This window comes from Quercus lobata, chromosome 2, assembly GCF_001633185.2.
Source record: "Quercus lobata isolate SW786 chromosome 2, ValleyOak3.0 Primary Assembly, whole genome shotgun sequence".
NCBI lineage: Eukaryota > Viridiplantae > Streptophyta > Magnoliopsida > Fagales > Fagaceae > Quercus > Quercus lobata.
In genome coordinates this window covers 4,324,304-4,395,024 of record NC_044905.1, presented here as the reverse complement: position 1 = coordinate 4,395,024, position 70,721 = coordinate 4,324,304, and the positions used below count along the sequence as shown (strand labels likewise).

Below are 70,721 nucleotides of genomic sequence, written 5' to 3'. Positions count from 1 at the left end.
TTGACTTCCAAACAAAAACGGACAGTAACCGCGTATCGGAAAAGATTTCTCAAGCCGGGGTCCTTGGCTCTTTGCACATCAGCTTCTTAGTTCTTACAGAAAATCGCGCTGACCTCCCCTCGAATTTTCTGTTATTACACTCCATTCCGTCTAGTTTAAAATAAAACACTCTCCTTTCTTAAAATGTAAAGAATAAGAATCTTTTATCTTACTTTTTATGTTTTATTTTACACTCTATCAATTATAGTATATCATATGTATGATCTTTCTTTTTTTAATTTTGTTTTTTTTTTTTTTTAAAGAATGTAAAATGTGTACTTGTCAAATTGAGATTAATAGGAGTATAAAATGGAACACCAAAAATGAAATAGGCAATTTGTATTCCTAACCTCTCCTAAATGAATAGGAAAGAAAATTATTGATATTAATCTTGAATAACTTTTTCACCCATGATTTAAACTATCATCTACACTCCCTTTTAATAGGAAATTGAGTTTTTTTTTTTTTTTTTTTTTTCTTCTTCTTAAAGTCTTTTTTTGGGGATTGTTGAAACCTTTTATTTAATTGTAGTTGCACGATTTTCCTGACCCAAATTCTATTGATCAGGCTTTGGCCCAAAGCGCAACCCACAATAAATATTTGTAGAGGGTGGGTCAAAGAACTTAGCCTCAGTGAGCCTATTCGGTCTGATACATGGACAATATTGTTGCAGAAAATAAAAACACCAGAATGGATCTCTCACATATGATTCTATTTCTTCAATTCCTAATACAGTTTCTCCGTCCCCTTCTTTGAGGGACTCCACTACATTATATAGTTCTCCTCCTCTCATCTCAACCTTACACTTGTTGATCATCTAAGCATCTACTTGAGCACCTGTCCCATCAGCCGCCCTTATCACTCCCTTTGTGAGTTGCAGAGACCAAGGTGGTACTGTTCAGGGGTCTTTTCCTCATTAATGCAGCCAAGAGGGTGGTTGGGGCGCAATTAATGTGGTGGTAGCTTTCCATGAGATATTTTGGATTTTATTCATTTTATATGTTGGGAGGATGAACTGAATTGGCTGGGGAGAGTTCCTCGTCTGGGCTTCGTGATGTCCGAGGAGGAGTTACTCCTCGGACAGGTTTCCTTGCCGTTATTGGGATTGAGTAATGCTTCATATGTGGCTTCTCTTCGGACGGGACGCTCCTCGGTCGGGCCTGAATTTGGAATAGCCCATTATTTTTGGGCCGGGCCCCACATTAATCATTTAAGGGAAATTAGTTTAAATAATTAGCATTTTAGGGAATGTGAATGTTTTGTTCTAAACTAAAAGAGAACTAAGTGTAATAACAAAATCCCTTAGTGAGGTCAGTGCAATATTCCCTTTTACTTGATTCTCATAAGGAAAAAATAAAAATAAAAACCTTGGTTTTACTCTTTTATTATGATAATGACCATATTCTTAGGGATCAAACTTCAAAATAAATTTAGATCCAATGCAATAACTAGGGTTCTTACAAAGTAAAAGGTAGATTAGAAAAAAAGTAACATTCTTTACTTTTAATCTTAGCCATTAAAAAAACCTATTGAATGGTGCAATATCCCTTGATATTTGCTATTACACTTGATCCCAATATGTCAAATTGAATTATATTAATTAGTTTCCTACAATTCAAAGTGGTGATTGTGTAAATTTAGTGATATCGTGGAAGCCTAAAGAAAACACACACGATACTCTCTTGACAGAACGGAAACTAAATTGTTAGTTTTTTGTAGTAAACCTCAAGTCCACAAGGGGTTTCCTGAATCCACAAGAAGAAGAAAACTGAAATCCACTAGAGAAATAATTTAACAAAAATCTGTGTTTATTGATAATAGTTTAATTTGCCTCTGATGGCTACAAAACATATAAATACTAAGAAAAACGTCTAAAAACCCTAATTCGCATTAATTACGCGATTATGTGACAAAATATCGAAATTTACCAAAAATGGCAAAATTGAGTTAAATGTAGTATCATAAACTAATGACCTTAATGGTCGTCCCAAAACAGACGAGATCTTATTCTGACTTTTAAACTAAAAGTTATTAAGGAAAAACAAATATTACTATAAATAGCAAAAACACTATTTTCGAGGCCTTAATGAAGAAATTCACCTAAATTTTGGCGACATTCATAATTATGAGTTTGGATCAGAATGTTGTTTCCTTTCAACCTGCCAAATTTCATGTAATTCCGACACTATCACCCCGATGGTCTCTACTGGCACTTCCTTTTGATCTTGTGTTGTGACTTTCTGCGCTCTAAGAAGGCATGTGCTATCTGTTCTACATCATTTAGGTAAAGTTGTGGGTGATAGAGAAGATCAACTTCAAGTTTCAACCAAGAAGCATAAATGTGTCAACTATAGAATAGCACAAGCCATGATATGGCTGTTATAGATCACACATCAAAAGTAATCTGAGTCCCACTAAAATGCACAGCCATATCAAACCATAATGTTTCCAATTCATTTAAAAGAGAAAGTTACTTAGTCCTCAAGGTACTTACTAGCTTCACCATCTACTCTTTTTTATCACTCTAAAACAGAAAAAGTAGTCTCAATTTTTGAAGCTTTTCTAGTCCTAAGTTGTTTTGCTATTCAAACTTTCTGAAGATTCTACAAAGAATGACGTCTGAATAAATTAAGCTTGACCTCTTGTCCTTATGTGTTGCATGAACATATCATCATTATTTTGTAACAAACACTTGCTGCTAAAAGAATCATTGGCCAATGTGTGCCCTTATCAAAATGGTTCAAGAGTCTCCTAGACTTAATTAGGTGCCTTCTAAACTCCATGAGAGAAAGATATGATTCAATTAATCTATGATCCTTTTGAGAAAGAAGATATCTCATGAGATGTTTCTCTCACAACATATGAGATCTATATGTGTGGGACTCACGCATGATGTAAGAGAAATGTCTCATGAAACCATCCCCTAAGATAATTTTTCTTCTTGAGGGGGGTTACAATATTTTGGCATTTGGTAGTTTTGGTCCTAACTCCTTAGAGACTCCAACTCCCTTTCCGCAAAAACTTATACTCAAAAAAATATACTAGCTTTTAGAATTTGAAGCAAATAAGTCTCTAAGGCTTTGTTTGGTTGGGAGGATCTAAATATAGGAGGATAAAAAATGTGTGTTTTTTATAATAATAATAATAATAATAAATCATAGTTGGGGTAGAGAAATTTGAAACTTGAACTCCTCTATTAAAAACACCAAAAAATGCCAATGCTCTTGGCATATTTGTGCTTTTTACCCTATATGTGTTTGATAAAAATGATGAAAAAGTGAAAAGATAAAAAGTAAATTATTATTACGTTCTTATTATTAAAAGTAAAAGGATGGAAAAGTAAGGACAATTTTGTGCTTTCCTCCTCATTACCATTTTTACCTCCTATTTTCTACCAAATTTTGAAGAAAAAAATTGTGGTTATTTCTTATTTCTTATTTTTTACCAAATTTGGAAGAAAAAAAATGGTGGGCTCGGGTGAAAAACTCCATCCACTCCATCATCCCATTTTTCTTCTTCTCAATTTTCACTCTAACAAAACAATAGAAAATTATATTTTCCTCTCCCTTTTTTTTACCCAATTTTCCATCCTCTCCTTTTCACCCAACCAAACATAGGCTTTATAGATATACCATGATCAATGCCCTAATTGGTCGTATAGATGTTGTTTGCTAATAAGAAAAGAATTGCATAGTTAAATTATGGTGTGCCTTTGTTGGGCCTTGTTGGTATGGCCTATAAGACTTCTTTTGCTTACTTATGGCCCATATTCTCAAGCCTACTGCGCACATGTGTACATAAAGACTAGGAAAAGAAGAGAGAGAGAGAGAGAGAGGGGGTTTTGGGTGTGATTTCTTCTACTTCTTCCTTCTACCATGGTTATTGAAACCGATTGAAACAAGTGTCTCAAAAGTTTTATGGGTTTTCTTTCAATAATTTGTTTGGAAGATTTCTTTGAGGTGAAGTTGGGTTTGTAAAGCTCCTAATTTATATTAACCTTGTATTTTTTTTCAAGTTTATTGTATAAGATCAAGTTGAGTGATAAATTGGAAAATAGACCTTGAATTTGAAATCTTCACAAAAATTTAACAGGGAAAGTGATTGGTTTGAGTAAAAGAGCATTGTTTATTTCATATACACTATCACACACATACATATTCACTAAAAATAAAGGAAAACACAATGATTTCAAAGTTCGAATTTGTGACTTCACTTAACAAAAAGTCAAATATTGGACAACGCCAACCAATTTGTGGAGTAAGAGAGTGGGGCAAGCAGAGAACATCAGGGGAAATGGGTTTGACATTTCCACCTACCATTTGTCCGTACAATGATTTTTTTATTTTTATTTTTTAAAAGGGGTAGAAAAACCATCTTGAGAACATATTGCTGTCCTTCAGGAGATTGGTTACAGTTACACAATGAATAGTGTGGCTTTTGCAATAACTATATATGTACATCACATGTGTTTTGAGAAAAACGTCTCCTAAGCAATCTAGCAAGTTTCAAGAGTAATTAGAGTGTTAAGGACATTGTCATAATGGTGCAGAAGATATTGATAGTCATTGATCCTTTGGAAATTTTAAATATTGAAATTCATATGATCAAAACAATGAGGTCTTACTCAAAGTATAAAAACTCTGGAGGTTGATTGCAAGATATAATCCTGATATATTTTTTATAGTGATAATTACGGCTGAAGTATACTTTTAAGCAGCCACATATATGATTCTCAAAAAAAAGTCACATGTATAGCTTTTCTGAAATAATAGCATGAACATATTCATACATATATATAATATATACAAAAAAGAAGAAGAAGAAAAACAGTTGGTTGAGCTGCCAACCTGCCATGATACTCCTCCACAAGTATGAAGGTTTATGACCCAACTTTGCCCTAAGAAAGTCACAATCCAGAAAATATCTTGCCATTCAGTCATTCTAAAGAATCGAAACAATCTGTTGTTGTAAAAAACAAGTTAGGAATAAATATAAGTAGTTTTGTTCTATGACTCCAGGACAAGCAATACCCTGATGTTAAAAAAAAAAATGGAAATAGAAAATCCAAAACGATCAAAACCAAGCTTATACAAGGGGTATCAACAGTTTGGATCCCACAATTGTGTTGTTACAACTTGTAAAGTAACCCATGGGTGTCAGCCATTTTCAGTATCATATGCAGTTTCTTTGGTATTTGCCAAAAGAAAATGTTTAAGGTGGAGGGCATCTCTTAAGAGTCTTGGCTAAGGCACATCTAACAAAGAGATCTTTCCGGTGTGGCTGGTATCTGATTGTAGCTTAAGTGTGCCATCACTTCTGATTTCCTTCAAATTGCCAAAAAGGAAGGAAATAATATAAAAAGAAAGACAGAATTAATACCAAAATTCAGATAACTTAGTTACATGTTCATACTAGAGTTACCTGGGAAGATGGAAGATTTAATGTAGTATAGTGAGCCTGAGCTGATTCATCAATCGATTGATTGGATTGAAGTAACAACGGGTTGATTGAACCAATTGAGGTTTCTGAAATGGTGATGTTTGTTGCTGAAGGTATGACAAATGGCTGATTGGGGAGAGTGCATTGGTTGGGAAGATTAGAAGCAGATTGCCTCAAGCTTTCCTCGTTCCCAAAAAATGTCCCCATGCCTCTGCTCGAATTCAGACATCCATTTCTCTCGTCAAAGCTCATTACTGGCTGAGGCAACTGAATTGGCTGCAGTACTCCTGGTAAGCACATTGGGTGCAAACTCAATCCATTTCTCATTGATAACATCTGTAAGACCAATCACAATGAAGAAGTGTATTGAGGATTGCTACGAAAATTATTACAGTTTCCAATTTTTCTGCATTTTCTATTTGGTATAACAAGGATAAAGGAAGGTCAAAGAGAGAAAAGGCATTGTATAGTTCCAAAAAAAGCTGAATGAGGTGGTATTATGTGTAACATGTTACACAAAATAATAAATCAAGCTGAATAGTGAGCAAAATTTAGTCAACTGCAGCTTGTCAGTAGTAACTAGCAATAATATCTAGGAATTTAGCTAGGTAACAATGTTAACCCCCTTGGCTATAGCGCTTTGCTCGCAGGAACACAGAGGGAAGACTTCTACAAAGTTCAAAGAAATTACTATGGATTAGCACAATATAGTAGATATAAGCTAAAAAGAAAGAAAAAAAGCCTAATAATAGCATGATCTGTGAATGGTGATTCCAATTGAAAATGACGCAGTCCCAATCATATAAAGAGGCACCGAGCCGTCAGTGAGATACCACTTAGGAAGAGACATAATGTGGTGATTTTAAAACCATGCTTCAACTGTTTTCAGAAAATTTGGCTTATATATACCTTTGATCAGAGTGATCATAAAGTTAACCGGCCAAGTAATACATGGAAAGAAACTGAGTGTCAAATTTTTAGTCACTTCAAAAATAAAAGCTTAATCACATTGCACAGTGATTTAAATGGTAAATGTGTTGTTCCCCAAACTCTTTTCTCAATCATTTGTACCATTCCTTGGTAGTATTTGAATAACAAAGTAATAGTAATCCAAAAAGAAAATAAGGTACAATCTTCAATGGGAATGCAATTTGTGGTCTTAACATAGTTACAACACACAATGTTGATAAAGTTCTTTCCTCTTGCTATAGAATACTAGTGATACCAAGTTCAAGTCATATATGATATGTTTTCTTGGTGAACATCTCCTTGCTAATATCTAAGCTGTTACGACAGGGCAAGCATCTCCTGCTCTTGAGAAAGGTTTCAATGGATGTTTTCTATACAAAATGGCTAGTTTTAAAGTGCCTAAATTTTTTCTCTTTTCTTTTCAGGTAATCAACATGGAAAGTTTTGTGTAGACATGAGTGATGATTTGATAATTTCGATTTTGGTTATCTACACTATAATTTTATTTTGGTAATTGTCAACGGTCAACTTGGTTTTTTTTTTTAGCTTGGTTTTTACTTTCAATTGTTCATTTTCATTACAGATCCATCCATGATCGATGTCTATTGTTGGCGTAATTTAATCTGCATCTATCTGCTACTTATTTTGTTTTAAAAAAGATCTTAATTGAGGCATCAAAATTTCCTTCTTATTTTGTATTGATAAATTACTAGTTGTTCCAAAGAGTTAAGTTGTTTAGAAATCATAAATCTAAACTCTAACACGCATCATCTTATCATTCTAAAAAAAATTCATTTTGTCTGTCTTCTTTTTCTTTCCTTCTGTTTTTAAAATAAGTTTTGGCCCTAATAGACCATCTTCTCCTGTTTTGAGAGAGAGAAAGAGCCTTAACTAACAAGTAGGGCTATTGAGTGAATCATATCATATGACTATGAAATGGTCATGTGACTACAAGACATGTATTTAGACATTAAGCCGCAACGTTTTTACTAATTTGACTACAAAAGGCTTACAAATTGACGTAACAATAAATGTGATTGATTCCCACTTCAACAACATTAAAAATAAATGTTTGAATTTTTTTTTTTACAAGTGACCCATAAGTCTACAAAATTTATGTGGTAAATTTGGTTGTAAAGCTTTATGTAGTAAATTTATAGTATCATTAGCATTACTCTTTACCTATTAGGCTGAACTACATGTCTGGTCGGCTTCAAGTACATGAACATAGACCCAAAACAGCATTGACTCAAAGAGAAAACTCACCTGTACTTGAAGCTGAAGCTGCTTCAAATATTCAATCGCTTCATCTAGCATAGAAGCCTTATCAGTCTATCCAGAAAAAGTAAAAATCAACAAAAAAGAAGAAAAGTAATCATCAAAGCAATCATTTGAAAGATCAAGTTCAAATTCAGGGGTAAAGAATGAAAGATAAAGAATAAAGTGTACCTTGTTAGAATTTGGAATTAGATTCTGCAAAGCTTTCATTTTCTCATTAATCCTACTCCTCCTCCTCTGCCCACACCGATCAACCAAGTCAACACTACTCAGAAATCATAATTCACTATTTGTAAAATAAACACAAGCACACCCATACACACAAAAGAATGTAGCATTGAGAGGCTACCTTCTCTGACATATTATGAACCTCTGCAGCTCTGCTCCTCTTTGATGAAGAACGAGGTGGGACTGGTTTTTCTGGCACCTCAGACCCCTCGGGACCCTTCTAAGTCAAACAACAAAAATCCGCTAAAACTTTTCCACATTTAACAAGAAAAACAAAAAAATTTAGAAAGTTCGTGTCAATTTGGTAGTTTTGCTTTAAAATGGGAGACTCCACATTGACATTTTGAATAATTCTATGGTTCCTTAATGACATTTTTTTTTTGGATTTGAAATTCAATGATCCTAACCAATCATTTCAACTGTTATAATGTTAACCATTTATGCCAAGAGTTTGTAGCTCAATGGGCCCTCTTGGTTTTTTCATCAAGTTGTACACGGTTCAAATCTCCCATCTTCCTTTATTGTAACTATTGAATTATTGAAAGAAAAAAAAAAGTTTGTAATTTTAACTATTTTAATGTTTACAATCTCAACCATTCATGTATATGTACAAGGACAAACTAATTATCTTAATTAATAATTAGCACACAAAAGCTACATATTGAAATGTTTACTTCTTGTTGGAGCCAGAGGAATCTAATTACTACTTTACCCATAAAAAAAAAAATTAAAAAAAAAATCTCTGTTTCTTTCTCCGCAAATTTTCTCAGCAACCAAACAGAAATTCGTAAAAAAAAAAGAATTGAGAATTTCAAAAGTACCTCGCTGTCGCAACTGAAGTAACCGAGATTATTCTCCGACGTGTTCTCGTTACTCTCTTTCATGTCAGCTCCAGGATCTGAGAAAACGACACCGTACGAAGGTTCAATAGCGACACCCGAGTTTCCATCTCTAACTGCTCGGCACTCCGACTCGGACCGGTTCTCCGATCCTGCAGCTTTCAAAAACATTGATTGTGTTTGTGCATGTGATGGCTGTGAATACATGTATTTTGATGTATAGGCCATGCAAGAAGAAGACAAAGAAGCAGAAGAAGAGTTGTGGTGCAAGAATTGGTTAAGAAAAGTAGATATATCTTCGGATTCCGGAGCAACCGATTGAACAGAAGAAGATGTAACTGTGGTTCCGTACAGATCCGCCATGGAAGAGGAAGAAGAAGAAGAAGAAGAATCACTTTCTCTTTTCTCTGTTTTACGTGTTGTTTTGAAACTTTGGAGCAATAAAAAGTGAGTTTAAGTTTAAGAAGTTTAAGATTAAGGATGTTTTTTTTTTTTTTTTTTTTTTTTTGAATTTTGATAACGGAAACAACGTCACTCACAGTCTTAGTGTTTCAAAGCTAAAAGCATTAGCTTTTTGCTAACCAATGTTTGATTACTCTCCCGCCTAATCATCCTTCTAGAAAAATATTTTTAATTTTTTTTACTATTACTAGTAATAATTTTGATGATTACTAAATTGTCTTTTTGCAATTTTAAGGAATGTGACAAAAGTCAAAGGTATCATGTCATTCACCGCCTCATCCAACCAAACATCATCTTAGCCTGCTATTGCAACGTAGATTTCATTTATTAAACTGCAAATCCCGAGGTCTGCTTTTAGTGACTTGTTGGTATTGATTTCACCACCGGTACTCTTTGTGCGGTGGAGTAATTCTTGTGCCACGTAAAGCAGCAAAATATTGGTATATAAGTTGTGGTTAGTGGAAAGGTGATAGTGAATCCATATAAGAACATCTTTCTACCAATTACAATTCGTCACATGGACGAGTTGTAGTCAATATTGTGCCACTTTATGTAATACAATAATTTTTTTAGGTGCTTATAGGGTGCCAATATTGTGCCACTTTATGTAGTACAATAATTTTTTTAGGTGCTTATAGGGTGTGGGGTCAAAAAATGGAATTCAAGTTTTCAGATAAGAAGTTATTTGATAACCAAATAATCAATGATATTATAATATCATGTCAACGGTATCAAAATCTAATAAGAACCGGATGACATGATATCATTTGATATAAAATACTTTTTTTCCTCAAAAAGAGTTTTATACACGTATACCATAAATAATAAATAATAAATAAGGCTCCTTTTGATTTATTTTTTATTTAATTTTTATTAAGGAAATTAATGTACATGTTTTAAACGACCCGAATAAAAGAAGACAAAGGAGACAGGGCCCTTAACCAACTCAATTGTTAGCCAAATGGACCGAGACTATAACGTGTGATGGGAACAAGACAAGCATACCCTATTACTAGTACAATCAAAAGCCCAACAACAAACAAGATTATGGGCCACTAATAACATAAACATACCAACAACAAAAACGAGATTTTAGTATCACCTTTATCCTTTATGATTGTTGTGATCATCCATGGTGAAATACGAAGAGGCTTCAACACGTTCTCAAACCACCTTCCAAGATAGAATTAGAAATATTTAGATCAACTGAAACTGAGAGCAAATAAAGAAGCCTTTACTTACCCCATAAGCCCTCACTTAGATCAATGATATCAGTCCAAATATATGTAAATTTTCCTTCTTTATCACTGCATCTGCATGTAACTGTAAGTAGGACAACACAAGACTCAATAATAAATACATTATAATAATGCTAGGATACGCCCCAACCCACACCTTGCTTTTATGTCACATCTTGATTAAATTTTAGTTTTTTAAAGTATAAATGGTAGACCCATGTGAAAGTGTTAAAATCCAATCATGAGTTTACACATAAGCAGGGTGTGGATTTGAGTGTCTTTAGCATCACTCGATGAGATATATTTATCCCATTGAAGGGGACCATTTATTGTTGATATTATTGCATATTCTTTTGGTCATCTAAGGTTTTATTTTTTGTTTTATTTTTTATTTTTTTATTTTTTATGGTTAGAGATTACATTCTTGGCCTTCATTGTCAAATCTAGAGGACTTACCTTGCTAGTATGGAATTCAAATATATTTCCACTTTCACAATATGATCACAGATGATAGCAGCAAAAAGAGTAAAGTCCTTGGCTTGCTCTGCATCCGAATTGGGCGGTTGTGTCGGGTTAAGGATCAACTTGACCCATTGAGCAGGAAAATAATAGGCATTGAACTTGAATGGAGGGACCAAATGGAACATGCTTAGGCTTGCTAAGAGAAGGTGCATTCAAAGAAAACATGGACGTTAGATTCAGCAAAACTCAGTACACAAGTCCACCAAGGCAATCTGAATATGCAAATTTGCATTAGCAGGAAGAATCTCCTAAGCAAATTTCCACAAAAAGATCTTCAATCTCTCATAGATTTTCAATCAGTTCCTCATGACTAGCTCCATATGGTTGGAGAAACAATTACCTCTATCTAGGTAATATGCGACTTTAACTGAAAATTTATCATTAGAACTAGGGGTGCAAAATGTTTTAAACATTCCGGAAAGTGGGCTTCCAATGTGGGCCTCCAAAGTAACTAATTTTATTTTTCGATACTGTTACAATTCATTGGGCTCATTAGAGTAATGAATTCAACTTTTGATCATAAAAGAGAAGATTGTCATCATCAAAAGTATGAGAAGAATGTTATGTTGCTTTATAGAGATAAATGCCAGAGACTATGGTTTTAAAAACCAGACTAGACCAGACGATTCAACTGGGAACTAGACCTTAATTTGGTCTGGTTATCATCAAAAATCGAAAATTGAAGAAAAAGCAAGAAAAACTAGAAACCGCAAGTTCAACCGGAAAAATCGAGAACTAGTGTGGTTAAACTGGTTCTTGTAACTAAAGGGGAAAAAAAAAACTAGAACCAAACTTCTTAAATCTACACTAAAAGTGTTGGTGACAATAAAATGAAAGAGATACTTATGTGTTGGATGAAATGTATGAAAAATCTATGCATGCTTTGAACCTTTGACTGAAATTAGATGTTGAAGAACTTCTCTTGAGAAAGATTGGAGACTTGAGGGAGAGAGTGTGTATGAGAGAATATGTCACCATGTGCTTGTGCCATGCGGAGGAAAGAAAACTGAAAAACAAAAAGAGTTTGAACTTTGAAAGGTTAAAACTTTAAATATGATAAGTCTTCAGAATATTGATTGATATAATGGAAGTAAGTGGTAACGTGTGGTGCTAGATTTTGGAGGTAGAAAAAAGAAAGAAAGAAAGAGTAAACCGATGTAAACTGTGAAAATGTGTGACTAGAAAGTGGAAGGATAGTAAGTCTATGAATTTTCTTGTCATTATGACATTTGGGTTTTAGTTTTTTGTAATAAATAAATTGTTAAAGTTAAACTATTAAACTATTATTTATAAAAATAAAATTACTAACTTAGCAAATTATAAGTTATGAAAAATAAAAATTCACATAAATATATTTAATTTATATTAATTATGACGTCATCAGTTTGACCTCGATCGAACTAGAAATTGATAACCAGTCTCTTTTCCAGTTCTTTGTTTATATTAGTTTTCTTTTCTAGTTCTTTGTTTATATCAAGGTTCCAAATTAGGTCCAGTGTCATTGGACACTGGACCTGTTGGGATTATGACACATGTCTATTTTTAGACATGTGTCATCATCCAACTGGGTCTAATGCACTAAAAGTGTCAAATCCAAACCTTTCCCTTATATCAGTTTTTAAAACCATGTGACATTGACCCTGTTGAGATTGTAACACGTGTCTATTTTTGGACACACGTCATCATCCGATTGGGACTAGTGCACTGAAAGCACTAGATCCAAACCTCTCCCTTATATCAGTTTTTAAAACCATGCCAGACATAATTGTGGAAGTTGCAAATAGTGCATTTAGTTTTTAGAAGCACTAAATAGACCCAAGTCTTTATATAGATCTTGGTGAAAAACCATCTTATCAAAAAAAAAAAAAATCTCACAAATACAATACATTTTTTAATCCATTTCGAGTTCAAAACTTAAGGCATCATCAACAGCACCCTAGGCAAAGAAGAATTATCTTATACATTGATTGCACGCAAGCGATAGACCACACGCTGACACGCCTATAGACTCTACTTCTTGTGAGGTAGGAGACCACATACAGAAACACCAATTCTTTCTTTTTCTCTATCATCTCTATAGTGAAAGATCTCTCCCAAAGCCCAATGGCTCCCATCAAAGAAATACCAACTAAGAGAAATGTGGCATATAGATTATAGGCTACCATTTTCGGTGAGAATTGGCCAATAGCAAATTCTCCAGGAAATTATGGTGGGAGTGTGAGCAAATAATATGTATTGATGGGAGAGAGTTTTGAATGAATAGTTAGCTTGTTCATCAATCAAGCTCTGCAGAATGGTGACATCCAAATCAGAAATCTGCAAGATTGGTCATCGTTCTTAATTAAAAGAGAAATCAAAATCTAATATAATCATCTACATCTGTAATGCCAAAAGGCAATAAGCTGAATGTTTAATAAACATTGAAAATTAATCATTTGTTGATAAATGGAAAGTTTAAAACTTTGTTCTGCTTTCCGAAGTCCCAAATCCACCGCCTCCACAAGGAGGTGCTGGCTTGAATAGAATTAAAAATTGAAAATTTTGCTCTGGCTCTTGGATGAGATGGTGCCATGGCCAGCTTCACATTGAAGAACAAGAAAGAAAGGTGTAGCAAGTGATAAGCACTGGAGTGTGTAGTGTTGGATCACTAACCCAGAACAGAACAAAGCAATTTCATGGCTAGCCCTCTTTCCACTATGAGGAACTACTGGCCAGAAAATTAATGGTCATCTCTCTTCGCCAGTGCTGTTGTTTTACATATGGGGCACAAATTCTTGTGCGTCAGCCATTGTTTTATACAGTGGGTATGAAAATCATGCCCACATTCCAGTGTCCCAAGATTATCTCCATCTTTGTATTCCTCCTGCACATCATAATACACAATAATTCAGGCAAAGAGAAGAAAACCAATACCTACCCCCAGCCCCCAACATGAGTCAAGTTGGTCACACTTACCTGACAGACACAGCAGGGTTCTCCCTCAAGTGGAGACCCTATTGCAATAGAATACTGTCGCTGTCTCAAATGATTTAATATTGTTTCTTCACTCAATCCCGTGCTAACATTTCCAATGCGCTCTTCCAGCGCCAATAACTCCTATAATTCCAATACACACCATATTACAAGAATAAGGATTTTTTTTTTTTAAACAAAAAATAATAATAATAATAATAATAACCGAAATGTCTAATCAATTTTTTGTAAAATTTACCTCATAAGACATGTTATCAACATCCAGCCGCATATCCCTATGTCGATCATGAATATCCGCCACCCCAAAAAACACTGACTGGTCAAGTATCATGACATCCTGACAAAAAGGTAGAAGCATGTGTCAGAAAAGTAGTCATATGCCACTATTCTTAAATCATAAACAAGATAAGAAAATAATGCAAAATCTAACCTCAAATCGCAAGTTCTCGCCCCTACGCATGAGACCCAAGACATTGCGAATCTGCTACAAACAAAACAACAAAGTAAGCTTTAGAAGGTCACTTTTTTGTCACGATGACTTGGATATTGCAAATGAGTATTAAAGTATAACACAGACATCGTATGTTGGGAAACCAATGAAATATAGTTTTAGAATACAGAAATTTTTGCTGGACATCAAGGTATGCATATGGTTGAGTCTATGTCACCACCAGAGTCAACATATTTGAATTTAAAAAGAAAACATCATAGCAAACCAGAGCTCTAGAACAGACCTCAGATACAAGCCTGCCACTTCCTTCACCGGCAGCAGCTGAACCTCGTAATAAATAGGGGATTCCAAGTCCAGCATCGCCATGTCTCTCCATCCACAATGCTGACCTTGGGTGTGACTGATGATGACCCTGACTGCCAGGTCCAGATGAAAAAACCATTTCTTGTGAGGAAACAGGAGGGCCTGAACGCAACAGAGAATAATTACTGCTGTTGCCTCCAGACTCAGACCCAGCAGAAGAAGACAAAGATCGGCGGCCATAATCAGACAATCTTCGAGGAAATTGTGGAGGATTCTGTTGAGGAACTAAGGTAGGAGCAGACAATGGATGGACACCTGAACTGGGGCCACCAGTCCGAGAAGTAGAAGCAATGTTTCCTGGAATACTTAAATTTACACCAGTTGAACTTCTATTTGCTGGATTTCTAACAAAATTTCTGACTTCAGTAGCAGGCACAAACATAGGACTTTCCAAAAGGTTTCTTGACATGCTTCTTGAGCCCATTTCTTCACGAGGTCCAGCATCTCGGTCTCCAGAAACAACAGAGCTTGATGAACTGCCAATTCCTGAGCTAGATCCTCCATTCCACCTAAACGCTTGCACATTTCGTGGCAATGCAGGAACATGGATAAAAACTGGCTGACTGTGAGGAATCATATTATCTGCAGCTGGTGCTGACCTCAAGTCCAAAGAATAATCAACCGGAAGAAGCCTCGGTGGCAGCTGGGAAGATGAAATACTAGAATGCCTAACAGCACTCTCTGTTGGGAATAAAGTAGGGGCAATAGAATCTTGTTGATTGGGAGGAGTTATCCGTGCACGGGAATTTCTTTGGGAGCTTCCTGCCACTCTTAAATCAGGAATGCTGTCAGAAGCAATGTCTCTTGCACCTAGCCTGAGTCTTGGGTTCACCGGTTCTGATGGAGCAGATACACCTAAACTGCTACTCCCGTTAAAACGAGCAGGAACAGCAGACCATGCACTATTTTCTGCCCTCTGAAAGTAGTTAGGACTTCCAGATACAGAAGACTGTCCAACAGTTCCATCAAGAGCTTTTCTTTTACAGGATACACGGCGACCCTCCATTGAACAACCTGGTCTGCCATCATTCTGTTCAACCAAAAATCCACCACTTCTGGAATGAAGTACATGATTATCAGAACCACTAGGAGGTGGGATCCACTGATTTTCTGATCCACTAGACTTGTGCATATTAGGACATTCCAAGACTTGACTATTATCATCCCCATTACCCACAAAACCTGTGTTTAAGTTAAGATTCTGGGTATGCACATCAGAATTGGAACTTTGCAAAAACAGTGGGTTCATATTGACATTTTCAACTGAAAAAATATGAGTTGGTTCACAGCTCTGTTCTTCTAACCTTGAACCAGCCCCAACACAACCACTTCCAGAAGATGGCCATCCAAGTTCTGCTTTCCGCTCTTCATGACTGACCTCACTCTGGGCATTGCCAGAACTAGGTTCACCTAAGCTCCATCCGCTAGACATCGGCCGTTCATGGTTCATAGAATTCAAATATGTGATGTTCATATCACTGGGTGATAGAATACAATCTGGCATTAGATTTCCTGCAGGATTTCGCATATTATTCCAGCAAATCTGCTGCTCTATAGCAGCATTACTCGATGTAGATCCATGGTCAAATTCCAAAGTCTCAGTCAAGGAACCAATTCTACCCCTCTGCCCTTGCATTGGGGCTAATAATAGCTTCCTTAGAAACAACAACAACAACAACAGTCGAGCCTTAGTCCCAAAATTTTATGTCGGCTATGGATCCTCAGCAGCTTCGTTATAAAGATACAGGTAAAAGTCTGGAAAAAAATTCCAATAGAAACTGTAAGTCAAGTACACTTTCAGTACACCTGATACAACAAAGCAACAAAGACATTGGATTAGGAAGTTAGGAGAGCTCCAAACTAATCTACCAATATAACAGTCTATTGTGTACGCATTATGTTGGTGTTCAAAGTTAGGGTGCCTAAATGAAGTTGCTGATGACAAGGTAATTCTGATGCCTGTTAGTGATGCCTTGTTTTTCTTATTCTTTCCCCCTTCCCCAAAAAAAAAGAAAGATCCATCTTTAACTCCCTTTACTGCTGCTGTTGATGGAGTGGTGTGGTGGTGGTTAAAATTATCATACTTATGTATTTGCATTAGAATGTGTAAAAATGCCAACTTGACCTGAACACAAGGTGGAAATTACGATTAGATCAATGGTGTTGTTATGAACAAGTAATTATCTCATTTTCATTTTGGTTATATTTTGACAGGTTAGTGTGGGATGTTGGTAGAGTGATTACTAAGTAATCATGCACTGTAGTCTTATGTATGGCATAGTTAATTTGCTAACATTTCCATTCAATGAAACCTTAAATATTTTTTCTACAATTTCTTCTGCATTTATTTACTTGATACACTGCTTGCCATTTCAACTCTCATGTGTTTTATGAAAGTATGATATTCTAAAACTGTAGTTGTTTTAAGCCATATATAGACCTATCAGATAGATCAATGGAAGTTTGGGACATATAACATGCATCAGAGTCAAGTATGAATTATTGGTTCTCTCTTTTGTGTTTTGACTGGGTGAAAATTTTGGCTGCATTGATAAAGTTTCTTGACACTTGAGAACCCAGAAGCTATTTATCTCTATTTAGTGTCAAGAGGAACAAAAATACAGGAACCATCCTTACATTACATTATGAACACAGAAATGATGGCCTTATCAAGTTTCTCAGATGGTCAGATGTCAAGAAGCTTCAGCAACGAAGCAAGATTCAGGACAAAAAAAGGGGAAGCAAACCATCTACAAACTCAAAAGTAACATTAATAATTGATGTTTCGTACTATTCAACTCACAATGGGTGTAAAATCATCCAAACATCAGTTGCTATTCTATATGTCAATATACCGATAACGACTGTAAGCTCATAATATCATGTCTACATGAAACATAGAAGGGTGACAAATACCACTAGAACACCAATGGTAGTAGATGATTAGCAATGGCAATCAAAGCAAAAGTTACAGAAGCAAAAGGCAATAGCAAATCAACCCATATGCTATCTCGACCTGCTAACAGTAAATGAATAACAAATTGACTTATTCTTTACTATTTTGTATATATGGATGAAAATTAAGCTCAATGTGAGACACAAAATTACGCCAACCACGCATCATAACCTTAAGACACACAAGAGATACAAGCATTCCTGTAAAAATCACAATCTCCACCACCCAAACCTCAGCCTACAAAGTTAATAAACAGGAAGCATCCATACTACACAGAACCCCCACCAAAGCATTTCAAAGCAATCACAATCACATATAATCAAACACCCACAAGGCAAGCAAAAACTAATGCTACAGAACCACCAAGTCAAAGTTACATGATTTCAAAGGCAAAACAGAAACACAAAAAAGCATTCCCAGAAAATTTAAATTTACTATCTTTTTTTTTTCTTTCTATAAGGCACACACATACACACTGAATCAATCCCATATAGAAATATTATATATATATATATATATATTTTTTTTTTTTTAAATGAAAACTTTTTAGATCGGTTCAGCACTGACAGGGTCAAATATGAGCTAAATATTATTCAAAACCAGCTTCATCAAAAATGATTTTACAAATCAAATAGCAGATGAAAACCCAAACTCAATTAACAGACTTTAAAACACAGAACCCCTCCTAGTTAAAATAGCATTAAAAGCTTTAAAAATAAAAACCCATATTTTTTTCAGCTAAATTTTGCTTTACAAAAGAAACCCAGAAAACAAAAATAACATACAAATAAGACATGACAATCAAAATCCGATCTTGTCACCAACTGATCAATCAAAAAAATAGTTGCAGGAAACAAAAAAAAAAACAAAAAAAACAAAAAAAAAAAAGCTTACCCAGGAGATGAAAATAGAAGAGGCTGATCTATATGAAAAAATCTGGGCCAGAAAACAAAGAAACTAACCCAGATAAAAGAAAGATGAGAGAAAAAGCTGTATTCTTGTTCGGCCGGCTTGGACTTTTCCAAAGAGAGGCTAGAAAACCAAACCCCAAGAAGCAAATGAGAGAAAAAGAGAGAGATAGAGAGAGCCTTTAGGTGGAGGATTTGAGTAATGAGATAGAGAAAATGAGAAGTGTAAAAAAGAGAAGAAGAAAAAATAAAAATAATAAGGTGAGAGATTAAAGAGGACAATAATCTTTTTAAAATTTAATTTACAAAATAACCCAAAAGAAAGAGAGAGAGTTAGAGGGAGAGAGTAATACTAGTCATAATAATAAATATTTGAATAAAATAAAAGGCCAAAAACAACTGGGTAGGGGCAGAGATGCACTACTATTTGGCTGCTTACCAAATGTGCTTAAGGTACCCCTGTCTTTCCTCGTGATTTTTTCTTTCTTTCTTTTTCTTTGAAAACCATAATAATAAATATAAATTAAAAATAGCATAATAACCAATTTTTTTGACTCGGCTCCCAATGCAAAGTTAAAGCCCCACTCTTTCTCTCTCTCTCTCTAAATTAGTCTCTATCTTTCTCTCTCTATCTTTTTGTTGTTGTTGTTAGTTTTGATGAATGATGATGATATTGTTGTTTTGTGTTGTTAACTTTGTTGTTATGGTATGTATACATCTCTCCTTCACGCCAAGCACCTGTCCTACTGCCCTGCCCTGCTTGCCTGCCTTCTTTACTGCTCTTTCTCTCCTTTGCCTTTGCCTTTGCCCCTTCCCTGTCTCTCTCCTTTTGTGAAGACTCCCTCTTGTGGCTTGTTAATTTTAGCTCTGTTTTAGTTGTGATCCAAAACAAAAATGGAAATTATAAAAATGCCCAAATTCTTTATCCCCCCCCCCTTTTTTTTTATATTAGATCACAAATTCTTTTTGGTCACTTCTTAAAAGTTTATGAAATTTTTTTTTTTAATAAGAAAACGGGTAACATTTATTAAGACGAAGATAACAACATTACATCATGAGTCACAACAGACTCAACTATATAATGAGTTTCTTCTATTCAAGTTACATAACCAACAACATGCCAAGTATATTGTGCCAATAAAAGCTTATGAAATTGATTCTATTTTAAGTCTTTATCTATCTCTATTATTTATTTTTGTTGTTATGTACTATAATAGAGTAAAAAAAAGGGGGAAATAATTGATAAAACGTTAGATTTTATCTAAGTAACCAGTTTTAATTTCCTAGCAATCCTCTTTTTTTTTCTCTCTCTCTCTCTCTCTCTCTCTATATCCTTTCGGTTTAATAATTGATAAATTGATCTATGAAGAAATTTAAGGTGAAATTTTAAATTTCATTAATGATTTCAAGTTCTTTCAACTAAGTGTACGTTTGGCACCTTTTGCTTATTATTTTTTTAAAAGTGTACTAAAATATACTTGTATTTTGAAAAAATTAGGAAAATAAAATTTTAAAAAACTATACATAAAAGATAGAAACTAACAAAGATGGTAAAGGCCTTAGGTTACAATCCGAATAACATAAAGAAATATAACAAAGATGGAATTAAATTGAAACGATTTCATAAATTTGGGATTTAATTGAAAAAATTTAGAACATTTGACTTAATTTGGAATATGGTATAAATTCTGGTTTCTTTTATGTAATTTCCAAAAAAAAAAAAAAAAAAAAAGCAAAAACAAAAACAAATTAGTGCCCGTTTGGTCATAGAGTTTAAAAATTGTTGTTTAAAAAGATGTGAAAATTATAGTTTAAAAAGTGTTGTTAAAATACATGTTTTTAGTGTTTATAAAACAAAAAAATGTGTTTGGTATCATAGTTTAAATAACATGTTTTAGTGTTTAAAAAAACATAAAAATGTGTTTAGTATGTGTGTTTGATTTAAAAATAAAGTAAAAAAACTGACACCTTTAACCAAAATAAACATTTTTTTATTCAAAAAATATTTTTTTAATGCCTAACAGGACTGTATGGGTGCGACTGCCGAGACAATACAGCTTTGATGTCTGACGTGGGCCATACAATGTTCAACATAATTACACAATTGCCACTAAAACACTAGTTTTTGTTGTTTAAAAACAGATTAGAGATGATTTCAAAAATATCATTTTAAACACTGATTTTTGAACACTATTTTCCAAACAATCCCTGAACAGGAATGACACACCAAACGTCCTTTTTTGTTTTTGAACATTAGTGTTCAGTGTTTAAACACTGAACATTACTGTTTAAACTGATAAACCAAACACGCTCTTGTATAAAATGGTATATGTGGCATGATTTAGTTATTATTTTAGGTCCCATTACTTAATGACCTTTAGATCTTCTTCAACACCCAAAAATCTGGGTGCTTGTGCAAAAAATTTGTGGTTGGGACTTTAGTTGCCATCACATGGGGTGGAAAGACTAAATCTTGTGGGTAATGGGTTTATATAAGAGTCAATGTACCCAAAATTGAAATACCAATAGGTTACTTAAATATTTCTGTCGGTTACAATTGAGGGAGTGGTTTATCAAAAATTGGGTATGGTTGGTGACTTGGTGGTCATGGTTTTTATTATATGATTGGAGTTTTCCTCTGTATATGTGTGTTGGTAGTACAAATAGGCTGACATTACTATAACTTTGCTTAAAAGAGGTGTGAATAGATAGACCTAAAGTCTTTCTTGGTATCTCTCTCCTCTCAGATTGTGCCCCCCCTAACTTTCTTTTCCGTCCATTTCCGTTCATATCTCAATCGTGGGCCTTTTATATTCTTTATATTCTGATCATATTCCTCTCTCTTTTCTTTTTTATTTTTCCCTTCTCTCTCACTCACCTTTCCAAGGTGGTTACTTTGTGCAATTTATATATATCTTTGTATTTTATGTGTTAATTTTAGGCCACAGAAATGAACTCCCATTCACCCATATGGATAGCTTATATAAGTAACCATAGCGTACAACTTATTTTTAACTATTATAGTACCATTAAGATAAGGGTGATGATTCCTCCATGCTCCACCAAAGAGAATATTAGAAATTTTTTTCTTGCTTTTGACAATGAAGAAAATTAGACAAACCTAAGTTTTAGCCCAAGGAAAAGGCCACAGCTCAGCATATAAAAAATATTAACTCCTTCAGGTGCTCTGTCATACATTTAAGATCAATCATTTACCAAGTTGAAAACAATTTTGCATATTTGACTCTTGTATTAGAGAAAAATACCTATAACCATTGGTAAACATAGCAAGGTAGTGGGCTGTCTTGACAAAAACAGAGTGAGCCACTCATACAAGGGGGTGAGGTGGCCTTTTATTCTTATATCTTTTTTTTTTTTTTTTTTTTTTTAAAAGTTGGGTGGTGTAGTGATTAAATGAATTTATTCCAAGGGAGCAAAACTCATGACTTCTCACCTGGCCTGCAAAATTGCAGGGATTGAAATGACCCACTTGTATTATAGGAGGTGAGAGCATATTGGAGAGGTGGTGGTGGTGGTGGTTGCATCTATGATAATGATCATGCACATGACAACTAGAAAGTACTTATTTAAAGCCATACACATGAAAGGGTGACAAGGAAGGTTTAATGGTAAAAGAATTATAATTACATACAGAATGATAAAAACTTTGGGAGGGGTCAAGATTGCCTCATAGAAACCACAACCACCTCTAGGAATCACAACATTTTATTTATTATTTTTTGAAATATATAATGTAGTTTTAATGACCTCCGCTCTATAATGATTATTTTATATTATCAAGTTAAGAAGGCATTCGATTTTTAATCTAGAATCGATAAAAATCACAACATTGATATACTCAAAATTCTGTCCTTACTCCAAATAGCAAAATGAAATCACAACATTGGGCCTACAAAATTGCAGGGATTGAAATGTGACCCATTTTTATTAGGAGGTGTGAGCATATGAGAGAGGTGGTGGTTGCACCTATGGTAATGATCATGCACATGACAACTAATATTTACTTATTTTAAGCATACACATGAAAGGGTTACAAGGAAGATTTAATGTTAAAAAAATTATAATCACATAAGAAAGATAAAAACCTCAGAGTCAAGATTCTCAAAAAGTCTATGAACATAAACTTTACCCCACATTTGCCATAACTTATATATGTGTCAAACCTTGGTTACTTTACTTTTCACCAAGTATAGTGAAACACAACTTCCGGTAGAAATCAGAACATAAATAGTTAAATACACTCAAAATTCTCTCTACTCCAAAATAGCAAAAAGGATGAACTTTCTAATTTCTTTAAAGGAACCAGCCCACCAGGACATTAATAAGACACTACTTCACGCATGAGAGAAAAGCAAAGCGAAAGTGTACCCAGACAAAGTCAAACAGGACGAGCGGTAAATATAGATATGTTTATTTAACACGCACAGCTTTTTATAATGGGAACTAAAAATTTTCAAAAAATAATTCACTGTACTAGTACTACTTGTCAGCTTTTAAAAGCTCATCCAACATGCCACGCAAAATCATATTCATTGCTTCTTAATTGCAATTACTGAACTTACCAAACAACCCCGTGGTCTTTTTGGATTATCATTACTATACGACGAACCAAAACGTGGTGCTACGAAGGTCAAGCATAGCAGCCAAGAAGGCACAAATCTATTCACCAAATAATAAAGACATCATTACTTTGAAGGTACCTTTAAAAGCCACCAAATTAACAGAAGGGGGAAGATTGAAATGGACAGGAAACTTAATCGTAGGCCTCCCTTATTTCCCATCTGGGAAAAACTTATTCCATTGACAATAAGTTCACACAATCGGTATTTGAAAAAGTTAAGAGCCTTGAGAGTTGAGACAAACATTTCATCAACCACCATTCAAGAATAGTCTCTTTTATTTTTATTTTTTTTCTGGGTAAATTTGGACACGGCAAGCGTGCTCCTAGTCCTATAGGAAGGCTATGTTAGCCTTGAAGGTGCACCTAATGCTAGAAAAGAGGGGCTCTAGGAGCCAAACATAAACAAATCACAAGTCAAAAATTGTAGGCATTGGCATCAGATTTTAAAAATATATATATATATATCATATTCATCTTAAGCATGTAGCATAAACTACAAACTCCCAATACAAGACAAATTTTGGGAGCATTCGATTTTATGATCACATTAACCACAACAGCAGAAGTGACATCTCTACACTAATCTTCTCAATGTCACAGAAAGAAGAAAAATACATGTCCTAAAACTGTACACATTAAATGTCAAACTGATAGATATTCCTTTTCTTTTAATAATTTGAGAATTAGGGAGAGAGGCTTTGAATCCTAAAATGTCTCTGTTAAAAACACTAGAAGATGTCAATTGAGATTTCACGAGTTGTCATAGAAAAAACTAATTTTCCAATACTTCCCAAAAACAGACTACTAAGGCTGTGTTTGTTTTGGGTGAAAATCACTTCCGGAAATGCTTTTCCGTATTTACGAGTGTTTGGTTGCGCATGAAAAATGCATTTTCCGGAAATGCATTTCAGTTGTCCTGTGATGAGTGTAAATTGATTTCCGTTTTTATTTTACCTTCAAATACTATTTTCTGAAAAACAGAGAGAGAGCTAAGTGACAGGGAGAGAGGAAGAAGAGCCCGCGCGCTGAGAGAGAGGGAGAGAGAGAGAGAGGAAGAACCCAGAAAACCCAGAAGAGCCCGACTTCGACAAACCCAGAAACCAATTCCGACGAACCCAGAAAACCCAAGACCGAGCTCGTTCGTCGCGCCGATCGCACCACCGGTGAGATCGTCGCACCCCAGCACCGATCCACCCAAAACCGATCATTCTTGTCGCACCCCAAAACCGATCGTCCTCGACCTAGATTCGTCGTCTCCGATTGCGATCTCGCCTTTGCGCCGATCACGATCGCAGCACCGCACCGTGCGATCTCGCCTTCGCCTCCGCCGCGCGATCTTGCCTCTCGTCGAACCCAGTCGCAACTGGATTATGAATTTTTTTTCCTGGGTTTTATTTGTGTTTCTGGATTGAGAAATGAAATTATATATTTGTTTGGCAGCTGAGAAAATGTGAGAAAATATGAGCAATAAGTAGAAAATGTGTTTTCTATGGTATTTTCAACAACACAACCAAACACCAGAAAATATTTTTCACAACATTTTTTGAAATGAAACCAAACACTTAAAAATATTTTTCTTTCTTGAAAATAGCATTTCCGGAAAATAAGTATTTTCCGGAAAATATTTTACATGAAACAAACACACCCTAAGTAGTGAGTAAATTGTCGCTGGTCTTGAAATGTTGAGATTTCACAACTAATACTCTCCTGGGAGTTCCCAAAAAGACTACCAAATACAGTGTTGCTAGACATTCCTGATAAAGTTACTGCATTAAATTTCTCTACCACTTCAACCAGACAAGAAGCCAAATGTTCATGAGCATACTTCCCAACCATACAAAACATCATAACATACCAAGAACCAAATTATCTCTTGCAAATTTCAGATGTTAACAAAAATAGGGTTCAGAATTCAGGTTGCAACTATTACCATTTAACCTTTGCGAAAGTTCTACACACAGCACTAAAAGACAAAACCAATTGAGTGGTACAAATGCACAAATCTCATACCAAGACATTGCATCAAGCAAATCAAATAAGCCAGTTTCACAATTTCTATTAAAGATATGCTCCTCTAGCATCACATATTATAAAGCACTATTCCATTCACTAGTCAACTTAGAGACTATGAACCAGATCATACACAATTCTGTGATCCCAAACTTACTACAATCAATTATGCAATCAAGTTCATCATTTACTAATATAACAGTTTCATAAAGCTATTCAAGAAGAAACGAGAACGGTAACACTAGAAAGCACAGAATTTATAATAGCTCAATCACTTTGGCAATAGTTGAAAAAGAGATAAGCTAAAGGAAAAGAGGCCTTGCAACAGGAAGGCTTTGGAGAGGTAGTGGAAACTTCTAATTTTGCCACGAAAGCAATTGGAGTGAAAATGAACTCCACTCCAGCATCACAGGAACAAGCACAGCATGATCAAGCCAAGTGTAGCAGCCGATACTTATATAACCCACGTTGGATTTCCATCGTCAAATATATATACATAATAATCTTTTTCAGTAGTCCTCTGGAGAAAAATAGCCTTCTATCAGGCAAAAGAACAAATCTGCATGCCAGACCAAAAGAAAAAAACAAAAACAAAAAATTGCTGAATGTTTCTTCAAATGGGATGGGAAAAAAGAAATTACAAGTCAATAACATGGTAACTACCTTACAATGCAAAGCGATCCAGCCGTGACATCTCTCTCAACTTCAAAACTGACACATGCCAACTTCATCTAATGTTTCTCAAGAGGCTTTCAATATTTAAAACGCTTCTCATTTTTTTCTGGGGTACATAAACCTGTTCTGAAAACAAGGTGATTCCAGCAATAGCCTGAGCATCAGGATTAGTATTCACATATATCTTTAAAACCAACTGCTTCAATGTCTCTAATGAATTGTCAGTCCATGAGATCGTTCAACTCAATGAAATCTTCATCTACAATGGAAGATAATTGCCGGTCAGTCAGACCTTCAACAAACATCGAACCACTTCCAGGAAGCCCAGTCGAGCTCACCTGCACACCAACCACAACACAAAAAGGGATATAACCAACATGAAAAGAAAAACACTTGTATTTATAAAAGAATGTGAACTTAACATGCCAAAAAACTAAATAAATCTTATATATACCAACTTCTTTTTTGGTACAACTAAATAGATTTTTTATTTTATTTTACAAGTGGCTCAGTAGAAATCTCAAATTACCACTGTTTTTTTACGCACTCCACCTTCAAAAGTGGAACAAACATTAGTAAAATATATTTCACCGTTACTTGAAAAGTTGATAGTAGATGTAATCAAGATTGTAATTTGTAAGGTGATACCAAGTGGGACCTTAACCACTAAACATAAGTTGGTGATACTAGATATGTATTTGAAGATGGAAAAGAGATATTAGACAGAAAAGCCTAAGAATTAGATGGTGACATTTGAAGGAAGAGAAAACAAGATGTTTTCAAAGATAAAATAACCAAAGAAGCCAAATTGGATCAAGACAAAAATATTAATAAGATCTGGAATGAAATTGCTAGTTATGTTAAAAAAGTGATAAAGAAGTATTTGGAGAATTAAAAGATGTGGGTGACTGACTATGGAGACTTGGTGATGGCATGAAAAAGTTCAAGCAGCTGTTAGATTAAAGAGGAGTTAAATGCCTACCTAGAAGAAATAAGATGAGGAATGAAATTACTAGTTTTTTCTGACATTGCTGGGCTGTACTTTAACAGGCTTTCTCCTGATAAATTTGCTGTTCCTCAGTCTTTGAATGAATTCCATAGGTTTACCCACAAAAAATAAGTAGGAAAATACATTCAGGAAAATGTTTTCAACAAAAAGAAACAGTCTTGGTTTAGTAAAAGTAGAAACAAAGATGAAGGGGTTGTAAGACATGATTGTCAACAGATACCAAACAATGAGCTTCTGATACTGTGGATCACAAGGATGGAAAGATTAAAAATGATGTGAATCATAGAAAAGGAGCAAGATGGATGAAGTGGAGAAGCACGTCAATGGTATTTTGTGATTGTAGAATAACTATTAAGTTAAAGGGTATATTTTATAAGATTGCTATAAGACCAACTATACTCGATGCATCTAAATGTTGGGTTGTTAAGAAACATGCCCACAAATGAGTGTAGTTGAAATGGAAATGTTAAGATAGATAAATGGGAAAATTAGCTTAAAGTTGATAGAGGGTTGCTTGAGATGAGCGGCCCCTTATGGATCAAAAGATAAGGGAGAGTTGCTTGAGATGGTTTGATCATGTGCAAAGAAGAGCAATTAATGAACTAGTGAGGAAAACTGAGCTAATTCGAGTCGAGGGAAGGCAAAAATGTAGAGGAGAGCCTAAAATAAAATTAATATGAGTAGAAAAAAAAATGGCATGTCCATTAAGGAGGTAACATAGAGTATGACTTTGGATATGATAGACTAGTGGAAAAGAATACATGTGGTTGACCCCGATTAATTTGCTAAAGATCCATAGCCAAGCCCAACATTTTAGGACTAAGGCTAAATTGTTGTTGTCGTCATTGTCTTTTGGCCCACTCTAGACAACAAAGGATTCACTAGAAAATTTTAAGAGTAACAAATGCAAAAAGAAACAAAGGTGGACTAAGGAAAAAATATCAAAGGTTACAAAGAACATAGTTCAAAAATAGTTCAAACTTCAAATCCCATGTTAAAAAATCGGACAGGCCCGATATGCTGTCTCTATCTGTGGAAGTATCTAAAACTTATATAGTTGACTACACCTCGCTTTTCACGCACAATCATCACATAAATATCAGTAGAATGTGGGATGGCAAGAAAATATATTTCTGTCATCATGTTAGCAAGTTGTCATTTTGAACAGTTGACACCAAATGTGGTGATGCAAATAATAAAGGTCCTCAAACAAAATTTTAAGAAATTTAGAAATAAAAGTAAATTTTAGCCCTGAACAAACTTGCAGGAAGTTGCTAAAGGAATAGCCGGTAATTGGTGGCAGGGGTAAAATTGTGGAAAATGTAAGTGGAAGAAATTCTTGACATTATGCAGTAAACATGGCTAAAAAAAATAACATAATCCTAAAGTGTAAGTTATATGTGCAGCCAATGAACATAGAATCCAACATAAAATATCAAAATGACAAGAAAATATTAGTAAAATAAACCATTACATAGTGAACTGAAGATATGCTTTAGCACCAAATATTATATACAGAGCATATGGATAAGAGTCATGTTTAGATATGTTACCGGCTCCCTTGGCCGCATGACCGAAGGAAATGGAAGACTGGCAACAGAAACAGGCCCAGTCATGATCCGATCCTCTAACTCACTAACCAATTGCGTTGGATATCTTGGTATTTCATTATTTCCGTCAACAGAGTTATCACCTTGAATTTTAGCTTCGACAGTATCAGGTGTGAAGTACCCATCATGCTGAATGCCAATGTGACGCACTGCCGAAATACTCTCTTCAGCACAAGAACTTAACCCATTGTCCGAGATGCTATTTCCAGCACGAGATTTAGAGAATACTCGACATACAACAAAAGAAGCCTGCAGATGGATAAACACATAAGGTCTAACAAGAAACATAAGAAAAACCAATAACACTAACCCCCACTTCTGTCCACCTTGATTTTGCAAAACTCAATCTAAAAAAGAAGAAATTAAGAAAACCATCATTATCCACAGATGAGAACAAATAATAATTAAATCACTACATAGGAAACACGAAAACAAACAATGCCTCATTGATTGGAAGACTTGACAAGTAAAAGCCATTCATTGATCAATGCTTCATGACATATATGGTCAAGGCCATACATTGATCAAAATGTTCCCAGATAGGTCAACCAAGAAATTACCAACACTATTCCTTACCTGGTCAATCTTAAACAAACAAGTTCCAGAGAGGTTGCAAATAAATATAAAGTTACAGGGTTTAAAGAATAAGCAGAGACAGAACAGAATAAAAATTCTCTCTTCTAATAAATATGCATCACCCAAACAGAGCAGGAAATTGTTGGTGCATGTTTGAAGTTAGATTTCATATGCAAGGTTTAGGGACTTGTCTACATGGCTCAGCGAAGGTATCTCATGCATCCCACATATACATCATTCCTCTCAAAGCATGTAGGTCTCACATAGTTGTGGGGTCCACACAGTGCGACAAGGCAGATGCATATATTGTATGCATGAGATAATTATTGTTAAGGGGGGCTAAACAAAGTGAATGAATTATTTCACTAAAGAAAACAGAGGCACATAAATAAGTGATTAACCAGTTCTCCCTGATTTCTAAATTGTCCAAATTATCCACCATAAACTGTTTCATGATTTTGAGAGCACCTTATATATGATCCATTTTTTTTTCCCTAATGAAAAAACAGTAAGCAAATAGCCATTAAAAGAAACCAACCAATGGTATTACATCATGACCCTACACAAAGCATAGCTTTCTCTTATTATCAATTATGGAATAGAATAGTAGCACTTATCTGTACTTTCGCTTTAAGGAATAATGACAACATGAAAACAAACCTCCTAACCTTTTCAACAAGTCACTTTTCATAAACCCAAACTCAACAATTCCAGCATCCACCACTTATCCACAAAAACAAATAAACAAAAACAAAAACCGAACTTTCACACCAGATTACTATAATTGGCATCAAATATCAAATTTAGCAATATCAAACTCTATAAATTAAGAAAACAAGATTGTTATTTTTTACCTTAGGATGATTAGCAAGAGCATACTCATACAAAACCCAACTGGTCCTGAACGCAGTCTCAGGTGAATTCCCCAAATAAAAAACGAAGCTTTTTCTGGACCCCACCTGGACCCTCCCACAGGGTCCCACCACGTCTCTCACCTTTCCGTTTCTCTTCCAATACCCATTCTTCGTTTTCCTTCTGCTCCTAATTCTACTACTGCTACTCGTGCAACAGTAACAGTACCAGTGCCTTTTCCTTCCTCCGAAACCGTACGAAAAGCACGTATCGTCCGGTAGCTCAAATGGGTCGTAATCGAAAAGGTTCAGCTCCCTGATCAAATCGTAACCGTTGAAAAAATTCTCATCCGGGTTCGGGTCCGGGTCACGGTTTTTGTTCGCGAGGTAGTAAGAGACGAGTTCTTGTTGAGATGGGTGGAATCGACAACCTGGTGGGAGTGAAAACGACGTCGTGGGTTTCAGTTTCTGAGTAGTAGGAATAGGATCTCCCATTGAAAATGAATTGGAGAGAAACTGAGAGAGAGAAAGAGAGAGACAGAGAGAGAGGGATAGGGTTTTAAGGTTTCGGAGAAATGAGAAATGGTGGGGAGGGAGGGGTTTATGTGTTTGTTTACGATGAAAGCGTGTATGCGAAGCTACTATGTATGTATACGAGGTTTGTTTTTGTTGCGACCATGTGGTACCAAAAGTGCATGTTTTCTTCGCTTGTGAGCGGTTCATCTGTTGCGTTTTTATGGGTGCACAGAGTTTGAGTACACGTGGCGAAATATCAGATGGGTTGGATTGGGAAGAGGTGGTGCTTATGTGGAGGATTTTTAGTGGTTCAATGATGGGTGAGACATGGACTTTTTGTACCCTTTTGTGGAACCAAGAGAATGAGTTGTTGCCCAATGCCTAGGTGGTGTTCGGTGAGTGTTTTCAAACAACAATTTTCAATTTTTAAACAACATTTCACGCATTTTATATACTTTTTCACCCATATGTATTTTTACAAAATATTTTAAACAATAATTTTTAATTTTTAAACAGCCTCGGTTGAGTTTTTTTTTTTTTTAATGATAAACCTAGCGGTTGAGTTTGATTGGCTGTGATTGTGAAAGGCTGACATGGACATAGATGGACTGGCTTTTATTTAATTTAAGACAACATCAATGCTTTACGATTTATTTAGAAAGGAGGCATAATTTAATTTTTTTAATTTCTTTAAAAATCACCAGTTGTTTCAGATTTTTATATATATAAAAAAATCTTTAAAGATTACTTAACTAGATTATAAAAAATAAAAATAAAAATAAAAACTAGACTATAAAAAGAAAAAAAAAAGATTACTTACATAATCCTATTAGGTTATTCAGCAAAAACTAATAATAAAAAAAAAAACTATTAGGGTTATCTTATCAAAAAAAAAAACTATTAGGGTTATTAGAGCCACAATTTGTATTATACATCAATAATTATAATATGTCAATCCAACTATGTAAAAAATATGAAAAAAAAAAGCTTTTAAAAATTACTCTTAAAATAAATAAACACACACAAGAGAGGGAATAAAGCTATTCAACAAAAATTAAAAATTAAAACTTATAAGTGTTATTAGTGCCATAATTTGTACTGTACTATACATCAATTATAATATGTCAATTTAACCATATAAAAAATATGAAAAATACTATGTTAATAAACTTATTGGTTAACAAAACCAAAGAAAACCCAACAATGGGATGCAGAGAGGGAGGGGAAAAAACTGCACAGCTGTTTTTGTTCTTTGGCTTTTGTTCTTATATAAGGCAACTAGCTTTGCTTCTATTAATGGCTTTTCTTGGGTTTTGCTTTGAACTTGCTTGAATTGGATCTTGTTTGTCTTGCATAAAATATATATGTAGCTGCCAAGGTCTAGAATTTGTGTTTTTAAACTTCGGATTTAGACATTTTAGTTTTGTTTAGAGGAGGGACCAAAATGGGGTTCCAAAAGGGACTATAATATTATTGATTAAATTTTATTAATGAGTCACATGACAAAATTATAGCCTACAATTTATTGAACTTGCATTGGGTCATGACACGTCTTTGTGTAGAGCATTGATTTTGTCCCTTAACCATGCATACAAATGTTCTTTGGTTTTTGTCCCTATGTTCAGGGGGCTAAACTTGGGCATCAAGCCATCAAGCAAAGCCTACCGTATATGTGGCTACCTTTGTCTTGGGTTTAGTTTAGCTTGAGCTTGCTTTAATTTGGCATTGGCTGTCGTGCATACAATATCTGAATAGTTGCAAAGGTCTAGAATTTGTGTTTTTGAACTTTGATTTGGGCATTTAAAGTCTTTTAGGCGAGGGACCAAAACGGGTTACCAATGGGGACTTCCATCTCCATCTCATATTAATTATTAAATTAAAAATATAAGAGCATTTGCATTATACAATGCAAAATATAAAAAAAAAAAAATATATATATATATATATATATATATCAATTTTACACAACTAAATTCCAAAATCATTCACATCAGTTAAGTTAAAACTGTGTAAATTGAGTAATTCTTAGGTACTCCCGAATTATAGTAAAATGGTGTTCTCTCTTTTTACATTTATGGTAGGGTCTACTCATTAAATTCATGATGGATCTACCACGAATGTGAGAGGAGAGAGCCCCACTTCACTATATTCTGGGAGTATTTATGAATTCTTTGTGTAAATTAGCAAAGTTGCTACAGTAATTATATAAATTTATACTGACACTATTTACTTTGCATTTAGTTTTTTATTTTTTTATTTACATATCTCGATGATGAAGGAAAAAAGTGGATAATAGTTGTTATGAGTAAAGAAAGAGAAATAATTTTAAAAAAAAATCAAGAAAATTGATATTTTAATGTAATATAGTGTAAAATAGATTATATAATGTATGGTGTTTTGAGAAATGAGTATGTACTCGAATCAAATAGTTTTGTATTAATTTGGTGCTATGCTTAAGTTCGATTTGTAAATTTGTTGTTATTTTACGTTGATAATCTTATAAAGTTGTTGTTCTTATGCTTATCTCTCTTTTTTTATTATTGTAAGGATCGGATTTGAGTCCCTATCCCAAAAGACGGATAGACTTAGGCCTAAAAAACCTAAAATAATGAATTTGTAGAGAGTGAATAGCAAAACTGAGCCAAAATGAGTTGAACAACAAATAATGTAGATTCAAATGACAATAACAGGAAGATAGATTGATTTAAACTAAAATAGATCGTCCTCGGCACAGTCCGAGGAGATCAGTTCTTATATATTTCTCACAAGTTTGATTACAAATTTGATTCCTGATTGCTATAGTGTTTCTCTCTTGATTTTTCCTCCTTTTGTCTTAGGGTCTTCTCTCTAATTTATACTACCTCTTTCTTCTCACCTTTACCCTACATGTAGATAGTAGATTGTTAATGTTGATCCTTGTCATGTCAGCACCCTTCTGAAGTCTTTAGAAGTAGTTGTAAGGCTGAAAAATACTGTTTAGAGATCACTTCCTCATTAATGCAACCAGAGAGTTAGTTACAGAGTATTCAATACGGTAGCAGTAGCTTTCTCTTAGATATTTCTAAACTTCCAACATTCCTATATGTTCATAATGCACGTCCCTATCAGTGGAATTTCTTAGAAGGTCACCTTGAATGATAGGATATACATTTGATTTGTGCTTTGTCTATTCGAGGATATACTCCTCCTCGGACCACCTTCCCTTACCTTTCCATTTGCATTTTGCTTATGGGACTCTAAGCTTAACACCCTCACTACTGTTTATTCGTCCTCGAACTAACCAACATCCTCGACCAAGGTTCAAGACCCAATATACAATTTTAGGCCCTTATTCGTACAATTATTATTTTTTTTAGATTGTCCAATACATGGGTCCAACCCGATCCACGTGGGTTGGGTTGGACCCCTATGATGGGTTGTGTTGGATTGAGTTTTTTTCAACCCGACCATTGTGAGTTAAATTGAAAAATTCCCTCAACTTGACCTATGCACACCCGTACTCTAGTATGACTTTTCAACTTACAAATATAATTTAAGTTAAGTTTTTAGAAAATTAGATTGATAATAATACTTTTTAAAGACTTTCAAGGAAACACTTTCCTTGAAATTGTTTTTATGGAATTGGAAACATTGAATTTAAGAAGGAAAAGATGGTGTTTAATTTATTTATTTATGTTAAAGCTATTGGAAATCAAAATTTGTAAAGCACTAAATGAAATTTCTTTTAAATTGATACATTGACTATAACCAAATACAATCCATGGGAGGAAAATATGAGCCAAATTTAGTCATTGAGACATGGTGATGGTATGATAGTACATTCTTAGGGCATCCATATCAGTTCGTGCAAAAAATTTCTTTATGTGTGTGTTTAGGTTAGCTGAAATTTATGAGGAGTGTAAAATCATTTGAAGGGAAAACAAAAGGGTAAATTCATTTACACTCCATTTATTTTTAGTTCGACTGTGTTTTTCGGTCCATCAAACACGCTGTCGAGTGTAAAATATTTTCCTTATTTTGTTTTCACTTGAAACAAACATAGCCTAAATCACTAGGAGATGCGAATTGAGCTGCAAGTCTTTTAACAATGCTCGACTCTTCAAGGAGAAGATTCATCCATCCAAGTCATACGTGCTAAAGTTTTTTTTTTTTTTTTTTTTCATTTTTGGGCCCGTTTGGTAATGTTTTTCTAATAACGTTATTTATATTTTTTGAAAATACGTGTAAGTGAAAAAGTATGTGAAAATACGTATAATATTATTTCAATACTGAAAACTGAACAACAGTAACAAACGGGCTATTTGTTTCCATAATGGCATAATTAAAACGTAGGTTTTTTTGTCAACAAGTGCCTAAAAGCATCAATATTTAACAATTCAGTTTTTTAGAGTATTAATGCTCCAATAAAAATCAAACAATCACAGCTTCTTTTCGATATTTAACGGCATAATTAACCTTAAATTAAAAATAAAAAAAAAATTTGTTCACCCTATGTGGCCATTCCAATCATTTTATAATACATGTACAAAAATACCAAAAAAAGAAAAGAAAAGGAAAACGGAGCAAGATCCATAGCTTGGTGTGTTTGCCTCTTTCCACGTCGTTATTAATTTTTGGTATGGTAGGAAATTGGCTTCTCATATATGTTTTTCTAAACTAGTTAAAAGATTGATTTTTACATGAAAAACTTTTACCTTTGCGTACGCAACTTGAATCTCAATCTTACTGACCTCATGAAATTCTTTTTATTTATTTATTTATTTATAACTTTTTACTTTCTTAACTTTTCTCTCACATCATGGTAAAATTCCAAGAAACCAAGATCCAGGAGAGAGAGGTTTCGGTTTGTGTTTGTGCTCCTGCAGCAACAGTAAACGAGGATCATTTCCAAAAACTATGTTCAGCAAAACACCAAACGTTCCTCGCAGCAAGCACGCAGTTTGTTCAAATTACTATCCATCGCTGCGTTCAGTTTCTCACACCATGTAAGCAGCTACATCTCCATGGTAATCTCTTGTCACCACACCCACACGGCCACACCCACCTGAGCACAATCAAAATCAACCTTGTACCCATTAAAGGGCTGTCCATTTTGCTTGCCCCGGTAAAATTGTAGATAGTATTTATTATTATATAGTATATCTGTTTCTCAATTTTGTGATTACAATGATTGTGATAGTTGATGCAATGGGTTTTTGGGTGATCCCATGTATAATGAAATCTTTCCTGTGGCCATTTTTTATGGGAAAAATTAACAGACGCTCTGAGGGCACCCGTTATGGAAAAAGAAGCTAACATTTTTTTATATTTTCCGTTAAATGGTTTATTAACAAATGTCCTTAGGGATCCTTTTTTGATAAGCAACTCAATTTGGTTGAGGTTGGCTTGACTGCCTAATCTATAGCTATTTATGCCACGGGATAGCACAAATTGGGTGCATTGTGATTGTTACTACATCAAGTCAATAATTGTTGCATGATTTTTTAATAGCTTAGGATTTTGGAGTGATTGGTTATTAAAAAGTAAATTGACAAGTTGTATTCTTCATTACCTCGTATATAGAGAATGGGGATTCTACACTGTATAAGGCGCTTATGTTATGTTAGTCTGCTATTATATGTTGTTATATTCCATTTTCAAAGTGGGAAAGTTTGTGTGAAGGGTCTACATTGTTAAAGATACACTTTGAATTGCCGAATGTTAATGTGAACAAGATCACTAAAATCCATAATGTAAGAAATTAGGATTCACTTGACAATTCTTAAAAAAGAAGCCAGTTGTTCCTTTTCTTTTTTCCTATGCTATGATACAGAACAGGATAGAAATGGAGTATGTTTGTTGCTAATGCTGATATATTCATATTTTATTATACGCCAATTTCAGAGTGGAAGAGCTCATAAGAAGGGAGTCTAATTGGTTAAAGATAAATGTGTGAGTGGTGATGTGACCCAAGTATTGAAATCCAGAATGTTTGAAGTTTAAGTTTCACTTAGAGATTCTCAAAGAAGCTTGCTGTTTTCAGATTTTTGTTCTGTGCTACGGTTGATATAAGTTGAAGGCCTAATTTTACAAGGCGGGGCTTTAATCTTCCACATGGTATATAATTAGGTAGCTGCTATTATTTCCTTCCTCACTAGAGAAAGATTTGGTTTGGTCATCTGCAGGGTGGAGCTTTGGAAACTAGTGGGACAAAGAGATGGCATGTACAATCCATTGTTCATGTTTTATAAATCCATAATTTTAAATCACTATTCACTGTAATTTGGTAAATACTCAAAAACGCTAAAGAACTTTTCAGTTAAAGATTTACATTGCAAAAATTCTGCTACTAAAGCTCTACCTCCTAATAGCAATGTCAAACTCGCACAAATCTACAATATGTAACTGCTATTTTACACCAAAACAGGAGTATGTGACATGTTCTGCAGATGAATATCAAGTACTCTTTTTATTTAGATATTTTTCTAATAACATCATATGCTTTGCATATTAATTGCTGATATTACCAATATATTCTTGCATTTTGATGCCATTAGAATCAAAGCACAGGTTAACTGCAATGCTTAGACACTTACAAATATCTATTGCTTTCTTTCCCCACAAATGACAGATTTGGCTTGGTCTTCTGCAGGGTAGACCTTTAGAAACTAGTGGAGCTGGTGGGGCAAGGAGACAGCATCCATGAACTCCTCATCAGACTCAAGAGCACTCATTGAATCTGGCTGAAGGCACACCTCCAAATCAATGCTTCCTCCTCCTTCATAACCCGGGTATGATGACACCTTTCCATCAAACTTGTTTGCATACCCACTGCGAAGTGCCACTGCTTTCCCCATTCCAAATTCATTCCCATACATGTTGAACCTGGGAGAACTACCCATCATTACACTGTATTTATCAAAAAACTTAGTAAGTTGATAAACAATAGGAGACTGCAGCCAGGTATCAACCCAGTCACGCACAACCTGGTCAGTGTGGTTGACCACAGCCTCGTGCAACTTCAATGCTGCCCACCCAAGATTATGTTCGAGCAATTCACCAGCTGTGGTTACTCTCAATGCGTGAAGCGAGTTCCCAAAGTAATCATTAGACAAGGATGGCTCCATTCTCGACCTGTTATTGGTGGCCAAATTGCAGTTTGTTATCTGATCATATGGTAGACGACGCACACGCGTAATGCACCTCCAAACAAGTGCAGACAAGGACTGAAAGGAGGAGATTTTGTTGGTGTTGGATTCTGCATTGGCTTTTGCTTTGAGTTTTGCTATGGATTCAGATGAGAAGTGGAACATTCTTTCTCTAAGTTTTGGTGCTTCAAATCTGGAAATGAACTCATCTTGGTGTGTGAAAGGGAGATTGATGATTGGATTAACACCATCAGGAAACCATCGCTTGTGGATTGGTGGGCGTGTGATAGAAATATTATTTCCTTGTGCCTGAAAGATCTCAGACCAAGTGTTAAAGAAATGCCAATAAGAGGTTCCATCGCCAAGGCAGTGGTTCATGGAACAGCCTATCAAGATACCATCTTTTAGTTCTGTCACTTGAATGGAAAGCAAAGGCCTGGTATGGCCATCATAGTTGACCGCCCTGTCATGATCAAAAAAGGATTGAACGATTGATGGTACATCAATTGGAGAAAGGATATCAGATATTGTCGTGTCTAGATCTGCATAGATGAATTTAGCTCCAGGACTGTTGCAGCAGTCAACAAAAATCAAGCTTGAAGGTGGGTTTTCATTTTTTTGTGTCACAAGGCGGCCTGCAAGTGGGTAGAAATGGACAAGGGTGACAGAGAGGGAATGTTTAAGCCTGTCCAAGAGAGTTTTGATGAAGTTTTCTTGGGAATTTTCTGTTGGAGGTTTGGTAAAAAGAAGGCCCTTCTGGATATAGTTTGCAGAGAGCATGGCAAGATCCCATGGTGTAAGGTAGAAGGGCCTCTTTGACTCTTCTAAAGCATCCTGTGGTTTGATAAAGCTCTCTGAGATGTATCTGATTTTGGGAGGATTAGTAGACATCAGAAATTGGTCACAGAATTGTTTGAAGGAGGCTAGAGGGCTAATTGATACTGTTCAAACTCCTGAATTTTGAATAGCTACTCTGGTTTTATGTACTTGAGAATTAGCAGATGTTTTCCAGTTATGCATTATTAAATTCTGATTTTTTTAAAAATATTTATATCTACACACAAAAAATACTGTTTTGGATGATTTCTCTTTATCTAAATCCTATTGCAATAATAAGAAATTTTTTTAGCAAAGAAATTTAGAAATCAAATCCCTCTTAACTATCAAATTATTTATTAAAAAAATAATAAAAAAATGAATCCATTGGGGTTGGTAGTAAAAGCTGCACTCTAATCTAATATTAGAAATATATTTTAATATGCCCACTTGTGCGGTTGTGCCGAACGCATAAGATGTATATATTGTAGTCCTATAAATGGAGACAAAGTTAAGAGATTTTTTATTTTATTTTATTTATTTTGGTGCTAAACATTGACCATATCGTAAATTACAAATATTCATCGAACTATTCATTGTAATAAATAATTTTAGTGATTATCAAAAACAAAAAAAAATTGTTACACTTTGATCTCCATACAATGTCTATGACTAAGATGTTCTTGAAAGAAGAGAAGTAGAGAACTTATCTACATCCCCATTCATCACTCTTTCTCTCTCTGTGTCTCAGACTTCCACTAACAAGTCTCACTAGATTATTTTCCTTCTTAATAGTCTTTATGCCAGAAACGAAATCCAAGGACCGCATTAATAAGCTATGAAAAAAAGAATAAGACAGGACCACATTAATAACGTTCAGCTGTCAATACCAAAGTTGTAACTTTGTTTGGATACGGTGGAAGAGGTAGTATCAGTGCTTATCTATGCAGGTGGAGATTCTTCGGCCCAAATCTTACAAGTGCCTTAAAAAATAATACTAAGGGTTTAGAAAAATTTTGATATTGTTTTAATGAAAAATTTAAAAATTTGTGTAAAAAATTAATTACTTTTTTCTATTGGTATCCGTTAACTTTTTTCCATAATAATAATAAGGATAAAATACAGTTAATCTTCATGAGGTTTGAGTTAATGTCAATTAGGTTCAAGACTATTCAAAACTAACCAATTCAGTCCATAATCACCGTGAAAAAAGATGAGAAAATGAGTAACAGTTTAGGGATCAAGTTAGGTTTATGGATGAAGATCTTAATAATAATAACAACAATGGAAAACTGAAATTTTGGACAGAAATTGAAATAGCAAAAACCAAATGCATCAGCTTTAGTTCATCGGCCAAGTGATCCACTCAGGACTCAGGAGTAGAGACTAGAAGAGGTTCCTGTGACAAAAACTCTAGCAATAATAAACGAGTATCACCTACCAAAATTATGTGCTACATTTTCCATGGTAATCTCTAATCACCCCTCCCACACCCACATTCAACTTAACATACCCCTTTCTTGCATCCAACGCAATTAAAATAAACCTTGTGTCCATTTTGATTGCTCTGCTACAAGTGGAGATAGTATTTTGGATTATATACTATATTTGTTTCTCAATTATGTGACAACAATGCCCAAGATTATGATAGCTAATGCAATAGGTTCTTGATCCCCTGTCTGGCCACTAGTTGAAAAACAAACACAAGGAAATGCTGTAAGAGAGACTGTTCATTTTGGGGCATATTAATCACCATGAAAAAGATTAGCAGACATAGTGGGAGAAATGGTAAGATAGGCCTATGCCCAACTACAAGACTTTGGTTGAGCATCAATGGAGATTAAGTAAAATGCGATGGTATAAAATCAACAAGTGGGAGCATATTAAGCTTAAGTACAAAAGCAAAAAGCTCCTTAAAATGCATCACCATTTGAAAAGTATCAAACCAACAAAAATAGTACAAAACGGGGATGCTATACTGTATAAGGCGCAAAGCTTGTGTTATGTTAGTCAGCTTCATGGTTAAAGATACACTTTGAATTGCTCAATGTTGATGTGAACTAGATTTTCTAAAATCCAGAATGTAAAAAGTTAAGATTCAGTTCACAATTCTTAAAAGAAGCCAATGCTATGATACAGACGAGATAGAAACTAAAAAGTTTATTTATTGCTTAGGTTGAATTGTTCATATTTTGTTACATGCAATTTTCAGAATGGAAGAGCTCATAAGAAGGGGGTCTAAATGGTTAAAGATAAATGAGTGAGCAGTAACATGACCCAAGTATTGGAAATAAAATATGTATGAAGTTGAGTTTCACTTGAGATTCTCAAATAAGCCTACTGTTTTTAGCTTTTTTTTTTTTTTTTTGTGCTACGGGTGATGTAATCTGAGGGACTAATTTTAAAAGAGTAGAGCTTTAATCTTTCATTTGCTATATTAGTAGCTACTATTTTACACTTAAACAATACCTATTGCATGAGTATGTAGCATGTCATATAACATATTTGATACAGTCTGCAGATGAATATCACATATTTGATACATACTCCTTCCTCACAAAAGAAAGATTTGGCTTGTTCGTCTGAATGGTATAGAGCATTGGATACTAGGGCAGCTGGTGGGACAGAGAGACAGCATCCATGAACTCCTTATCAGACTCAAGAGAGCTCATTGAATCTGGTGGAAGGCACACCTCCAAATCAATGCTTCCTCCTCCTTCGTAACCTGGGTATGAGGACACTTTCCCATCAAACTTGTTTGCATACCCACTGCGAAGTGCCACTGCTTTCCCCATTCCAAATTCATTCCCATACATGTTGAACCTGGGTGAACTCCCCATCATTACACTGTATGGATCAAAAAGCCGAGCAGGTTGGAAAACAATTGGAGACTGCAGCCAGGTATCAACCGAGTCACGCACAACTTTGTCAGTGTGGTTGACCACAGCCTCGTGCAACTTCCATGCCACCCACCCAAGATTGTGTTCAAGCAATTCACCAGCTGTCGTTACTCCTCCCACTACGGAAGCCAAGTTCCCAAAGTAATCATCAGATAAGGATGGCTCCATTCTTGACCTGTTATTGGTGGCCAACCTGCAATGTGTTATCTGGTCATGTGGTAGACAACGCGCACGCGTTATGCACCTCCAGGCAAGTGCAGACAAGGATTGAAAGGAAGAGATCTTGTTGGTATTGGATTCTGCATTGGCTTTTGCTTTGAGTTTTGCTATGGATTCGGAAGAGAAGTGGAACATTCTTTCTCTAAGTTTTGGTGCTTCACCTCTGGAAATGAACTCATCTTGGTGTGAGAAAGGGAGGTTGATAATCGGACTAACACCATCAGGAAACCATCGCCTGTGGATTGGTGGGCGTGTGATAGAAATGCTGTTTCCCTGTACCTGAAAGATCTCAGACCAAGTGTTAAAGAAATGCCAATAAGAGGTTCCATCGCCAAGGCAGTGGTTCATGGAACAGCCTATAAAGATACCATCTTTTAGTTCTGTCACTTGAATGGAAAGCAAAGGCCTGGTATGGCCATCATAGTTGACCGCCCTGTCATGATCAAAAAAGGATTGAACGATTGATGGTACATCAATGGGAGAAAGGATATCAGATATTGTCATGTCTAGATCTGCATGGATGAATTTAGCTCCAGGGCTGTTACTGCAATCAACAAAAATAAAGCTTGAAGGTGGGTTTTCATTTTTTTGTGTCACAAGGCGGCCTGCAAGTGGGTAGAAATGGACAAGGGTTACAGAGAGGGAATGCTGAAGCCTGTCCAAGAGAGTTTTGATGAAGTCTTCTTGGGCATTTGCTGTTGGTGGTTTGTTGTAAAGAAGACCCTTCTGGATATAGTGTGCAGAGAGCATGATAAGATCCCATGGTGAGAGGTAGAAGGGCCTCTTTGATTCTTCTGAAGCATACTGTGGTTTGATAAAGCTCTCTGAGATGTATCGGATTTTTGGAGGATTAGTAGACATTAGAAATTGGTCACGGAATTGTTTCAAGGAAGCTAAAGGGAAGTGATTCTCTTCAATCTACTGAGTTTTGAATAGCTACTTTGGTTTATAAAGTTGAAGATTTGCAGATGTTTGACTCTAGCTCTCCCATTTATTTTCCGTTAAGCATTATTAAATTCTAATACTCTTTTTTTGATCTGATTAAATTCTAATACTCTTTGTACATATATACATACACACACGAAATACAATAAGATTTAAATCTGTCTATTTTAGGAAGATTTATTTCTACCCAAGTCCTTAATGGGTAATAAGAAATATTATTAATTAAGTTAATGGGAATCAATTTCTCCCCTCCCCATTTTGTTTATCTTATCCATATCTATCCAAAAAAAGAAAAAGAAAAAAAAGGAATGAATTGGGATAATATTACAAGCTACAGCTAGTATTTCCCCCCGGTGCTGATATATATTGTATAATGTATATAATCGAATTATAATTATATATTGTTACCCAAAAAAAAAAAAAATTTATATTAAAGCATTAGTCAAATGAGGCAGCCATGAACTTGACTAAGAAACAATATGTAATTGCAACGTCAAAGCCGACAAATAGTCATATACTTTTCTTTGTTTTTGGTTTCTTGACTTTCTTCCCATCCCTTTCATTAGCCCGCCATTATTTATTTTAAGGTATGTGTTTGAATTGCGCGTTTGCGGAGGTATTGTGCATATTAGATTCCTTCAGTAATTCAAAATAGTAAGTTATGCATGTTTTCAAACAATTAAGAAAAGTAGCATCTCGAGTTTTTAAAACTCGAGATCCATATTAGAACTCGAGTGCTAAAGACTCGCGTTCTGAGTGGGAAAATGCCACATAGATCTCGAGTCTTTAAGACTCGAGTTTTATTCAAAAAATTTCACCTATAGTGGCGTTTTTAAGCCTTACAGTGACGTTTTAAAGCCCTATAGCGGCGTTTTCCTGCAAAAAATTTTTGTAAGTGCCAGGTTTAGGGTGCCCTATAGTGGCGTTTTTAATACCTATAGTGACGTTTTAAAGCCATATAGCGGCGTTTTTTGCAATTTATGGAAATCAAGTCTATAAAACTCGATTTTCAGCGCAATTTTTTTTTTCAAAATCGAGACTTAAAAACTCGAGTTTCAAGATGAAACTCGAGTTTTAGATACTCGAGATGTTATTTTTCAAAATTGTTTTAAAATATAACAATTAACTAAATTTTTTAATATTTATTGTTATTTTAAAAAAAAATTCCGCGTTTGCGCGTCCACGTTTTCCTCTCTTCTTCTTCTTCTTTTTTTTTTTTTTTTTTTTTTTTTTTTTTTTTTTTTTCAAGCCATAGTTGTTGACCAAGTTTTCTATGAACAGTATTTTCGTGCACGGTTTATGGACCCATAAATTACACTTTTTAGCAACTTTTTCATTAAAAATAGGTCTCACAGCACTATTTACACATTTAAAAATTATTTCGCTACAGTGTTTTCAGTTTGAGTTTTCAGTTTGAGTTTTTAGTTTTCAATTGTATCCAAATGGACCCTTAATCTCCTCTCACCACAGCTGCTAGTGAAACTGTTTGAAGGTTTACAAATTTTTGATAGAAGTAAAGAGGTAAAGGGCATGTGACAAATTTCAAATTACTATAAATCATCCCTGAGTCCTGACATCCATAACATGTCTACTATGTGCCTCGCTACCAGCAACATTTTTGACAATTTGGTGGTAGGTACCAATATCATTTTTATTTTTTATTTTTATTTTATTTTATATATATGTATATTATCAAGGGCCATTCTCGATTAGTCCAAATTGCCTTGTTAACTCATCAAGTAAAACATCTCAAATTTTGGGGAAAAAAAGTTTAATTACCTCTGTTTTACTCTTAACAATTGTCCTAGTCTTTAATATTTTCAAATGTTTATTTTATTCTTTATACTCATTTGTGGGTTTCAGTTAGCTCAATTGATAAAGTTTTTGATAGTTGAATAAGAAATCTGAAATTCAATTCCCGTCTACATAAAAAATTGACTTGTGTTAAAACTCTTTATAAAAAAATAAATGTGTCAATTCTAAAAAAAAAAAGTGTGTCAATAAGTATGCGTTTGGATCATGTCTGCGTAGATCACATTTACGTTTTTGGTTTTTTTTTTTTTTTTTTGGACCACCCTCCCCCTTATTTTAGGCACTGACCTATTTTGGTCTCGAGAAAGACTGAAGTCTTTCCTGGCGAGGTGATGGCTCACCATTTAACTAGCCGAAAAAAGAGGACTGTGATGACAGCGTGTACAATGACGATCTTCTAGCCACGGCGCCCTGACTCGATTCCTGATGGCATAGTTGGTAGCTTTTTGTGGTACGAATATTATGTCATACTGTGAGAGCAGTATCGCTACTTTTGCGAGTCAAGCGTTTAGCTAGTGTCATTTTCCTTTGGCTTCTTCCCCTAGAAAAGAGAGAGTAGAGTGCCCTAAGGACAAGGACCCAGGGCCAACTCAAGGAAAGCTAAAGCTCATTGAAAATGAAGAAAGCGTTTGGTTAGCTTCAAGCTAGCCAGATCCGAGGAGAAAGGGGACAGATAATATAAGATCTTTGGCCATCTTTTCATCTGCATCTTAGGCTACTCCTTCTTCTTAATTGAATATCCCATCGAGTAAAGGAATGACCTACTTTAGGGAGAAATCCAGCCATAGAGCACTCTGCGCTTTCGTCCCGAAACTCCCCCACCAAAAGAGTGATTCTCCATTGTGGAGCCTTCCCGGTCAATAAGTTGGTGCACCTTCGCTCCATTCTTTTGGAATGGTATGCGGTCCGTTTTCATAACTACTCGGGTAATCTCCCTTTGTTCTTGTTCCAAAGCGTGTTCCCTTGCATGTAACACTGTTCATGGGACATAAACAATGTATTAAGACAAATGAATAATGTTTTTTGTGTGAACAATAACTCGAAAATTATTTTTTTTTTATTTTTTTTTTTTCAGTTTTCAGTAAAATAAGCGGCATCTAAACGCACCCTAAGTTTCTATTAACTGTTGGATGAAAAAAAAAAAGGTGACATCGCAAATGGAAGGAGATTGGCTCAAATGACCAAGAATGTTTACTCAAACGAGATATGTTTTTCAGTCTTTTCTTATAGTTTATTTTGAGTTGGGAATCTTGAGATTATTAGAGAATGTGGAAATAACAAAGTTGCAGAAAAATTGCTTGACTATGCAAGGAGGAGATTCCTCCTGCAACAATTAACAAGGATCACATTCCAAGATTATGTGCTGAAGACCCAAATCTTTACCAAAAGACAATGCCATCCTCGCAGCCACAATGCAGCAGCTACATCTCCATGGTGATCTCTAATCACCACACCTAGTCCACCCACCTGAGCACGCCCTTTGCATACCACTATCAAAATTAACCTTGTACACGTTAAAAGGTGAGGCTATCCATTTTGCTTGCTCCAATACAATTGGATATAGTATATGATAAGTAAAGTGATGTGATATTCGTCATCTATATCTATATCAATATATGTATATATATATATATATTTAAAAGTTGAAGCGTATTGTGGGTTCCAGTTTGTTTAATTGGTAAAGTCTCTGATGATTGTATAAGAGATCTGGGGTTCAATTCCCGTCTACACCAAAAATTGATTAGTGTCTTGGTCTGATGATAAAGAGCTATTATCAGGAGCGGACGCCAATTCTCATCTCCTCTATCTGTTGTAACTTCTTCCATTTATTAGGTATGATATGACAAATATATATATACTATGTCATCATTTATTTTCTTATTTTATTTTTTATTTTTAGATTTACTGGTTGACATTTATTGAGCATCTCCTTAAATTCAGGTGTTACCCTATCTCCAATTCTATCATGTGTATTTCCATTAACCCAAACTCTTCAAATGCCACTATTATATTATACCCGTTTGGATTCAACTGAATGTGGTGTTTACGTTTTGCGTTTTCAGACTTTTTTTTTCCCTGCGCGTGAACAGTAATATCACATGATTTTACTATACAGGGAACCAAAAACACTGTTCATGCATTGTTCATGGGTTCCACGACACTATTCACACATTTAAAAATTATTTTGCTACATGTTTTCAGTTTTCAGTTTCAGCAAAAATAAGTTCAATCCAAACGGACCCATAGAATTCTGATAGTCACAAATAGATTACAACCTCCTCACCTCCTCTATCACTTGTAACTAGGGATGGCAATTTTTCCCCGCCCCGCTTAACCCGCCCCTCCCCGCTTCGCCCTGCGCAGGTTTTCCCTGCCCCGCAAAGGCGTTGGGTGGGGATAGGGCAAGATTTTAGCCCCGCACCACGGGGCGAGGCGGGGATGGGTTTAGACTTTTTAGACCCACCCTGCCCCGCCCCTCCCCGTCCTGCCCTGTGTTACTAAAGGTTATAATTGTAAACTTTTCATATTCTAAAACCCTACTATTTAAACAAACATATTAATATTAGCATATTTTATTCCACCCAATGTGATTCTCTGCCTTTATTTTGTTATGTGTTATACTATGAGATTTTTATTTATTTATTTATTTATTTATTTTTAATGATTGTCTTGTTAAACACTTGGATATATTATTCAATTTTTAGAAAAAATTGATTTGATTTGATGGGATAAATTTAGTTGTAATTTCAAGTATATTTTTATTAATGAAATAGGTTTCATTAAAAAAATTGTACTAGTTGTAGGGTAAATTAACAAAAAGTAGAGTTTTACAGGGTGGGGCGGGGCTTCGTGGGGCCCCAAGGGGCGGGGATGGGGTGAGAAAGTATTCCCCGTCATGCAAGACGGGGCGGGAATGGGGCAAGACAAAACCATGTGGGGCGGGGACGAAGACGCCATCCTTCGGCCCCGCCCCGCCCCATTGCCATCCCTAGTTGTAACTTCTTCCATTTATTAGATATGATATGACAAATAACACCATGTGGCAAACAATTATGGAAACATGTCAATATTTTTAGCATGTGTCAACAATATGCACTATAAGTTCCACCATTATAATTAATATCCACTATAAACTTAAATACTCCATCAATTTTTTTCCTTTTTTTTTTTTTTCCAATAGATTTTTTTAAGTAACCCAAAAGTCATGTTTTACCATAACTAAATCACCCCTAACAAAATCTATGCTTCTTAAGAAAAAAACAAAACCACTCTTTCCTCCCTTTTTTAAAATTTTTTTTTTCCTTTTTTCGGTTCCCCCCCCCCCCTCACTCCTAAAACACAAATCTAATTATATATTATGAAATTTGGATTTAAAACAATTTATGTTTTTTTTTGCCCTTCCATAAACCTAAAGATCTATGCTCTCTTTCGTCTTTTTTTTTTTTTTTTCATTATCCTATTACCATAATATCTATACTCTCTTTCCTCTTCTTTCATTTTCTTATTACCATGTATAATGACTCTTATTGTTCCAATTAAGCATATCTCTACACCTCTCTCTCTCTCTCTCAGCATATGAACTGATATTACCTTTTATTTTTTTGTTTCCATTAGAATGTTAAGCTACCAGTATTTTTCTTTATCATTTTCATTCAGCATTTATTCATACTTCCTATTGCATTGCCATGATAGACTCCATTTATATTATGGTTTGATGTTATACAACCTTTCATATGTTGATATATGATTGTTACCAAAAAAATTAATAAATCTTTTACATCCTTTCCTCTTCTTTCGATAAAACAGTCAAAAACTTCAACTCTATACATTTGTTATATTTGGATTGTCTCTTTCATTCTCTCTAATACATTTTTCTACCACCGCCGCCCCCCCCCCCCTAAAAAAAAAATAATTCTCTAATACATGAAGTTTAGGGGTTGCAGCAGGGATATTAATTTAACTTCACCATGGCAACAGTACCTCTCTCTCTCTAACCTTATTCTTCATGTATTTGCATGTTCTCAATTCACATATTTCCTTCTTTGTATTTAGAATTTGTGTTTGAATGGTTATTTTGTGACCAAAGATTTATTTTTCCTAAAAGCTTGAAATGGTTGATATTATTTTAAGGTTAGTGTTAAAGTTTTGAATCTCGGTGCCGGATGAGTTTACTTTAGATTAATGTTTGTATAACTTTGAGCATAAAATAGTTTTATAGGACTCAATAATTTGTTTGTACAATTTTACTTGTATCTTTAGTACAAAACTTATATTTGGTTGGTATTCTTCTTTGTATGACATGTAGTATTGTTTCAGGTCTTTGTTCCAATGATGCTGCATTGATCAAAACATGTGAAATTTGTATGAGAAGCAATGTTCTATAAATATCTCTACTTCCGATGCACATAAAACACACGCAAACATACTTTTTTTTTAGTTATATATCAATTTGACCATGCATTAATTTTTTTAATAATGATTTGCACATCATTAACTCAATTTCCTATTTTTAAATTTCATTTGATCTTATTATCAATAGTTTTCTCGTGCATCGCATGAGTTGGCGACTAGTAGCATATAATTAGGTAGCTTTTATACTAAAAAAGCACCTATTGCATGAGTATCTTTATAATAACATGATATAAGCTTGTGCCTTGTTGTATAACACTAGCCGATATCCCGCACGATGCGCGATGCATTTTGATAAATTTTGTAAGAAATTATTTATGACCCATTGATTTCATGAATACTATTATTGTTAGTCACACTTAATCTATGAGGTTTTCTACTAAAACTAAATTCAAACTAAATACATTGAGGGGAAAATTCCTCTAATTTAAGCAACCAATAAATGTCACCAAATCATAGTGAAATTGTCACCTACAAACCTGTTGGTTCCTAGGTGTCTTTCTTGTATTATTTATGTTTAATATATCAATTAACTATAAAAACTTCTAGAATTTTATGATACAACAATAGAAAAAATAATGTCATAGTGATGCAATAATATCACAATTTAACCTCCAAATTTTAATTGAACTAAAAGTAGCCAAAAATATATCTAGGTATATGCATCATACAGAAAATCAAAAATAAAATTGACACATAATAAGAAAAAGTAAGCCTAAATAAATTACAATGCTACATAAGTAAAACTGTATACATAAAATCTAAACAAAATATTTAAGACGAACATAATATTTTAAAAATTAACATACCTCTCAAAAAGTAAAAGAAAGATATTGTTAGTGTAACGACCCCGCCCCAACTATGTAGATATTGTCCGGTTTGGGACCCATACTCCTCAAGGTTTTGTTCTTCCCCAAAGCACACAGCAGTGGGGGAAAAGACCTCTACACATTAAAGGGAGGTCATTCCTTATAAACACATTCTCATGTGCTTCCCTAGGCGATGTGGGATTCCATGGAATGCAAGACCCTCATTTTTAGGTCATTATAATCCACCCCCCTTACGGGCACACGCGTCCTCGTTTGTAGGACCCACACTTCTGACTAGGCATGGCTCTAATACCATCTACAACGACCCCGCCCCAACTGGGTAGATATTGTTCGCTTTGGGGCCCATACCCCTCACAGTTTTGGTCTCCCCCAAAGCACACAGTAGTGGGGGAAAAGACCTTTACACATTGAAGGGAGCTCATTCCTTATAAACACAATCCCACATCGCCTAGGAAAGCACATGATAATATGTTTATAAGGAATGACCTCCCTTTAATGTGTAAAGGTCTTTTCCCTCATTGTTGTGTGTTTTGGGGGAGAACAAAATCGTGAGGGGTATGGGTCCAAAGCCTGAAGTGTGGGCCTCACACGCGGGGACAGGTGTACCCGTAAGGGGGTGGATTGTAGTGACTTAAAAAGGGAGGTCTTGCATTCCATGGAATCCCACATCGCTTAGGGAAGCACATGAGAATTTACTGGGTTGAACTAGACTTTATTAACAACTACAAGGAGTCTCAATTGTGACTAGTCATTTTGAGATATAGCGCAGATGTGGCTAGCGCTTTTCCTTGAGTATTTACATATGGTATCAGAGCCGGCCCAGTAATCCCATGTGGGCTCAGAGACACTATCCCACAAAGTGGGCCCTAACGAGGACGTTAGGGATTTAAGTAGGGAAGATTGTAATACCCCAATTTGATTGATTGTGTGATGTGTGTGGATATGCGATGAGTCCCCCATTGGATATTTACTAGGTAGATCTGGGTTTTATTAACAACTATAAAAAGTTTCAATTGTGACTAGTCCTTTTGAGATATAGCACAGATGTGACTAGCACTTTTCCTTGGGTTGTTACGTATGGTATCAGAACCGGCCCGGTAATCCTATGTGGGTTCAAAGACACTACCTCACAAAGTGGGCCCTAACAAGGACGTTAGGGATTTAAGTGGGGGAGATTGTGATGCCCCAATTTGATTGATTGTATGATATGTGTGGGTATATGATGAGTCCCACATCGGGTATTTACTAGGTTGAACTAGACTTTATTAACAACTATAAGGAGCCTCAATTATGACTAGTCCTTTTGAGATATAGCACAGATATGGCTAGCGTTTTTTCTTGGGTCGTTACAATTAGAAAATTATGGAAGTTTAATTTTTAAGTCCAATGGAAATGAAGATTTATACTGGATAAATGTGGAGACAAATAATATTTTCCCAATTCATTGAATTTGACTCTTGCAATTTTGCATTGAAGTTAGTCTTATGCTGAAAATTGAAAAGTTTTTTTGATTCCTACATTTCCCATGACTTTTTAGATCCATCTGTATCAATTCAAAGTATGTAAAGTTATAAATGTATACAAATTCTTTGAATTTTATTCCTACATTTCCCATGACTTTTTAAATCCATCTATATCAATTCTTGGCACATTATATGACATCCTTCTCATTTAGGTTTCTACCTCATCTAAATTTAAAATTTATGTCAAACTATTAAGTAATGGTAAATCCATTTATTTCAATGTATTAATAAAATTCAAAGAATTTATATACATTTATAACTTTACATGCTTTGAATTGATATGAATGAATTTAAAAAGTCATGAGAAATATAGGAATAAAATTCAAAAATTGAAGTTAGTCTTATGCTAAAAATTGAAAAGTTTTTTTGATTCCTACCTTACTCATGACTTTTTAGATCTATCCATATCAATTTAAAATATGTAAAGTTATAAATGTATACAAATTCTTTGAATTTTATTCCTACATTTCTCATGACTTTTTACATCCATCCATATCAATTCTTAGCACATTGTATGACATCCTTCTCATTTAAACTTCTACCTTATCTAAATTTAGCATTTATGTCAAACTATTAAGTAATGGCAAATGCATTTATTTCAATGTATTAATAAAATTCAAAGAATTTGTATACATTTATAACTTTACATGCTTTGAATTGAGATGGATGAATTTAAAAAGTCAGGGGAAATGTTGGAATAAAATTCAAAGATTGAAGTTAGTTTTATACTAAAAATTGAAAAGTTTTTTGATTCCTACTTTACCCATGACTTTTTAGATCTATCCGTATCAATTCAAAGCATGTAAAGTTATAAATGTATACAAATTCTTTGAATTTTATTCTAAATTTCCCATGGCTTTTTCAATCCATCCAATTCAATTCTTGGCACATTGTATGACATCCTTCTCATTTAGGCTTCCACCTCATCTAAATTTAGCATTTATGTCAAACTATTAAGTAATGACAAATGCATTTATTTTAATGTATTAATAAAATTCAAAGAATTTGTATACATTTATAACTTTACATGCTTTGAATTGATATGGATGGATTTAAAAAGTCATGGAAAATGTAAGAATAAAATTCAAAGATTGAAGTTAGTCTTATGCTGAAAATTGAAAAGTTTTTTTGATTCCTACCTTACCCATGACTTTTTAGATCTATCCGTATTAATTCAAAGCATGTAAAGTTATAAATGTATACAAATTCTTTGAATTTTATTCCTACATTTCCCATGACTTGTTAAATCCATCCATATCAATTCAAAGCATGTAAAGTTATAAATGTATGCAAATTTTTTAAATTTTCTTAATATATTGAAATAAATTCATTTGCCATTACTTAATAGGTTGATATAAATGCGAAATTTAGATGAGGTGGAAGCCTAAATGAGAAGGATGCCATACAATGTGCCACTTGGTGGAACGTTGTGCTTTCCCACATGAGGTCTCTGCCTTTATATATATATTGATGTGTGATATAGTTTGCAGATGAATATTGTAACACCCCAACCCAATTTTATAATTAAACTATGTATTTGAGTGGTTAATTATTATTTTTAAGCCACTTACTTTCTAAAATTAATATAAGAGTATTTAATAAACATATTATTTTATAATGCCATTGAATAAGAATTGTAAAAATTATAAATAATTGAAATGATAATTTGTATTATAAATATATACTTAGTATGTACAAAACTATATTAAGTGGTTTAATTTATTAGATACATAAGTGGTGTTTTAATTAGGCATATGATGCATGAGATGTTATAGTTGTAATTTCACCCACACATGCAACCAATGGGAATTCAAGATAAATAATATCAATGTACCATGCATGTTGACAAACCCAAAAGACCAAGACTTGGCTAGCCATGCAATAACCAAGTTCCACCTCATTTCTTCTTTGACTTTTCTCAAGACCAACATCCAAGAAGCCTCTCTATTCCCACGGGTAAACACAAATAAGAATTCTCACCTCTAACTTTACTCTCTTTTCTCTTAAGGAGCTAGGAAGCTCTCTTAAGTCCCTTTTGTCAAACCTATGGGTCTACACATTAAAACAAAGAAAAGACTCCATCTCATATCTTCTTCACACCCTTTCAAAGAAACTGAAAACTCAAGAAGCTCTCTCCCTTTTTCATACTCACGGTCCAACACCAAAAGAAAGAAAAGACTCTCTCAAGCTCTCTACCCCTCATACTTTCAGGTTCAGCCACTAGGAAAGAGAAATTCTTTCATGCAAGAGTGATTTTATTTATATTTCCCCTCAAGAACTAGAAACTTGGTAAGGTTTTAGTTACTCTCATCTTAGAATCCATGATTTCTTCAAGGAATTTTAGTAATGGTATTTGTGGTTTGTAAAATTAGGAAATCATGAACTTGTAAGTCTATATATATATATATATATATATATATATACTGTTTTAAGAAGTTTTGGAATTGTGTTGGTGTTTTGTTGAAGGTAAATTAGGGTTTTTACTAATTAATAATTTTATATGATTAAGGAAGTAAGAAAAAGTTAGGATGAGTACTTTTGATGTTACTGCTGAGATTTTTGTTGTATGTAATTTTGCTATAAATGGTTAAATGGCTATATGTAAGTGTTTTCTAATATGTCTAATGAGTGTATAAAAATCTTCATATGATAATAAGACTATTTGCAATCATTTTATGATTTTACAAGAAAATGTTTCAGAGCTGCCTCTGTAATAGATTCTGTGTTTAGATAAATTATGTATTAAATGGTATACAATGAATTTGGATGCTAGGATTATTTTCTATGAAATATAAGACACATATGGTTGTAATGGAAATGGTCTCACAGCATTTGGATTAATATAAAAATAATGGTTCAATTTCTAATTTGCATGAAATTCTGTCATGACAGATTTGAGCACATTGTCTTGTAGGATTTTTAGTAAATCATAGTTTCATGATTTGATTCCGAAATTGATGTGGTATTTACTAGACATCCAGATGAGTTTCTCTGTAAAATTGTATGGATATTGGATGTGTTTAGATAGCCCATTTGTATTTTACAAATGAGGCATGTGCTGCTAAAATGAGCATTAAACAGTAAAAGACAACTCTAACTTTGAGGATTTAATTCTAAAACTAGGGTGAATGTTTTGAGCTATAATTTAATATGCATATCTTTTGGTATGTCTAGATCATAGATTAATTTTGTATAACTTGGTTCAAGGTTTAATACTCAAAGGAGGGGTTCTAAACCATTCTACTGTTTTTTCATGTTGCTGTCTTGTTCAACGTGTTGTATGTTGCCATGTGAGTATATATGGTTACATGACCATGCTTAAAGGATTTTATGTTTATGCATGTATTATTTCCCTAATCTCAAAGCACCTTTTGAAGTGAAGTTGGCTCTTTTGGAGATATGATATGAATATGAGAATGACGGTTTTTTTTTTTAGTTTGGTACATTATTGGTTAATGTGTGCATAATATGTTTGTGGAGACCTTGTCGAGGTGGGATTAGAATTTCCTTAATTTTAAGATATAGGTTTTGAGATGAATGTTTAAGTTTATGATAAGGAATAATTGATAGTAATAAGTTTTGATATTTGGTTTAGGTATTACTAGTATCCAAGTCTAAGCTCCTTCAACTTTAGACTCTCGGTTCCTCTACTTTTAGGTAAGGGATAAGTTATATGAGTATTTAGTAAGTCATGAGATTATTTTAAAATATATTACGCATTAAAGGGTTTTTTATTAGAGATATGACATATAATCATGTTTGAGACAAAGATATGTTCATGAGCTTTCGAAATCTTATGTATATGATTTAAGCATATTGATGCTGTTACTAATTCCATGAACATTATGTTTTAAAGAAAAGAATGAAAATGTTATTATTATGAAATGCTATGCAAAATAAGAATTTCAATATGAGGTATAAGTATGAAATGTTTTCGGGTTATGTCCTCTGGTGATCTGAACTCTATCAGTAGGGGTTAATTACTGGCCTTTCATGGAAAATGTTATATGATGGCCATTATAAGTGGGACTAGCTTTGTTGTACCCGCCCTTATTGGTTACGGCCAACTTGTGGAGGAAGTCAACTGACCCCCATGGTTGAATGTATGGATTATGATGTGATCTCGAGAATACCTGGCATTGTAGGGAATGCTGGATGCCTAGTACTATGGTGTTAGAAGCCTTCTAAATAAGTACAGACTTATCAAATATGGACTAACCAATAAGTTATTTATGATCAGCTATATCATGTTATTAATCATGAGAGAATGATTTTATTTAAATGCATTATGAAAAGTTAAAAGCTCTCATGAAAAGAAGTTTATGATAAAAAGAAAAGTTTTGTTATTCTTTAAGATGTTTCTAGTTTAAGACAAAGTTACCAATTATCTGATTTAAGTTAAAATGATTATTTTGTAATGAGAATGCATATATATTGATTTCAAACAATCAATATTATATTTGGTGACTTTGTAAGAAATTAAATCCGAAATGTTAATATTATTCTAATAAGAAAAAGGAGAATAATTATTTACCTATGAAAAACATATAAGTTATTATTATGAATAGTATAAAATACTATGTATAAGGACACAATTCGTAACGAACCGTAACAGTGTTGGGTTCGCACGTAAAATGGCCCAAACAATATCATTTGTAGAGCGTGGGTTTGAAAGGCTAGGCCTTGGTCACCAAGCGGTGGGTTTTTCGCGGTGTTCATACATGGTTAAGTTTTCTTCACCCCTGGAGTTTTTCTCCTGGAGGTGGGCTGGGAGGCTCTGGTTTTTGGCCATTTTTCCCAGCCACTTCCCTAGATTACTGACTTTTCCTTTTATACTAGCCTTCGTTCACTGTCCTTCGTCCACGCGGAGGGTCAAATTTTCCAAGACTGATACTTGTCCCATCAGCCCATATCCTAAGTCGTTGGTGGGTGGTTGTAAAAGCCGAAGAATACGGCTTTGTCAGGTGCAGAGTATTGAATGACAGTAAGGGCAGCTTTCCCTGGATATTTTAGATTTCTTTCAAGTTTAGTCCTATACCGTTTTTGCCCCTCTTTCCGGTGGGACTTTGGGTCTGCCGAGGACTGAACTGTCCTCAGTTGTATCCCGAGGCTATCTTTGTGCCTCATATTATCGAGCTTGGGCCATAGCCCTCCTCGGCTTGGGCCTTTAGACTCCCCACGGGTAAATGAGCCTGGCCCATAAATTATTTGGGCCCCATAATAGCCCCTCAAAACCCTGTTGTCCAACCTCTTGGTTGGAAAGGGGGGTTTTGGTAATACCGAGCCTTTATTATGGCTCAATTAATTCGGCCTTTCACTAATGCTGGCGGTTCTCCATCTGCCCAGGAAATGTACCGGTCTACAAGACATTCTTTTGATTTTACTCCTGACGCGTTCTCGCCGTTTGGTTATCCAAAACGCGCTTTTAATGACTTCTATTTATGAGACTTATTTAAATTCGACGGTTTGTTTGATGAGGTGGGGAAGTGGAACGGATACATCTTTGTTTACAAATTCTTTTGGAAACCTGGACGAATTTAATACCTTCCGTTTTGCCCTTCCTATAAGAAGACAAGTAGGAGGTTATCGCTCTCGTACATAGACCCTTTTTATCCTCCTGAGATCTGAAATCCTTAGCCTCCCTTAGCGTTTACTTTACCCACTAGTTATACACTAAATCATAATACGTTCACCATAACAACGAGTAATGAAGGAACCATACCCCCCCCCCCGGTAAACACTACGTTCCAATAAAGCTCGTAATGGCTCGGTCAGGGCAGGGATGGCGAAGACTCAAAATCTATCTCACCTTCCTTTCAGCCAAAATCCGAAGCAGGGACTTGTCACGCCAAACTTTTGGCGTGACTAAGTCGAGGACACCCATCATCAATACCAATCACTCTCTCATGAGCATACCTAACATGGCACCAGTGTGTTAGGAGTCAAGACTGAGGCAGGGACCAAGTGCCCCTGCTTCTTCCTCTCTTCGTTCACTGGTGTCTCTTTTTGCCTCTCTTTCTTCTTCTTTCCACCACCAGATCCATTCTGGTGCTTTTCCTTCTCCCTCTTTTGCTCCTTTTTTCTTTCTTTTCATCTCTTCCCTCTTCTTCTCCTCCTTCCTTTCATTCATCTCCTCCATCTTCTTCATTCATCTCTTCCATCTTCTTCATTCATCTCTTCCATATTCTTCATTCATCTCTTCCATCTTCTTCATTCATCTCCTCCATCTTCTTCTGAAGAAGGTCCTTCTCTCAATATGGGCGCTACTGAGGCAGAGTTTGGAAGGACTTCGGAGACGAGTTTAAAAAGAGACCTGACTGTTTACTTAATGTATTGCTTTTTTTTTTTTTTATTGTTTTGGCAATCTACCTTTTGTATAGGCTTGTTTAGGCCCTCCTTTGTACGTTATAATACACCTTTATATTAATAAAAATTGTTATCACTTTACTTCACATGTTCTATCTCTATTTTTTTTCGAAATGATAACGCAGTGCGTAGACATACAATCTTGTGAATTCTTTTTATTTTTAAACCGTGACCGACGTCTAGGACCAAAGTCCCAGTTAATAAAAAGATTTTGCTCTTTGTTTATAAAAACAATCCGGCTTAATAATACTAAATCGAACAAATGATACTTAGGGCTGAAACTCCCATTAGGTGGGAAAAGAAAGGACATTATGATGAGCTTACTGAGTCGGCCTGGCACAATACCGCCGACCTTAGAGTACAATACTTGGGACCCTAATCCTTTATCAAAGAGAATGGCGCTATTACGAATTTGCAAGTGCTATTCGGCACAATAATGTAGCATTTGAATCAATGACACCTAGGGCCAAAATGCTTGCTAAGAAAAAGATATCACCATAACTTTAATAGAGTTGTTTGGCACAACAATGCCGACCTGTGAAAAATGATATTTACCCCAAAACTAGCCGAGATGATAGTTCAATACTTGATGCGGTGTAGGAAGTAACCATCCGAGGACGTATCACCCGCAAAATGAACAGCCCCCCTAAGCTACTAAATAGTGGGGCGTTTCACCATCTTCTTAACACTCCTATTGGCATTGACCTTTTACAGTATTTGAGCCGAGGATTGAGCAACTTAGAATTGTTATTAAGTAGCCAACCTTACAAAACATAGGCTTGAGTCCGAGGACCATGCAATGCCTTGGTTCTGTCCAAAACCCAGTTTTCTCATCCAAGTAATTGGTTTCCCCATAGGCTTGAGTCCGAGGACCATGCAATGCCTTGGTTTTGTCCAAAACCTAGTTTTCTCATCCAAGTAGTTGGTTTCCCCATAGGCCTGAGTCCGAGGACCATGCAATGCCTTGGTTCTGTCCAAAACTCAGTTTTCTCATTGCGTGGGACCTTGGCTTTAGGGGAGTTAGCTCCTCGGCCGAGCCCCTATAGTTATCCATGCGACTACTGCTACCTAGCGTAGCCCCTAGCGGAACTTTACACTAAAATTCTATAACCAGTTGTTAGAAATGACAAAGGAACTCTCTCGACCTACCGCCTATGCCAACGCACAAGCTTTCCCACAGACGGCGCCAATTGTAAGGACACAATTCGTAACGAACCGTAACAGTGTTGGGTTCGCACGTAAAATGGCCCAAACAATATCATTTGTAGAGTGTGGGTTTGAAAGGCTAGGCCTTGGTCACCAGGTGATGGGTTTTTCGCGATGTTCATACATGGTTAAGTTTTCTTCACCCCTGGAGTCTTTCTCCTGGAGGTAGGCTGGGAGGCTCTGGTTTTTGGCCATTTTCCCCAGCCACTTCCCTAGATTACTGACTTTTCCTTTTATACTAGCCTTCGTTCACTGTCCTTCGTCCACGCATAGGGTCAAATTTTCCAAGACTGATACTTATCCCATCAGCCCATACCCTAAGTCGTTGGGGGGTGGTTGTAAAAGCCGAAGAATACAGCTCTGTCAGGTGCAGAGTATTGAATGGCAGTAAGGGCAGCTTTCCCTGGATATTTTAGATTTTCTTTCAAACTTAGTCCTATACCATTTTTGCCCCTCTTTCCGGTGGGACTTTGGGTCTGCCGAGGACTGAACTGTCCTCAGCTGTATCCCGAGGCTATCTTTGTGCCTCATATTATCGAGCTTGGGCCATAGCCCTCCTTGGCTTGGGCCTTTGGACTCCCCACGGGTAAATGGGCCTGGCCCATAAATTATTTGGGCCCCACACTATGTATGAAAAGATATTCTCCTATCTGAATATTCATAAAATGAAATGATTTGATTTACATGCATTCGTATTAAATTCTCATGTATCTTACCTTTATTGAGCTGTGTAGTTCATCCCTTCCACTCTTTCAGTCAACAGATATTAATTTGGAGCAAAAGGAGTCTTAGACGAGTTTTGGAAGGAGCTAGTTTTAGTTTTAATGTATAGATCCCAAATTAGCAATTTGATGTTTAGTTTTGTAGTATTGTGTATTTTAGGATCTAATGAAAGTTGTGTACCTTAAAGCATTAAGAGATGTATTATGTGAAATTTAGAATTTGAGTAACTGGTGGATTGTGTTATTTTTTTGAGTACAGTGTAGATGCTCTGAATGCCAAGTGAAAAGTTAGATCATTTAAGTAAAGAAACAAGAATGAATAGAAAGAGGGAAGCTTTTGTAAAAGCTAAGTTGGTTCTTGTTAATATTAGGTTTAAGCTTGATATTAGCATGCCGGTTATGGTTACAAATCCAGGTATCGGGTTTGGGGCGTGACAAACATCACATAATCCTTTTTATTTAGGTTTCTTTATGATAACATGATATGCTTTGCAAATTTTGGTTTGGTCATCTGCAGGGTGGAGCTTTGGAAACTACTGCAGCTAGTGGGACAAAGAGATGGCATGTACAATCCATTGTTCATGTTTTATAAATCAATAATTTTAAAGCACTTTTCACTATAATTTGGTAAATATACAAAACACTAAAGAACTTTTGAGTTAAAAGATATACATTGCAAAAACTATGCTACTAAAGCTCTACCTTCTAATAGCAATGCCAAACTCGCACTAATGTTCAATATGTAACTGCTATTTTAAACTCAAAACAACACCTATCGCATGAGTGTGTAACATGCAATATGATAAAATCTGTAGATGAATATCAAGTACTCTTTTTATGTACGTATCTTTCTAATGACATCATATACTTTGCAAACTAATTGCTGATTTTGCCAATATATTCTTGCATTTTGATGCCATTAGAATCAAAGCACAGGTTAACTGCAATGCTTAGACACTTGAAAATATCTATTTGCTTTCTTTCCCCACAAATGACAAATTTGGCTTGGCCTCCTGCAGGGTAGACCTTTAGAAACTAGTGGAGCTGGTGGGGCAAAGAGACAGCATCCATGAACTCCTAATCAGACTCAAGAGCACTCATTGAATTCAGCAGAAGGCACACCTCCAAATCAATGCTTCCTCCTCCTTCATAACCCGAGTATGATGACACCTTCCCATCAAACTTGTCTGCATACCCACTGCGAAGTGCCACTGCTTTCCCCATTCCAAATTCATTCCCATACATGTTGAACCTGGGTGAACTACCCATCATTACATTGTTTTTATTAAAAGGCTTAGTAAGTTGATAAACAATAGGAGATTGCAGCCAGGTATCAACCCAGTCACGCACAACCTGGTCAGTGTGGTTAGCCACAGCCTCGCGCAACTTCCGTGCTGCCCACCCAAGACTATGTTCGAGCAATTCACCAGCTGTGGTTACTCCTCTCAATGCGTGAAGCGAGTTCCCAAAGTAATCATTAGACAAGGATGGCTCCATTCTTGACCTGTTATTGGCGGCCAAACTGCAATTTGTTATCTGGTCACATGGTAGACGACGCACACGTGTAACGCACCTCCAGACAAGTGCAGACAAGGACTGAAAGGAAGAGATCTTGTTGGTATTGGATTCTACATTGGCTTTTGCTTTGAGTTTTGCTATGGATTCGGAAGAGAAGTGGAACATTCTTTCTCTAAGTTTTGGTGCTTCACCTCTGGAAATGAACTCATCTTGGTGTGAGAAAGGGAGGTTGATAATCAGACTAACACCATCAGGAAACCATCGCCTGTGGATTGGTGGGCGTGTGATAGAAATGGTGTTTCCCTGTGCTGAAAGATCTCAGACCAAGTGTTACAGAAATGCCAATAAGAGGTTCCATCGCCAAGGCAGTGGTTCATGGAACAGCCTATAAAGATACCATCTTTTAGCTCTGTTACTTGAATGGATAGCAATGGCATGGTATGACCATCATAGTTGACCGCCCTGTCATGATCAAAAAAGGAATGAACGATTGATGGTACATCAATCGGAGAAAGGATATTAGATATTGTCATGTCTAGATCTGCATAGATGAATTTAGCTCCAGGGCTGTTATTGCAATCAACAAAAATCAAGCTTGAAGGTGGGTTTTCATTTTTTTGTGTCACAAGGCGGCTTGTAAGTGGGTAGAAATAGACAAGGGTTACAGAGAGGGAATACTTAAGCTTGTCCAAGAGAGACTTGATGAAGTCTTCATCGGCATTTGTTGTTGGAGGTTTGGTAAAAAGAAGGCCCTTCTGGATATAGTTTGCAGAGAGCATGGCAAGACCCCATGGTGTCAGGTATAAGGGCCTCTTTGACTCTTCTAAAGCATACTGTGGTTTGATAAAGCTCTCTGAGATGTATCTGATTTTGGGAGGATTAGTAGACATCAGAAATTGATCACAGAATTATGTGAAGGAGGCTAAAGGGCTAATTGATACTCTTCAAACTCCTGAATTTTGAATATCTACTCTGGTTTATGTACTTCAGAATTAGCAGATGTTTGACTAGCTCTCTCTTTTGTTTTCCAGTTAAGTATTATTCAATTCTGATTTTTTTTTTTTAATATTATATTTATATATACCCACAGGAAATACAATAAGATTTGAATATTGTGGTTCCTATCTTGAATGATTACTCTTTATCCAAATCCCAGGTTTTAATATATATATTAAAAAAAAAAAATAGTTGAGTTAGCTAGAATTTATACGTGCCAATAGTTTTGTATCTACTTCTTACTTTTTCAAATGAAAATATTCAAAGATCATGTCCCCTTTAACTATCAAATTATTTATTAAAAAAAAAAAAAAAAAGAATCTATTGGCAGTGGAAGTTAAAGTTGCACTCTAATAACATTTTTTTTACACAAAAAAAGAAATGCTCTCTCGCGTGAAACCTCGCTCTCTCTCCCCGGAAGAAAAAGCCGAACTTGCCAGAAGTAACAAGAAGGTAAAGGAATCACACTCAGCTCGCTCCGTGGAGGATGAACCTCCTAGTTTCGAGAAACTCTCCAGTCACCCAAAGCTCTCCTTCAAGGAGAAACTTGTTGGGGAAATTCCTGGGGCTTTCACCCAGGCTTTTGATTTCACTGGGCAGATGGAATACGATTCAGAGTCAGACGATGATGTCTCAGAGTTAAGCGAGGGTATTGCGGCTGTTAAGTTATCTCGTGAAGACAAGATTCGCATCAGGGAGCCCTGGGCGAAAGCCCTTATCGTGAAAGTCTATGGAAAATATGTAGGATATCACTACATTCAAGCCAAGCTCCAATCCATGTGGAAACCAGTGGGAAGATTAGACTGCATCGATCTTGGTAAAGAATTTTTCCTTACTAGATTTTATGCTAAGGAAGACTATGACTTGGTGCTGCAGAAGGGCCCTTGGTTCGTCGGCGAAAACTTCCTGTCTATCAGACCGTGGGAACCAAATTTTAGACCCTCTTCAGCGAATGTTTCATCCATAGCGGTGTGGGTTCGCTTAAATGAACTCCCCATAGAATACTATGAATCGCATATCCTGAAGCATATTGGTTCATCCATCGGAAATGTACTCCGGGTTGACACTCATACTGCGGTGGAAGCAAGGGGGAGATATGTGAGACTCTATGTGCAAATAGACATTAACAAGCCGCTGGTCTCTACAGTCCTGATTGGAGACTTAGAGCAACCCGTCCTCTACGAAGGTATTAATAGGCTGTGCTTCTCGTGTGGGCGTGTCGGACACCGGAAAGAATCATGTTCGTACACAATCCGACCCCCCTCTTCTCCGGCGAAGGAAGACACCAGTCCTAGTCCGATCATAGAGGACGATACATGCAATGTGCATGCTGCTGGGCCCACAGAGCAGAATCAAGCAGACGCTGGTATAGTACAGGAGGACAATTACGGACCTTGGCTTGTAGTGACACGCAGGAAAAACAGCAAAAACATGCATAAGGCTGGCCCCACAAAACGCTCCCACTCTCCTGAGGCTGTTAGTAGTGGAGCAGGACCTTCAGGACACTCACCACCTAATGTAACGTCAGCAAAAGAAAATTCCTCGATGCATTTTAATGCACCACGCACTCCAGTGGGTGACTCTAATCCGTTCCAATTTGAATTGGGCCATCAGTTGGAAAACAAGCTAGGTAACATCAGGAACGGGCCATTGACAAATCCCACAATTTCGGTAAGCAAAAAGATAGGCCCAAAGAAAGGCCCAGCAGGAACTAACTCAGGGAAGCATGTTTCCAAGTCAGCTAGCACGAAGCATCCTCCAAAGGGTAAACCTGATATTTCACGAGCTAGGGCCAACTCCAAGTCCAAACCTTGCGCCGTGGGAGATTGCTCCAATTCTGTTCATGGTTCTTTCAGCTCAACTTCATCTCGGCAGAATCCTTCGTTTGGTTCTGTCACTCTTTTGAGGAATGATTCCAAGACGCTTCCTCATGATCAATTCCAGTTTTCAAGCCAATCTCTAGCCGCGGTGGGTTATGAATCAGGAAGGGATGGCAATGGAGATGCCAGAGCTTGCCATGGAAGGAGCAAGGACGAAATTGATGTATCTAGCCTATCCAACAACAGTATTCCTCCTCCTTGTGATAGGGAGAGCAAAGGAGATGGGCCTGGTGACAATGTCGACAAAGGGTCAATTCCGGGAGATGTTGAAGATGACGGAATGGAGTTTGATGGAGGAGGCCAAGATCCTACCTCAATATGATGAGTTGTTCTGCTCTTTTCCAAAAATTAATAATGAACATTATTATCTGGAACTGCAGGGGCGCTCTGAAGCCCAACTTTCAAGATCATGTGAGGGAATTAGTTCAGTATCACAATCCGGTAATCTTTGTGGTAATGGAGACACGTCTTGGCGGGGACCGTGCGAAGGAGATTATAGATAGACTTCCATTTGACGGAGCTATCTGCACTGACACTATTGGCTATTCTGGGGGGCTTTGGTTGCTGTGGCATTCGGATAGAGTGGAGGTGTCTTTCTTATCTAAAACGGAGCAAGAAATCCATGTCTCAGTTAAGGTGCGTTCTCTTAACCTTACCTGGTTATTTTCTGCAATTTATGCTAGTCCTAGACTCACCGAAAGACGTATATTGTGGAATAATCTCTCTGTTGTGGCCGAGCTTCAGAACCTACCGTGGGTTATGGCCGGGGATTTTAACGAACCCCTTGAGGATAGTGATAAACTTGGGGGCAGGGCAATAGGTATTAACCGCTCTTTGGAGTTTAAGGAGTGTCTTGATAGTTGTAATATGATCGATTTGGGTTTTTCGAGGCCCCGATATACTTGGACAAATAAGAGAGAGTTGACGGCCTTAATCCAGGAAAGAATTGATAGGTTCTTTGTAAATCCAGATTGGTGTTCTATTTTCCCGGAGGCGAGAGTTTCGCATTTAACTCGGTGCCATTCCGACCATTGTCCAGTGCAGCTTTGTCCAAAGCCTATATCTTTCACTCATCTTCCTCGCCCTTTTAGATTCCAAACTTGCTGGCTCTCAGACCCTTCTTTTCCCAGGGTAGTCTCCCAAGCTTGGAACCAAGCTCAATGTCTTCCCGAAGCCATTGACAAATTCGGGAAAGATGTTCAAGTTTGGAATAAAAATCATTTTGGGAACGTCTTTGGAAAAAAGAGAAGACTTCTGGCTAGACTTAATGGGATTCAAAAAGCCATGTCGGTTAGGCCATCTACATCTCTTTTAGAGCTGGAAAAGTCACTTCTTAAGAACCTTGACACAATCCTAGAGCAGGAACATGAGATTTGGGCGCTCAAATCCAGAGTGAACTGGATGATCCAGGGGGATAGGAATACTTCATTCTACCACATTTCAACTTTGGTTCGAAGGAAGAGGAATTGTATTGAAGCAATAAAAAACTAGCACGGGGATTGGGTGCATGAAGAGAGGGCAGTTATGAATATCATCAGAGAGGGTTTTGCAGGGTTGTTTAGCACCTCTAAGAGCAGCTCTCGATGGATCCCTGAGCCTCCCACCCAATGGCAAGCCACTATCCAAGACCTAGAAAGTCACAACTTGAATCTCCCTATCTCGGAAGATGAAGTAAAAGGGGCCCTTTGGTCTATGAAGGCTTTCAAAGCCCCGGGCCCTGATGGCCTACACGCCGGATTCTTTCAACGTTTCTGGCATACTATTGGCAATTCTTTGATTGAAGAAGTGAGGAAATGTTTTGCTGAGAAGAACATCCTGGATTATTTGAATCGGACCTTGATGGTTTTGATCCCAAAAATCCATGGGCCGGAAACCCTTGGTAATTACCGCCCAATCAGCCTTTGTAACACAGCTTATAAGGTCATCACAAAAATTATTGCCAACCGGATCAGACCTGTGTTGAGTAGCATTATTTCCCCTTTACAGACTGCCTTCGTCCCGGGTAGAAGAGGAACTGACAATGCTATCATTGTCCAAGAGCTCGTTCATACTATTGGCAAGGCCAAGGGTAAAGAGGGGTATATGGCCATCAAAATCGATCTTGAAAAAGCCTATGATAAGTTGGAGTGGGATTTCATTCGAGAAAGGCTCATTTGTGCAAACTTCCCAATGGACCTCATTCAAACCATTATGTGTTGTGTCACAACAGCCACAACCTCCATTCTGTTTAATGGGGGAACTTTAGACCCTCTTACTCCCACTAGAGGAATAAGGCAAGGAGACCCACTGTCTCCTTACCTTTTTATTCTTTGCATTGACTTCCTTGGCCAGCTTATTGAAGGAAAGTGTGCAGAAAAGGCTTGGGACCCAGTGAAGTCTTCTAAGAGCGGACCATTCTTTTCTCACCTCTTTTTCGCGGATGACTTGGTGTTATTTGCCAAAGCCAATTCCAAAAATTGCTCTGCCATCCGAAGTGTTTTAGACATTTTCTGCTCAAAATCAGGTGAAACTATTAGTGAAGCCAAATCAAAAGTTTATTTCTCTCCTAATGTGGACAGTGATATGAGGGATTCTCTCTGTGAAATTCTAGGCTTCCGCTCTACCAACTCCTTAGGGAAGTATTTGGGCATCCCCATAAGACAACAAGGGTCTTCTCCTAATGATTTCAATTTTATTTTGGATAAAATGAAACAGAAATTGGCTGGTTGGAAATCAAATTTGTTGTCCATGGCTGGTAGGGCAGTGCTGATTCAATCATCCCTTTCAACCATTCCGGCTTATGTCATGCAATGTGCCTCTCTTCCTAGCAAAATCCATAATGGGATTGACAGAATAAGCCGGAACTTCCTTTGGGGATCCACTGAGTCAGTAAGAAAGATGCATTGGGTTGGTTGGAGTAAGATTACCAAACCAAAAGAAGAGGGTGGTTTAGGCTTTCAAACAGCTAAGGGCAGGAACACAGCTCTTCTTGCAAAGCTGAACTGGAGATTCAATTCCGAAAAGGATAGCCTGTGGGCTCAGGTGCTTAGAAAGAAGTACTGCACTCGTCAAAGACTAAATTCCAACAATACCCACAAGCTTCCTTGCTCCCAAGTGTGGAAGGGAATAAAGGTTGGCCAGGAAACTTTCCAAAAAGGAGTAAGGTGGACTCTAGGCCATAATAGTAATCTCAGCCTGTGGTATGACAAATGGTCTTCTTCTGGTCCATTGAGGCTTGCTGTTCAAGGACCACTCACCCGGGAAGAAGAAAGCTTTCAGGTGAAGGATGTTTTAAGCTTAACGGGTTGGAGTTGGGAGAAGGTGTCTCTGGACATCCCTACTGAAATAAAACTAGAAATTCAAGCTACCCCATCGGCTCTATCTGTTGGAAGTATGGATAAAATGTGTTGGTCTGGAGATCCAAAAGGGAGTTTTAATCTTAAGAGTGCTTATCGCCTAGCAGTGGGAAATGAGATCAATAATTTCGATGGGAGTTGGATTTGGCAAGCCAAAACTCTTCCTAGAATCCAGATTTTTGTCTGGAGATGTCTCCATAACAGTTTAGGAGTCAAAACTTGCCTTAATGCTAGAGGTCTATCTATAGACCCCCTTTGTCCGCTCTGCCAAAAACATCCTGAGACTATCATCCACAGCCTTCGCGATTGTGATCTTGTTAAGGAAGTCTGGGCTAACTTGGGAGTGCAAGGTACAAGCTTGGGGTTCTATGGTTCTACCCTTAACCTTTGGTTGTCGAAGAATGCCAAAGCAGCCCACACAGTCGGCCAACACAACCTGCCTTGGAAATCAGTTTTTCTCTTAGCCATTTGGTCTATATGGAAGAGAAGAAACCTGTTGGTTTTCCAAAACAAACCTTTAAACTCCAATCTCCATTCTGAGATCCTTCACAAGGTGTTGGAATTCACTCATTGTGCCGTAAACATTCGAGAGGCAACCCACCATGTTTTGAAACCAGTCAGATGGGAAAAGCCAGCCATAGGGTGGAGAAAGCTTAATTCTGATGGATCCTCACTTGGAAATCCAGGCAGAGCGGGAGGGGGTGGTCTAATTCGGGATGAGGAAGGGAATTGGGTTCTTGGATACTCAAGGCAGATTGGCATTACCTCAAGCTTTATAGCTGAACTATGGGCGTTGAGGGACGGTCTTATGATATGTGATGACAGAAACTTCCCTGCTGTTGTGGTTGAAATGGATGCCAAAGTTATTATTGAAGTTTTGAATAACCCCAACAACACTAATTTAATTATCTCCTCCATTGTGGATGACTGCAGGAAGCTGGCTTCCAGAATTCCCAGGATTCAATTTGAGCATTGTTATAGAAAAGCTAATAGGAGTGCAGACATGCTAGCAAGGATGGGCGCTAATCAGTCCTCTTCTTTTAGTTTTCATTCTAGTCCCCCAGAGGATGTAAAACCTCTGTTAGAATTTGACATTTCTGAGTTGTATTTAAACAGGCGCTGTCCTGTTCCCCTTGTAATTTTCTAGTTTTAATGCAATTTTCCTGATTACCAAAAAAAAAAAAAAGTTGCACTCTAATGTAATATTAGAAATATATTTTAATATGCCCACTTGTGCCGAAAGGTATACAGTAATATCATACATATAGCCAAAGTTTAAGAGAAACTTTTTCTTGTTTTGATGCTAGATATGGAAATATATCATAAATTATAAATATTCACCCACTTCAATCTCCCTATAATATTTGTGACTAAGATGTTCTTGAAAGAAAAAACTTATCTACATCCCCCTTCATCACTATCTCTCTTGTCTCAGTCTAACAAGCCTCTTTAGATTATTTCCTTCTTATCTTCTTAAAAAAAAAAAAAAGATTAGTTCCTTCTGAAGTGTTTGTGCCCGAAACGAAATCCGAGGACTACATTATTAAGCTATCAAAAAAAGAAAAAGAAAAAAAGGACAACATGAATAAATAATAATAATATATCTGTGCTTATCTATGCAAGTAGAGGTTCCTCCGCTCAAATCTTACAAGGGCCTTAAAAAATAATATAAAATAAATAATAATAATATATCTGTTTTTTTTTTTCTAAATAATAATAAGGGTAAATTGCAAAAAACTACCTTGAAATTTGAGGAAATATCAAACACATTCACAACTTATTAAAAATGACCAATCTAATCCTTCAACACAAACGGTATTAACATCCACCGTTATTAACAAATTCTTACTCTCTCACCTCTTTTCTTTTTCTCATTCTCACCGTACTCTCTTTCTCCCTCAAATTTTTTTTTTCTTTTCCAAATCTGACTTTCATTCTCTTTTCCTTTTCACAATCTCATCTAACACACTTTCTCTCTCAACTTTCTTTGCCTTTGGTTGTCTAAATCTTGCTAATGATGGATGATGGATCCGCTTCCTTTCTCATTTCTCTATTTCGGTGTGGAGATCTTGCGGTGGTGGGACTGGATTTGGGTTTGGCTGACATGGGTATCAGCAGTTTTGATGTTTGCTTAGTGGTTGATGGAAATAGAAACGAAGAAAGAGTTAGATCTGAGTTTTAATTTTTGTTTTTTTTTAGAAAAGTTTGTTAATAATGGTGGATGTTAACACCGTTTGTGTTGAAGGATTAGATTGGTCATTTCCAACAAGTTGTGGATGTGTTTGGTATTTCCTCATACCTTGGGTAGTTTTCTGGAATTTAGCTTAATAATAATAATAATAATAATATGTCTGTTACAAGTGGAGATAGTATTGAGTATTATGTACTATATCTGTTTCTCAATTATGCGACTACAATGCCCAAGAATATGATAGCTAATGCAATAGGTTCTTGATCCCGTCTGGCCACTCGCTGAAAAGCAACTCAATTTGGTTGGCTTAGTTGCCTAATCTATAGTTTTTCATTCTATTATGCCAAAGGATTGCACCAATTGGGTATGTTGTGAATTGTGATGCTATACACCTGGACTATTGATTGCTAAATCAACTCATTAAGCAGTTGCATGATTTTTTTTTTATCAGCATAAGATTTTTGAGTGATCGGTTATTTAATCCTAAATTGATGAGTTGTCTTCTTCTTTACCTCCTATAGACAAAATGGGGTTGCTATACTGTACAAGGCGCGACGCTTGTGTTATGTTAGTCAGCGTCATGGTTAAAGATACACTTTGAATTGCTTAATGTTGGTATGAACAAGATTTTCTAAAATCCAGAATGTAAGAAATTAGGATGCAGTTCACAATTCTTAAAAGAAGCCAATGCTATGATATAGATGAGATAGAAACTAAAAAGAAAGTATGTTTATTGCTTATGCTGAATTGTTCATATTTTGTTATATGCCAATTTCAGAGTGGAAGAGCTCACAAGAAGGGGGTCTAAATGGTTAAAGATAAATGAGTGAGCAGTGACATGACCCAACTATTGAAAAAAAAGATGTATGTGAAGTTTTAGTTTCACTTTGAGATTCTCAAACAAGCCCATTTGAGATGTGATGCAAGTTTCAGTTTATTTGAATTTTTAGCTTCTTTTTGTTATTATTTATAGGTTTTATTACATTTTTGGTACTATTTATGGGTCATTGTACTATTCAACTAGTTTTGAACTTTTTTTTTTTCTACACTATTTTAGAAGCTACTCTTTTACATTCAAACAATATATATTGCATGAGTATGTAGCATGTCATATATCATATTTGATATAGTATGCAGATGAATATCACGTACTCCTTTTATTTTGGTATCTTTCTAATAACACCATATACTTTGCAAATTACTCTCTAAAAGCAAAACAAAAAATCATTATACCCATCCATTTCCTGCACTTCTGATCTCATTAGAATGATAACAAAGATTAACCGCTACTAAAGCTCTACAACTAAAGCCCTACTCCCTGCAACAATGACAAAGGGGTACTTCCATATGGTATATGAGCTGCTGCCATTT

General features: G+C 35.9%; 6 protein-coding genes and 1 pseudogene across 13 annotated transcripts; 1 reads left to right on the top strand and 6 right to left on the bottom strand.

Annotated features, from left to right (window-relative positions):
- Positions 1 to 4,862: 4,862 nt before the first annotated feature.
- LOC115974161 (transcription factor SPATULA-like) lies at positions 4,863 to 9,270 on the bottom strand. 3 transcript variants are annotated; one of them, XM_031094388.1, is made up of 6 exons: positions 8,775 to 9,270; positions 8,075 to 8,173; positions 7,897 to 7,962; positions 7,714 to 7,779; positions 5,461 to 5,814; positions 4,863 to 4,998 (listed from the first exon to the last, which is right to left on the bottom strand). In XM_031094388.1, the coding sequence occupies exons 1-6, from the start codon at positions 9,153 to 9,155 to the stop codon at positions 4,981 to 4,983; spliced, it is 984 nt and encodes a 327-aa protein (XP_030950248.1). In that variant the 5' UTR covers positions 9,156 to 9,270; the 3' UTR covers positions 4,863 to 4,980. The 3 variants fall into 3 exon arrangements, with proteins under 3 accessions (XP_030950248.1, XP_030950246.1, XP_030950247.1); XM_031094386.1 differs by lacking the exon at positions 4,863 to 4,998 and adding an exon at positions 5,005 to 5,363 and having other exon boundaries at positions 8,775 to 9,265; XM_031094387.1 differs by lacking the exon at positions 4,863 to 4,998 and adding an exon at positions 5,005 to 5,363 and having other exon boundaries at positions 8,075 to 8,170; positions 8,775 to 9,263.
- A 4,055-nt stretch (positions 9,271 to 13,325) lies between these two features.
- On the bottom strand, positions 13,326 to 18,960 carry LOC115974159 (probable E3 ubiquitin-protein ligase RHG1A). 4 transcript variants are annotated; one of them, XM_031094380.1, is made up of 6 exons: positions 18,652 to 18,960; positions 14,722 to 16,607; positions 14,418 to 14,471; positions 14,226 to 14,324; positions 13,970 to 14,110; positions 13,326 to 13,877 (listed from the first exon to the last, which is right to left on the bottom strand). In XM_031094380.1, the coding sequence occupies exons 2-6, from the start codon at positions 16,435 to 16,437 to the stop codon at positions 13,734 to 13,736; spliced, it is 2,154 nt and encodes a 717-aa protein (XP_030950240.1). In that variant the 5' UTR covers positions 16,438 to 16,607; positions 18,652 to 18,960; the 3' UTR covers positions 13,326 to 13,733. The 4 variants fall into 4 exon arrangements, with proteins under 4 accessions (XP_030950240.1, XP_030950244.1, XP_030950242.1 ...); XM_031094384.1 differs by having other exon boundaries at positions 14,418 to 14,468; XM_031094382.1 differs by having other exon boundaries at positions 14,722 to 16,556.
- Positions 18,961 to 25,359: 6,399 nt separating this feature from the next.
- LOC115974158 (protein CUP-SHAPED COTYLEDON 3-like) lies at positions 25,360 to 30,686 on the bottom strand. Of its 3 annotated transcripts, none has more exons than XM_031094377.1 (5): positions 30,042 to 30,686; positions 28,938 to 28,958; positions 28,555 to 28,860; positions 25,981 to 26,330; positions 25,360 to 25,876 (listed from the first exon to the last, which is right to left on the bottom strand). In XM_031094377.1, the coding sequence occupies exons 1-4, from the start codon at positions 30,531 to 30,533 to the stop codon at positions 26,214 to 26,216; spliced, it is 936 nt and encodes a 311-aa protein (XP_030950237.1). In that variant the 5' UTR covers positions 30,534 to 30,686; the 3' UTR covers positions 25,360 to 25,876; positions 25,981 to 26,213. The 3 variants fall into 3 exon arrangements, with proteins under 3 accessions (XP_030950237.1, XP_030950238.1, XP_030950239.1); XM_031094378.1 differs by having other exon boundaries at positions 25,986 to 26,330; XM_031094379.1 differs by lacking the exon at positions 28,938 to 28,958 and having other exon boundaries at positions 30,042 to 30,684.
- Positions 30,687 to 36,981: 6,295 nt separating this feature from the next.
- On the bottom strand, positions 36,982 to 38,738 carry LOC115974157 (uncharacterized acetyltransferase At3g50280-like). The gene has a single exon (XM_031094376.1). It carries the CDS (start codon positions 38,570 to 38,572, stop codon positions 37,202 to 37,204), a length of 1,371 nt encoding a protein of 456 aa, XP_030950236.1. The 5' UTR covers positions 38,573 to 38,738; the 3' UTR covers positions 36,982 to 37,201.
- Positions 38,739 to 40,890: 2,152 nt separating this feature from the next.
- LOC115974156 (protein ENHANCED PSEUDOMONAS SUSCEPTIBILITY 1-like) lies at positions 40,891 to 42,637 on the bottom strand. The gene has a single exon (XM_031094375.1). It carries the CDS (start codon positions 42,475 to 42,477, stop codon positions 41,104 to 41,106), a length of 1,374 nt encoding a protein of 457 aa, XP_030950235.1. The 5' UTR covers positions 42,478 to 42,637; the 3' UTR covers positions 40,891 to 41,103.
- Positions 42,638 to 60,465: 17,828 nt separating this feature from the next.
- On the bottom strand, positions 60,466 to 61,880 carry LOC115974155 (annotated as a pseudogene).
- A 2,298-nt stretch (positions 61,881 to 64,178) lies between these two features.
- Positions 64,179 to 65,315, top strand: LOC115957760. Its single transcript, XM_031076084.1, has one exon. It carries the CDS (start codon positions 64,179 to 64,181, stop codon positions 65,313 to 65,315), a length of 1,137 nt encoding a protein of 378 aa, XP_030931944.1.
- Positions 65,316 to 70,721: the final 5,406 nt, after the last annotated feature.

What these genes read in the sequence shown, in the direction of transcription:
- LOC115974161 (XM_031094386.1), bottom strand. Translation starts at nt 9,155, where the DNA reads ATGGCGGATCTGTACGGAACCACAGTTACATCTTCTTCTGTTCAATCG. An exon ending in ACTTCAGTTGCGACAGCGAG is followed by an intron (nt 8,174 to 8,774) that starts GTACTTTTGAAA and finishes TGTTTGACTTAG; the next exon opens with AAGGGTCCCGAGGGGTCTGA. An exon ending in TAAATCTTCCATCTTCCCAG is followed by an intron (nt 5,364 to 5,460) that starts GTAACTCTAGTA and finishes GGCAATTTGAAG; the next exon opens with GAAATCAGAAGTGATGGCAC.
- LOC115974159 (XM_031094380.1), bottom strand. Translation starts at nt 16,437, where the DNA reads ATGCAAGGGCAGAGGGGTAGAATTGGTTCCTTGACTGAGACTTTGGAA. An exon ending in GTGGCAGGCTTGTATCTGAG is followed by an intron (nt 14,472 to 14,721) that starts GTCTGTTCTAGA and finishes TTTTGTTTGTAG; the next exon opens with CAGATTCGCAATGTCTTGGG. An exon ending in GCGAGAACTTGCGATTTGAG is followed by an intron (nt 14,325 to 14,417) that starts GTTAGATTTTGC and finishes CCTTTTTGTCAG; the next exon opens with GATGTCATGATACTTGACCA.
- LOC115974158 (XM_031094377.1), bottom strand. Translation starts at nt 30,533, where the DNA reads ATGGGAGATCCTATTCCTACTACTCAGAAACTGAAACCCACGACGTCG. An exon ending in TTGAGTTTTGCAAAATCAAG is followed by an intron (nt 28,861 to 28,937) that starts GTGGACAGAAGT and finishes ATCCATCTGCAG; the next exon opens with GCTTCTTTTGTTGTATGTCG. An exon ending in TCATGCGGCCAAGGGAGCCG is followed by an intron (nt 26,331 to 28,554) that starts GTAACATATCTA and finishes GTTGGTGTGCAG; the next exon opens with GTGAGCTCGACTGGGCTTCC.
- LOC115974157 (XM_031094376.1), bottom strand. Translation starts at nt 38,572, where the DNA reads ATGTCTACTAATCCTCCCAAAATCAGATACATCTCAGAGAGCTTTATC.
- LOC115974156 (XM_031094375.1), bottom strand. Translation starts at nt 42,477, where the DNA reads ATGTCTACTAATCCTCCAAAAATCCGATACATCTCAGAGAGCTTTATC.
- LOC115957760 (XM_031076084.1), top strand. Translation starts at nt 64,179, where the DNA reads ATGAACATTATTATCTGGAACTGCAGGGGCGCTCTGAAGCCCAACTTT.